The 57,840-nt window shown below is 46.5% G+C and overlaps 1 protein-coding gene across 3 annotated transcripts; it reads left to right on the forward strand.

Moving 5' to 3' along the window:
* Positions 1-28,347: 28,347 nt before the first annotated feature.
* Positions 28,348-55,168, forward strand: Slc13a5 (solute carrier family 13 member 5). 3 transcript variants are annotated; one of them, XM_090349345.1, is made up of 12 exons: positions 28,348-28,604; positions 35,534-35,662; positions 35,785-35,921; positions 36,694-36,905; positions 38,395-38,554; positions 40,055-40,177; positions 46,243-46,449; positions 47,873-47,973; positions 49,077-49,195; positions 51,585-51,746; positions 52,338-52,475; positions 53,547-55,168. In XM_090349345.1, exons 1-12 carry the CDS (start codon positions 28,503-28,505, stop codon positions 53,670-53,672), a joined length of 1,716 nt encoding a protein of 571 aa, XP_090205471.1. In that variant the 5' UTR covers positions 28,348-28,502; the 3' UTR covers positions 53,673-55,168. The 3 variants fall into 3 exon arrangements, with proteins under 3 accessions (XP_090205471.1, XP_090205473.1, XP_090205474.1); XM_090349347.1 differs by having other exon boundaries at positions 28,353-28,604; positions 36,694-36,869; XM_090349348.1 differs by lacking the exon at positions 28,348-28,604 and adding an exon at positions 29,154-29,322.
* The last annotated feature ends 2,672 nt before the right edge of the window (positions 55,169-57,840 follow it).

Consider the following 57,840-nt stretch of genomic DNA (forward strand, 5'->3'; position numbering starts at 1 on the left):
GCGCTGGCCCTGAGTTCAAGCCCCAGTATTGGTAGTGTGTGTGTGTGTGTGTGTGTGTGTGTGTGTGTGTGTGTGTGTGTGTATGTGTGTATGTGTATGTGCATGTAATTTTGGGGGGCCCTGAACCCCCTGGCAATAGAGTCACCAGCACTCACTCAGTGAACGGAGCTAAGAGTCAGTTTAATACCACAGCAGCTAATCTCCACCTTCCAGCTGAGAGAGAACAGATCGTCAGTGGGGCTGAGTTTTTATTTATATTTTTTATTAAAAGATTTTATTAACACTGATTTTTCCATCCTATTTCAAACGTCAAGTTTAACACACAAGTATTCAAGAAGGGAATCGCTATATCCAATCACTGGCACATAAATTTAAGAACAAAATTCAAATTAAGGGCTGGGAGTTTGGCCTAGTGGTAGAGTGCCTGCCTAGCATGCACGAAGACCTGGGTTCGGTTCTTTGGTACCACATACACAGAAAAAGCCAGAAGTGGTGCAGTGGCGCAGGGTAGAACACTAGCCTTGAGGAAAGTCCAAGGACAGTGCTCAAGCCCAGGACTGGTAAAAAAAAAAAAAATCAAATTTGGCTGAGAGTTTGTATGTCCTAGATACATATTGATCTATATAATAGATCATTATAGAATATATATCCCATCATAGATTTTCATGTCTCTATCGTTATATCTCTTAAGTTCATGTCAATGACCTTGAGTAACTGAGTATTGAGTCATCTCTCTTGTACTGTTTGGGGCTAATATCCACATATTAAGCACACCATGTACCTTTGGCTCCTTTGGTCTTGATTTATCTCACTCAACATGATTGGCTCTAGTTTCATCCACTTCCCAGAGAATGCCATTATTTTATCTTGTCTGTTGGCTATGTAGAATTCCATTGTATATATGTACCACATTTTTGTATCCATTCATCTGTAGTAGGGCATCTGGGTTGTCTCCATCGCTTGACTATTGTGAATAGTGCAGAGATGAACATGGCTGAGCAGGTTATGGTGTTTAGGATAGATGCCCAGGACGGGTACGGCAGGATCGTAGGGAAGGTCTGTTTTCAGTTGGTTTTTTTTTTTTTTGCCAATCCTGGGCCTGAGCACTGTCCTTGGACTTTCTCAGGGCTAGCACTCTACCACTTGAGCCTCAGCACCACTTCCGGCTTTTTTTGCTATGTATGTGGTACCGAGGAATCGAACCCGGGTCTTCGTGCATGCTAGGCAAGCACTCTACCACTATTTTCAGTTTTTTAAGAAACCTCCACACTGCCTTCCAGAGTGGCTGAACTAGTTTACATTCCCACCAGCAGTGTAGCAGGGTTCTTCTTTCTCCACAACCCCGCCAGCATCTGTCATTGTCTGAGTTCAGAATATTGGCCATTCTGATTGGGAAGTATCTTATGGTTGTTTTTATTTGCATTTCTTTTATGACCATGGATGATGAGCATTTTCTCATATGTTTCTTTACCATGTTTACCATTTCTTTTAATAAGTCTCTCTTTAGTTCCTCCAGTTGGTTGGCTGTCTTTCGATTAGTAGCTATGTCTTTGTACAGAAACTTTTTATTTTTAGGTAGTCCCATTTTCCAGTCTCTTTCCAATCTGTTGTGATCCTGGGATTCTGTTTAGGAAGTTTTTGCCTGTGCCTATGAGTTCCAGTGTCTCCTATGCTATCATGTAACAGTTTTAGAGTTTCAGGTCTGATATTGAGGTCTTTGATCCATTTTGAGTTAATGTTTTGTGCATAGCAATAGGCTGGGATCAATTTTTAGTTCTCTGCATGTGGCCACTCAGTTTTCCCAGCACCAATAATTGAATGGGCTGTGTTTATTCCACTGTATTTCTCTGGCTCCTTTGTCAAATGTAAGTTGACTGTAGGTATGTGGTTTTATTTCTGGATCTTCTACTCAGTTCCATTGATCTTCTGGTCTATTTTTGGGCCAATACCAAGCTGTTTTTGTTATTATGGCTCTATATATATAGTCGAGTTTGAAGTCTGGTATTATAATACCACCTGCATTGCTCTTTTTGCCTAGAATTGCTTTGGTCTTTTGTTGTTCCGTATGAACCTTTGGATGACACCTTGTATTTCAGTAAAGAATGTCTTTGGGATTGTGATGGGGATTGCATTGAAATTGCATCTAAATTTTGGCAGTATGGACATTTTCACTATCCTGAGTCTCCCTATCCATGAACATGGGATGTCTTTCCATTTCCTGGTATCTTCTTTGATTTCTTTCTTTAGACTTTCAGAGTTTTCATTAAATAACTCCTTTACATCCTTTGTTCAGTTAATTCCTAAATGTATTATTATTTTTTAATTCTCAGGATAATGTCTAGAGGGGTTACAGTTACATTCCTCAGGTAGTAGGGGCATTATTTCTCACACATTGATATCCTTTATAAATATTTTATTCTTTTGGGGGCTACTGCAAACGGGATCATTTTCTTCATTTCTCCTTCTGTTTGTGTATTGTTGGCATACAGAAAGGCTACTGACTTTTGCAGGTTGATTTTGTATCCTGCCACTTTGCTTAAGTGGTTTATTACATCTAGGTGTTTGGGAGTGGAGCATATTGGGTCACTCAGGTAGAGGATCATGTCATCTGTGGACAGGGATAGTTTAATTTCTTCTTTCCCTGTGTGGACCCCTTTGATGTCCTTCTCTTGCCTTATTGCTCTGGCTAAGGGTTCCAGCACTATATTGAAGAGAAGTGGAGAGAGTGGGCATCCCTGTCTAGTTCCTGATTTTATGGTAAATGGTTCTAGTCTTTCTCCATTTAGTATGATACTGGTTGTAGGTTTGTCACATATGGCTTAAATTATTTTAAAGAATGTACCTCCTATTCCTATTTTCTCTAGTTCTTTCAACATGAATGGATGCTGGATTTTGTTAAATGCCTTCTCCGAAACCAGAGAAATTATCATATGGTTCTTAACCTTAGCTCTATTAATATGATGTATTACAATAATTGATTTGCAAATGTTAAATCAGTCTTATATCAGGGCTGAGCTTTTAGAGGTAAACGCCAGGGGGAGGGAAACAGGGACAAAAACATGAGAAGGGGTATCAGTGTGTGAGAAGTAATGCACGTACTACCTCACGAATGTGACTGTAACCCCTCTAGACATTACCCCAACGATCATAAAAAGTAAACACCGTACACAGGTGGTAGCGGCCGTATGATGTCACCTTTCGATGCCCATAGTCAATGCCCACAAGGATGAAACCACACAGGTGGTCGAGCAGGTTAAGCATTCTTACAAAAACAAAAACAACTTGGCAGCTAAGCCTACGAGGTTATTACAGTGCACATGTGTGCAAGTACACGTGCACATATGGCACACACACCAGCAAAAAGAAAAAATAGGGTGAGCAAATTTCCCACAAGATTCAGATGTTTTCAATAAGACAGAGGCTTCACCTACAGGACTTTGATGTTTCTTCTATTCCCCACTGCAGGGCATCCCAGAGGCCCAGACCCACACAGCCTGATGTTTTAAGATGTTATGTAGTTGCTGGGACCAGGACTCACCCCTGCAGTCCTAGCTATCCTAGCCGAGAATTGAGGTTTGAAGGAAAGTAGAGCAGACAAACCCAAGGGTCTCTTATCTCCAATTCACCAGCCAAAAGCCAGAAGTAGAGGCGTGGTTCAAGTGGTAAAGTGGCCAGCCTTGAGCAGAAAAGGATATGAGGACCTGAGCCTAAGCTTCAGTACTACAAAACTCTCTCCCATCCCCAAATAGCACAGTGAAGTCAACTTGTTGAAGGTTGTACAGTATATTTCAGACCTGGGATTCAAATTGGGTTAATCTAAGGCAGAGAAGCACCGGGTCATGAGTCAGAGAGACTGTGGTTGGCCACCTGACCCTTCCTCATCAGCCGGACAAGGTCCTTAGTCCCTCAGACTTTACTTCTTCACTCTTTTCTCTGGGCCATCTGTGAATGTTAATACTAATGGGAAATGAGGAGCATTCACATTCGTGTCCTGAGGTGTCCAGGGATGGCAGTGGTTCTGGTAAAGATATAAAATTGAGCTGGAGGCATGGTTCAAATGGTAGAACACCAGTTGAGTGATCATGAGGCTGAGTTCAAGCCTGGCTGCGGGAGGAAGAGAGAGAGAAAGAGAGAGAGAGAGAGAGAATTAGCATGCATAAGAGGGACAGCCTAGAAAACAGAAGCCAGTGATGGGTTTACATCTTAATTTTGTTCCAAGAAGTTTCCTCTTAGAGTCTGTTTCACTGTCTCACTCCTATGGCTTCCATCTTCTCCCTTCTCTCCCCCTCCTCTCCTGTTCCATTCTGTTAGAAATCACATCTTCTCAGTTGGATAAAGTGGCTTGTATTTGTAATCCTAGCAACTTTGGAGGATGAGATCTGAGAATCTCAGCTTCTAGCCAGTCCAGGCAGGAAAGTCCGAGAGATTCTTATCTCCAGTTAACTGTCAAAAAGTTGTAAGTGGACTGGTGGCTCAAGTGGCCAGCCATGAGATAAAAGCTAAGGGACAGTGCCTCAACCCTTAGTCCAAACCCAAGTACCAGCCCAAAATAAGCAAATCAAGCCATTTTTCAAGACCAAGTGCTCTTTGTGATCCAGAACTGACCTCCTTTTTCTCAACTGGGGACAGTTTCTTGTCATCCTGGTTGATTTCACCAAGTGTGGATAATTTTCACAGAAAGCTTGTTATAGTTTAAGATTTCTTTTTTCTTTCTTTCTTTCTTTCTTTCTTTCTTTCTTTCTTTCTTTCTTTCTTTATTTTCTTTTTGTCAGTCAAGGGACTGTCCCTGAGGTCTTTAGCTCAAGGCTATCACTCTACCACTTGAGTCACGGTATTACTTCTGGTTTTCTGGTGGTTGGTTGGAGATAAAGGTCTCATGAACTTAGTGTCTGGGCTAACTGAACTGTGATCTTCAAATCTCAGCTTCCTAAGTAGCTAGGATTATAGGTGGGAGCCACCTGCACCCTGCTTAGATTTACTTTTTTTTTTTTTTTTTGCCTGTCCTGGGCTTGAGCTCAGGGCCTGAGCACTGTCCTTGGGCTTTCTTAAGGCTAGAGCTCTACCACTTGAGCCTCAGCACCACGTCTGGATTTTTTTTTTCTATCATGGAGGAATCGAACCTGGGTCTCTGTGCATGCTAGGCAAGCACTCTACCACTAGGCCAAACTCCCAGCCAGATTTGTTTTTATTTTTTATTTTTATTTTTTTTGCCAGTCCTGGGCTTGAGCTCAGGGCCTGATCACTGTCCTTGGGCTTTCTTAAGGCTAGAGCTCTACCACTTGAGCTTCAGTACCACTTCTGGCTTTTTCTATGTATGTGGTACCGAGGAATCGAACCCGGGTCTTTGTGCATGCTAGGCAGGCACTCAACCACTAGGCCAAACTTCCAGCCCCAGATTTATTTTTTAGAAAGGTAATGAAAGGTGGATTATTAGGAAAGCCTAAGTAGAATTTAAGGGTACAGGTAGATAGCACCCTAAGGGGTGAGGCAGGAGATGAATGAAGATGTCTGAATTTGGGGTTATTGAGTAACAGGAAACTGAGGCCTTCTCTCTCTTGTGGTCCTCACCAAATAGCTTGCCAACTACATAATTGTTGCTTGACTATGCCTGTGCACAGTCTTTTTATTTTTATTTATTATTATTTATTTTTTTGTGGGTCATGGGGTTTGAACTTGGCCTGGGCACTGTCCCTGAGCTCTTCAGCTCAAGGCTTCCACCCTACCCTTGAGCCAAGCCCCACTTCCCATTTTCTGGAGGTTAATTGGAGATAAGAGTGATAGCCTTGCGCTGAAGAGCTTGGGGACAACACCTAGGACCAGAGTTCAAGTCCATGACTGGCAATAAATAAATAAATAAACATCCCGGCCAAACACTGATGCTCACCAGCTTCTCATGAGGCTGAGATCTGAGGATCATGATATGAAGCCAGCCCAATCAGGAAAGTCTATGAACCTTTCCCCTTATCCCCCACCCCACCCCATCCTGGGACATGCTAGGCAGGTACTCTACCACCAGGTCAAACTCCCACCCAAAACTCTTATCCCAGACTGGGAGTTTGGCCTAGTGGTTAAAGTGCTTGCCTAGCATGCACACAGACCCGGGTTCGATTCCTCTCTGTACCACATACATAGAAAAAAGCTAGAAGTGGTGCTGAGGCTCAAGTGGTAGAGCTCTAGCCTTGAGAAAAAGTCCAAGCACAGTGCTCAGGCCCTGAGCTCAAGCCCAAGACTGGCAAAATTTTTTAAAAGTATCACAGACTTTAGTGCCCAGGCTGGCTTTGAACCGCGATCCTCAGATCTCAGCCTCCTGAGTAGCTGGGATTACATGTATGAGCCATCGTGCCTGGCTTCTGATCAGATTTTATGTGCTTTCTTAATTAAGGTTAACAAACAAAATTATCATAATTAAAATAAAGTATTAAATCTTCATTACATTACATATGCAACTGTAACCCCACTGAACATCACCTTGCAAATAAAATTTAATTAAAAATACAAAAAAAAAAAAACCCTAACCTCTTATCCCCAATTAATCACCGAAAGGCTGGAAGTAGAGCTGTGGCTCAAGTGGTAGAGCACTAGCCTTGAGAGAAAAAGTCAAAGGACTGCATCCAGGTCCTGAGTTCAAGGCCCATTACTAACACACACACACACACACACACACACACACACACACACACACACACACACAATTATAAAGAAGAGCTTAAAGATGTTGGGGCCGAGAGTTTGGCCTAGTGGTAGAGTGCTTGACTAGCATGCACAAAGACCCGGGTTCAACTCCTCAGTACCACATATATAGAAAAAAAAAAAGCTGGAAGTGGTGCTGAGGCTCAATGGTAGAGCTCTAGCCTTGAGAAAGTCCAAGGACAGTGCTCAGGCCCTGAGCTCAAGCCCAGGACTGGCAAAAATAAATAAATAAATAAATAAATAAAATAAAGATGTGCCTGCTCATCTAGCAAATGCAAGCCCTTGTGCTTAGGATTTAAGAGTTCAACCCATGTAGCTTTATAAGTTTCCAGGCTGTAGGTCAACTTGAACAGGAGACAAGTTCCACTGCAGAAGCAAACAAGTAGAAGTTGTTTCTCGCTTGGGCCTAAAACTAGAAATATCCTCATACAGTAAAATACAAGAGAAAGCAAAAACAAGACATATTCAATTAATCACATTGTCGAGGGAATCCTCTTTATAAAATGACTTCAAGGGCTGGGAGTTTGGCCTAGTGGTTGAGTGCTTGCCCATCATGCACAAAGACCCAGGTTTGATTCCTCAGTACCACATACATAGAAAAAAGCCGGAAGTGGTGCTGTGGTTCAAGAGCTAGAGCTCTAGCCTTGAGAAAAGTCAAAGGACAGTGCTCAGGTCCTGAGCTCAAGCCCAGGACTGGCAACAAATGAACAAATACAAAAATAAAATGATTTCAAGAAGCTGGCGCTGGTTTATCGTCCTAGCTACTCACAAGGTTGAGACCCGAGGATCGTGGTTCAAAGCCAGCCCAAACAGGAAAGTTTGTGAGACTCTTATCTCCAATTAACCACCAGAAAACCAGAAGTGGAGCTGTGGCTCAACTGATAGAATGCTAGCATTGTGAGTGTGCGTGTGCGTGTACATGTGCACACACAGACAGACAGACAGACACACACACACACACGCACACGACTCCAAGAGAATAAACTACTCAAAATGTCTGGAGTGGGTAGGAAGTCATGGTGCCTGTGTTTGAATGGAAGGCCGGGGCCAGCTTCTGCTCTGGGCTGGGCTTTATAGCATCAGCAACCATGGGTGAGAACTCTTTCCCCATAACGATCTACCTGCTTTAGTAACTTGTGCAAGGCTTGCCACCAATGACTCCATTTTTTAAATTGCTATATTATCTTTAAGACCTTCTGCAAAGGGGTTGCATTTCCACACGTCAGTGTGCAAGGACAGCGCATCTCAGTCAGCATTTTCCATTACCGTTCTTCCCATCTCTCTCATCTCCATCTGATCCCTGGGTGCCGTGGTCATGTTCACTGAATATCACGAGTGTTTTAAGCTTACGTTCCCTTTGTCGGCCTTCCCTCCCCATCTCTCCTTCCTACCACAGCACGGGTTCCAGCTTCCTGGTATTCATTTTGTTGAGCTGTAAGTTAGTTGTTCAAAGGAGTTACACCATTTGAATCCTCCCCTGTACATACCATACCCATACCATATAAATGCATGCACACATATATGTATAATTTAGATTTATCTTCCACCTATGATAGAAAACATGTACTTTTGTCTCCTGAGCTAGAATTACTTTGTGTAACTTTTCTTTTTTTTTGTCCCATACGAGGCTTAAACTCTGGCCTGGGCATTGTCCTTGAGCTCTTCAGTTCAAGGCCAGAGCACCATCTCTGGTTTTCTGGTGGCTAATTAGAGATAAGAATCTCCCAAACTTTACTGCTTGGGCTTACACACAAATGAGTCACCTTCTACAGGCTCAACTGAAAGCACTCCAGTAGAGAGCCCATCTGCAGATAACAAAACGTTTAAAATAGTTATAGTTTTTAAAAACAAGTTAGCAATTGGCAAGATGGCTTAGTGATTTCCATTGCATGCAGCATTTTAGGATAGTAATTATGATTTAACAGGATTAGATAGCACCACCGAATGCTTCCTGCATCTTTCTGGAGATTTAAAATTTAAAATTTCAGTGTAAAATTGCTCCTGTTTCCAGTGACCAATGTCTGCCCCTTTTTATTACCCAGCACCGCATGGACTGCCTGGCATTTGGGCATGTCTAATTATCTTTGCTTGAAGATGAGTCATGATAACCATTTCACAGGCTAGCACCACTACCAATTTTAATTTGAAGGGTAGAAGCTTTATAAAGTATTTTCCTAACAACATCCAAAGGTGCTGGAAATGGCAACTGCATTGAGGATACACAGAAGCCCATTATATGTTCATTTAACACTTACTCTGTGAATGTGTGTGTGTGTGTGTGTGTGTGTGAGTGAGTTCTGGGCCTTGAACTGAGGACCTGGGCCCTGTCCCTTAGCTCTGTTGTTCAAGACTAACACTTAACCATTCTACAACTTCACTTCTGGCTATTTGTCTGGTAAGTTGGAAATTAAAAATCTGCATGGCATGGTGGCTCACACCTATAATCCTAACTTACTCAGAAGGCTGAGATCTGAGGATCTTGGTTCAAAGACTGTGAGACTCTTATCTTCAATTAATCACTAGAAAATTGGCAGTGGTGCTGTGGCTCAAGGGGTAGGGCAGTAGCCTTGAACTGAAGAGCTCAGGGACAGCGCCCAGGTCCAGAATCCAAGCTCCAGAATGGAAAAATAAAGAAAGAAAGAAAGAAAGAAAGAAAGAAAGAAAGAAAGAAAGAAAGAAAGAAAGAAAGAAAGAAAGAAAGAAAGATTCCATGGAGGGGCTGGGAGTGTGACCTAGTGGTAGAGTGCTTGCCTAACATGCACCAAGTCCTGGGTTCTATTCCTCAATACCACATCCACAGAAAAAGCTGAGTGGTGCTGTGGCTCATTGGCAGAGCACTCGCCCTGAGAAAGCCTAAGGATAGGCAAAAAGAGGGAAAAAAGAAGAAGAAAAGAGTCCTAGGACCTTTCTGCCTGAGCTGGCTTCAGATTGTGATTCTCAGCTCTCATGATGTGGAGTAACTAAGATTTACAGGTAGGAGCTGCCAGCGCCTGGCTAGCTTTTACTTTTGAAGTGAAATTTAGAATATGTTTTTATAGATTAATAGGTAGACAAACAAAATAAAGCCTATAGCTCTCTTACAACTGGACAGTGCCAGTTGCTTCAGACATGTATCAGGTGTATTTCCAGGTATACAGTACATTACACACACACACACACACACACACACACACACACACACACACACACACACACTAATGAAACCATCATTTAGTCAATCCAAATAGATGTGCATATAATTGTGTGTAGTGTGTGTGTGTGTGCGCGCGCGTGCGCGCGTGTGTGTACTGGTACTGGGGTTTGAACTCAGGGCCTAGGAGCTATCCTTGAGCTCTGTTGCTCAAGGCTGGCACTCTACTATTTGAGCCACAGCTCCACTATTGGCTTTTTGGTAACTAATTGGAGTAAGAGTCTCCTGGATTACAGATGTGAGCTACTGATACCTTGGCTTATACAATTTTTTTGTTTTTGTTTTTTCCTCAGTCCTGGGCTTGAGCTCAGGGCCTGAGCACTGTCCTTGGACTTTCTCAAGGCTAGAGTTCTACCACTTGAGCCTCAGCACCACTTCCAGCTTTTTTTCTATGTATGTGGTACTGAGGAATCGAACCCAGGTCTGCATGCATGCTAGGCAAGCACTCTACCACTAGGGCAAACTTCTAGTCCGGCTTGTACAATATTTTTAAGGAAGCCTCACTGCTATAAACACAGACTCAGGCTAACAGTCTTAACTTAGGTTAAGACTCAGGAAGAAAGAATGCGTTCTAGATAGAAAGGAGAATAAACATTTGGCCCATCTTTCAGATACAGATGTAAGCTTTTGGTTTAAAGACTGGAAGAAGGTGAGCGAGGTGGCTCACGCCTGAAATCCTAGCTACTCAGGAGGCTGAGATCTGAGGATCAAGATTGGAAGCCAGCCCAGGAAGATCAATCTGAGAGACTCATCTCTAATTAACCAACAAAAAGCTGGAAATGAATGTGTAGTTCCACTGTAGAGTTCCAACCCTGAGCAGAAAAGCTAAGAGAGAGCATGAGGCTCTGGGTTCAAGACCCAGTATTGACATACACATACACACACACACAAAAAAAAAAAATAGGGAAGAGGATTTCTCTCCCTCATGGACAAAAGAACTAGCTTTGTCTTTTGTATTAGAAGGTGGCAGAGAGCCATGAGTTTGGCCTAGTGGTAGAGTGCTTGCCTAGCTTGCACAAAGACCCGGGTTCGATTCCTCTCTGTACCACATACATAGGAAAAAAAGCTGGAAGTGGTGCTGAGACTCAAGTGGTAGAGCTCTAGCCTTGAGAAAACCTAAGGATATGCTCAGGCCCTGAGCTCAAGCCCAGGACTGGCAAAAAAAAAAAAAAAAAAAGAAGGTTGGTAGAGAGTTAACATAAAGCTCTTTGGGGTGGGTTAGCTCCTGCAATCCTGGGGGACTCTGTGTTTGGGGCCTAGGAGACTGTGAAGGGCCGTGGTTTGTGGGGGTAGACAGTCCATGCTGACTGACTAGAGGGATGAGTCCTTGAGATAATTAAGCAGTATGTCAGGAATCTACTCCACCCTACAATACCCCAGAACCTGAGGGCTCTTAAAACAGAGGTAGTGGTCATTTTCTTTTGCTTTTTTTTAAAAAGATAACTTATAATTATATAAGCATGCATACATGTATTTTCTTTTTTAAGAAAATAGAATGGTACAGATAAAGCAAATTCTCTTTCTTCTCTCTATGGCTGTTCCTGTTTTTAGCTGGAGTCTGTACACAAACACATTCTGCTTACCACAAAGGCTTATCCTCATTCCCACGGCAAACCCAAATCAGTGCTGTGGGCTTGCCTGACTTCATTATTTTGCCACCCATCTTTGGCCACTGGTCAATGCCTCTCCAGTCCAATTCTATTAAAAAAAAAAAAAAACCCTGAAGGAGTAACACTCTGTTGTGAGCCCCAAATTCCTCTCCAGGACACTGTGGCGACCAGCTAGGCATTTGTCCTCTGTTTCTGCCAGTCTTTGTGTCAGGCTAGTGGGTCAGAGGAAGTGGGGATGGGAGGGTGAAACTTCTCACAACAGGGTTTGGCTAGGCCTCTCTGGGCTATGTCTCTCTGGACTGAGAAATTCTGGGCTTAGTTAGGGAGCAAGAACGGTAATGCATACCTCTATGCATTATTTTAAGACTAAAGAGATATTTTCTATGGGAGCATGGCCTAGTGGTAGAATGCTTGCCTAGCATGCACAAAGTCATGGGCTCGATTCTTTGGTACTACATACATAGAAAAAGCCAGAAGTGGTGCTGTGGCTCAAGTGGTAGAGCACTAGCCTTGAGAAAGCCCAAGACAGTGCCCAGGCCCTGAGTTCAAGACCCAGTATTGCGCCCCCGTAAAAAAATAGATACTTTGGCCATGTTCCCGTGGCTCATGCTTGTAACCCTAGCCATTGTAGGAGCTGAGACCGAAAAACACACAAGACTCTTATCTCTCATTAAGCAGCAAAAAGCTGGAAGTGGAGGTGTTACTCAATTGGTAGAGCATCTGCCCTGAGAGAAAAAGCTAAGGGAGAGCAGGAGGCCCTGAATTCAACCAAGCTCTTATACTGCCATTAAAAAAAAAAAAAGTTCCAATAGTTGCTTTGAGAAGGATTTTATTTAGTCTTTATTCTTTCATGAGGTTGCTAAGCTAAGGAAAATGATGTAACAGCAGAGCTATTCCATTTCACAGACAAAAAATTACATGGTGGAATTACACACACTTCTGCTGGCTGTGTGGTCACAGTAGGGCCAGAGTTCTGAGAGACGAGATCATAGCGATTGCAGCCTTACAGTATAGCGTGTGGGACTGGGAGTTTGATTTTTCAGACCGCAAGAAACTGCATGAAATGACTAGCCTTTGGATCGAGTTCAAGGTGGGGAGATGTGTGATCCTGTGTGGGGCAGATTCCAGGCCTGGCTGGGCAGTAGTGTAAAGGAATGTCCTGAGAAGTTCCTGCTTTGTTGGCAAGCAAAGGGGAGGAACCTGTCATTAAACTCATGAGCAAGAAACAGCAACTTCTTGGCCTTCTGTCTATGCAGGTGGTCACCAGTGTTTTCCCCTTTCGTTTTGTAAATTCAGTCTTGATTGGTTTTTGTTTGTTTGTTTGTTTGTTTTGTTTTTTTCTGGTCGGTGTGGGGCTTGAACTTGCCAGTGCTCTACCACTTTGAGCCATAGAGCCACTTCTAGATTCACACACAGTCTTTTCCCCAACCCCTCCCAGGTAACTCCTCTGGTCATCAACTGTCAGGGACATTTGAAGGTCAAGATAGAGGGCTTGTTTGTTTATTCATTCTTGCAGTGCTGGGATTGAACTCAGCTCTGCATTACACCAGCAGCCCAAAGAGCTGCTTCTAGATTTCACTAATCGGTACAGCCACATAGTTGTTGATTCATCTCATGGGACATAACATAAAGAAATCACTGTATATATTGACATCCTTTTTTTTTTTATTAATTTTTTTCCAGATTCTGAGACTCTTTTCATGGTCAGAAATAGGAGGCAGGAAACTTAGTTTTTATTAAATCATGTAGTAAGCAGTCACTTGGACTCTCCTCTCTCTCTCTCTCTCTCTCTCTCTCTCTCTCTCTCTCTCTCTCTCTCTCTCTCTCTCTCTCTCTCTCTCTCTGTGTGTGTGTGTGCGCGCATGTGCTCATATGTGCCAGTACTGGGTATTCTGGGGCTTGGACTTAGGGCCTGGGCTTTTGGACCTTTCCCCTTAGCTTTTTTTTTTCCATTCAAGGCTGTCACTTTACCACTTAAACCACACCTCGACTTCTGGCATTTTGCTAAATTATTGGAGATAAGCTCTCTTGGACGTTCCTGCCCAGACTGGCTTGGAATTGTGATCCTTAGATTGCAACCTGGATACAATCTGAGTTGTGAGCCATTGGTGTCTTAAAAAAAGAAAAAAAAATTTCCTCAAATTTCTGTAAAGAACAAGCAAGTCACCTGACTAGATCTTAACAACACTGGCACTAGAAAAAACAAATGGAACAATGAATGCCTTAAAAATTAAAGTGAATTGTGTAATGGTTTGGTACTTAAATGTTTCCCAATGGTTCACATGTGGAAGCCTAGATCCATATCTGCTGGTGGCGAGATCCGGAGGAGGAAGGAAGTTAGGTCAGCAGTATAACTGATGGCTCAGGTTGGAGCAGAATGAAAGGCTAAAGGAAAGAGTTACTTGCAGCTATTAGAAAGGAGAAGTAATGGCCGGGAGTTTGGCCTACTGGTTAAAGTACTTGCCTAGCATGCATGAAGACCCGGGTTCGATTCCTGGTACCACATACATGGAAAAAAGCCTGAAGTGGTGCTGAGGCTCAAGTGGTAGAGCTCTGACCTTGAGAGTCCAAGGACAGTGCTCAGGCCCTGAGCTCAAGCCCAGGACTGGCAAAAAAAAAGAAAAAAAAAAAAAAAAAAGCTGGGCACTTTTGGCTCCTGCCAGCTATTCAGGAAGCTGAGATCTGAAGGTCATAACTCAAAGCCATCCCAGGTAGATAAATCTAGAAATGCTTACCTCCAGCTAGCCAGCAAAAAGCCAAAAGTGAAGGTGTGGCTTAACTGATTAAGCACGAGTCTTGAGTAAAAAAGCCAAGTGAGAACATGAGGCCTGTAGTTCAAGCCCGTAGTACCCACACACTCACAAAAAATAAAATAAAATTTTTTAAATGCAGAAATACTAAAACAGTTAAACAGCTAAATAACTAAAAATCAAATGAAACTTAAGAATAGCATGTGGCCCAATTTCTCATTGTTCTAACGATTTAGATTTCAGTTGAACTAAAATGTTAATAAGCAATACTGAGAAGATATGGGGGAAAAAAAAGAAAGAAGAACTGTGTGGACCAACTATCTTTTTTCTTTTCTTTTTTCTTTCTTTCTTTTTCTTTCTTTTTTTGGTCATAGGGCTTGAACTCTGGGCCTGGGCACTGTCCCTGAGCTCTTCAGCTCAAGGCTAGCGCTCTACCACGTTGAGTCACAGCACCACTTCTGGTTTTCTGGTGGTACATTGGTAATAAGAGGCATAGACTTCCCTGCCCAGGCTAGCTTGGTACCACCATCTTCAGACCATGAGTAGGTAAGATTACAGGCATGAGCTACTGGTGTCCGACAACTACCTTTTATGAGGAGAGGTTAACTGATTATTTCTGAATTTGGAAAATCCCAAATCGTAGTTTGTTTTATTTAGAAATGTGGAGGTAAATAGTGGGTGCCAAATGCTGGAAAGGGATGTTGCAAGTGTTTGCCACTGAAAGAGGTCGGGGAAGTAGAATTAGTCATTTGTTGTTGAAATCGTTTAGTGCCTTTTAACATGCTCCTCTAGGTCCTTGGGTAGAGTTAGCAGAAGAGGCAGGGGACAGCCCGGATGCAGCCATTACCTGTCACACGGACATGTTCCTAAAGGAATGAGTTATTCCTCATCCATTCTGCATACACTGACACAACAGGATTCTGACAACAAATGAAACCATACGAAGCAGACTACAATGGCCTCTTCCCCTTAACACAGACTGGTTGGCAGGAACAAACATCAGAGGTAGCAAGAAATTCTACCCTGTCATCCTTCTGACTCACCAGGCTGACATCTGAGGATTACAGTTTGAAATCAGCCTGGGCAGAAATATCCCTGAGATTCTTACCTGCAGTTAACTACCAAAAAGCCAGAGGTAAATGTATGACTCAAGTGACAGAGTGAGAGCAAGTAAAACTAAACAAGAGCATGAGGCCCTGAGTTCAAGCCCCAGTATTGACACAAAAAGACTTGGGAGGGGGGGAAATTCTGGATGTGTCATTGACAACACTCAAATTTATATGCAACCCTAACCTCTACCACCCCCTCTCCTATCTTTTGCCACCTTAAGGGTCCAGAAAACAGCCCCAATAGCTATCATATGGCATAGTAATAACACCATTTTAGGTGTAAGAAAACGTTGCCTTCTGTTTGCATAACTTTCTTTCTGTCTCAACTCCTTTTTGCTTATTCTTGTCCAATCCTATATAGGTCACTGCCCTGTTCTAGTTAAAATTAAGCAATTTTATTAAGCAAACTATTTTTTATTGTATTTTATTTTCAGTGTGCTATGTAGAGGAATTATAGTTGCATTCATCAAGTAGTGGGTACATTTCTTTTTGAACATGTTTTTCTACCACTTTCCCTCCCTGCTCGCTATTTTCATATATCTTATAAATGACAGGTACAATTTTAGTAACCTATTTTCTGCTATCTTTAAGTATTTATTCCAATTTATCTAAGCAGAGACAAGAACTTTCGGATGTGGAACTTGAATTTTGGGCCTGGGCACTCTCCCTGAACTCAAGGATAGTGCCGTACCACTTGAGCAACAGTGCTACTTCTGGTTTTCTGGTGGTTAACTGGAGATAAGAGTCTCACGGACTTTCATACCTGAGCTGGATTTGAACCAAGATTCTCAGATCTCAGCCTGAGTAGCTAGGATTACAGGTGTGAGCCACCACACCAGGCAGACATGAACTTTTCTGTTTCTACATTTGATCTTAGCTAAAAGGAGAGTAGTCATTAGTTTATTTTTCTATTTTTATTTTAAAAGAAATAAGGCTAGCAATCAATTGCTGGATACTAGTAAGAATAAGATTGAAAATGAAGATCTAGAATGAAAATGTCCAAAGCTGGCCTGTGCAGACAAATCCAAGGGACTATTATCTCCAGTTAACCAGCTAGAAGCAGAAAGTGCAGGTTTTGGCTCATCTTTGAGTGGAAAAAGTCAAGGAAACATGAAAGCCCCTGAATTCAAATCCCAGTATTGGCATACCAATTAACCACACTTATAAATTTGAACTTAAATTTTGAACTAGGATCAAGAAAATGATCTCATTCGCAATATCCTCCAAATGAATAAAATCCTTAGGAATATACTTAACCAAAGATGTATAGGAATTATTCAATGAAAACTATAAAAGCCTAACGAAAGGAATTAAAGAGGACACTAGGAAATGGAAAGACATCCCATGCTCATGGCTAGGGAGAACCAACATAGTGAAAATGGCTATACTGCCAAAATTGATATACAAATTCAATGCAATCCCCATCAAAATCCCAAAGACATTCTTTATGGAAATTGAAGATATTATCCAAAGATTCATATGGAACAAGAAAAGACCTAGAATAGCCAAAACAATTCTAGGCAAAAAGAGCAATGCTGGTGGTATTACAATACCAGACTTCAAACTCTACTATAGAAGATCAGTGGGACAGAATAGAAGACCCAGAAATAGAACCACATACCTATAGGCAATTTGTATTTGACAAAGGAGCCAAAGATATACAGTGGAACAAACACAATCTATTCAATTATTGGTGCTGGCAAAACTGGGAAGCCACATGCAGAAAACTAAAAATTGACCTAGCCTTTCGCCATGCACAAGCATTAACTCAAAGTGGATCAAAGACCTCAACATCAGACCGGAAACCGTGAAACTGCTACATGATAAAGTAGGAGAGACACTGGAACGCATAGGCACAGCCAAAAGATTCCTGAACAGAATCCCAGGGTCGCGGGGCCCGGAGTTTGGCCTAGTGGTTAAAGTGCTTGCCTAGCATGCATGAAGACCCGGGTTCGATTCCTCAATACCCCACATACATAGCAAAAAGCCAGAAGTGGTGCTGAGGCTCAAGTGGTAGAGCTCTAGCCTTGAGAAAGTCCAAGGACTGTGCTCAAGCCCTGAGCTCAAGCCCAGGACTGGCAAAAAAAAAAAAAAAAGAATCCCAGGGTCACAACAGATTGGAGAGAGACTCGATAAATGGGACTACCTAAAAATAAAAAGTTTCTGTACAGATAAAAACATAGTCGCAAAAGTAGAGAGACAGCCAACCAACTGGGAAAAGATATTCACCAACAATACATCTGACAAATGCTTAATATCCAGTATCTACAGGGAACTCAAGAAACTAATCCCCCCCAAACCCAATAAAACATTCACTAAATGGGCAAGGGAACTAAAGAGAGACTTATCAGAAGAAGAGATTAAAATGGCAGAAAAGCATATGAGAAAATGTTCAACATCTATGGTCATAAAGGAAATGCAAATAAAAACAACCCTAAGATACCACCTTACCCCAACAAGAATGGCCAAGATTTTGAACTCAGACAATGACAGTTGCTGGCGGGGTTGTGGAGAAAAAGGAACCCTACTGCATTGGTGGTAGGATTGTAAACTAGTTCAGCCACTCTAGAAAGCAGTGTGGAGGTTTCTTAAACAACTGAAAATAGACCTTCCCTACTATCCCACCATACCACTTCTGGGCATCTATCCTGAACATCATAACCCAGGATATGATAAGGACACCTGCTCAGCTATGTTCATCTCTGCAGTATTCACAATAGCCAGGCAATGGAAACAATCCAAATGCCCTACTGCAGATGAATGAATACAAAAAATGTGATATATATACACAGTGGAATTCTACATAGCCAACAGACAAGATAAAATAATGGCATTCGCAGGGAAGTGGATGAATCTAGAGCGAATCATGTTGAGTGAGACAAGTCAAGACCTAAGGAAAAAAAGGTGCATGGTATCCTTAATATGTGGCTATTAAATCCAAAGAGTACAAGAGCGAGGACTCAATAACTGCATACCCAAAGCTATGGACATGGTAATGGAAATATAAACATAACTATATAGACATAAAAACCTATGACTCTATAGACATAATGTTTTATTTCATAAATTAATGTTTCTATGACATACAAACCCTTAGCCTAATTTTAAGTTCTAAATACTAAGTCCTAGTGATTGTAAATAGAGATTCCCTCCTTGAACACTTGTTTGTTAAACTTGTCATTTAAAATATGATGTGAAAATCAACGTTAATAAATTCTTTAATAAAATTTTTTAAACTAGGCCCTTTATCTAGTACATGTAAGTAAAAATATGAAAAATTTAAAATGTTAAACTAAAGAAATTAATGAATATCCATTTTCCTATTACTCAATGTGTGTGTGTGTGTGTGTGTGTGTGTGTGTGTGTGTGTGTGTGTGTTTGTGTGTGTGTTGCCAGTCCTGGGGACTGAACTCAGGGCCTGAACACTGTCCTTGGGCTTTCTCAAGGCTAGCCCTCTACCACTTGAGCCACAGTGCGACTTCCAGCTTTTCTATGTATATCCAGGAATTGAACCCAGGTCTTTGTGCATGCTAGGCAAGCACTCTACCACTAGGCCAAACTCCCAGCCCCCATTACTCAGGTTTAAAAATAAGATATTAGAAATAAGTTTCTTATGTTCTCCAATTCAGTTTCCCTGTCTCCCATATATAACTACTGTTCCAAATTTAGGGTTATTTATTTACATATTTAAAAAATTTATTATATATGTGTGTACCCATATGCATGTTGCTTAAGAATTTGAAAATGGTTCATATATGTATATTTGCATATATATATAATATAAGCAAGCTTCCAATACATACACATATTCATGTGTAGATGCTCTCTTTCTCGCTCTCGCTCTTTCTCTCTCTCTCTCTCTCTCTCTCTCTCTCTCTCTCTCTCTCTCTCTCTCTCTCTCACACACACACACACACACACACACACACACAAACACATCTGTAGTTTGCATCTTTGCTTAGCTGTGCTTTACAAAGTATTTATGGGGGCTGAGAGTGTTGCCTGTGGTAGAGTGCCTGCCTAGCATACACAAAGTCCTGGGTTCAATTCCTCATACCACATACACAGAAAAAGCCAGAACTGCACTAGCTTTGAGAAAGCCCAAGGACAATGCCCAGGCCCTAGGTTCAAGCCTCAGCACTGGCAAACAAAAAAAAAATTTAGAGCTTTAGTTTATTCAGTACTTATCCAACTGTATGAATGTATGCCAACTTGTTCATCCATTCTTTCTTTTTGTTTCCATTCATTCGCTTATAAATTAGAATTAGGAATTTTCCACTGCCTTGCCTATAATTGTAGCTACTCAGGAGGCTGAGATCTGAGGATTGTGGTTCAAATCCAACCCAGGCATTAAAATCTGTGAGACTCTTATCTCCAATTAACCACTAGAAAACCAGAAGTGGCGCTGTGGCTCCAGGGGTAGGGTGGTAGCCTTGAGCTGAAGAGCTCAGGGACAATGCCCAGGCCCATAGTCCAAGCCCCATGAAGGACAAAGAAAAAAAAGGAATACCATGGTGAGAAGTCCTCAAAATAATTGATAATACCCTCAGAAAGTTTTATTTTGTGTATGTTGGTAAGACTGGGAAGGAGCAGCACTGAGGACTGAACTCGGATTCCTACCTTCTGGGCAGGCACTCCGCTATTTGAGCCATATTTCAGCATCTTCTTCCCCTGGTTCGATTCCAGGCAGAAATCTCACTTTCTGACTGGTCCAGAATGGGCTGTAATACTCCTACTTTGGTTACCCAGTAGCTGGGGTAAAAGGCACAGGCTACCACACCTCCATTGGTTCAAGTGGAGTCTTTCCCCAGCTGGCCTGACCTTTGAGATTCCCTCATGACCTCTTCCAATTAGCCAAGGTTGTAGACTCAAGTCACTGTTCCCAACCCAGAAAAAAGGAAAAAAAAATGTTTTTCTGAAGCAAGAACAGAACTGTATACCTTATTATTATTTTATTTTTGTTGGTCATGGGGTTTGAACTCTGGGCCTGGGTGTTGTCCCTGAGCTCTTCAGCTCAAGGCTACCACCCTATCCCATGAGCCACAGTGCCACTTCCCATTTTTTGGTGGTTAATTGGAGATAAGAGTCTCATGGACTTTAGTGCCTGGGCAGGCTTTGAACTGTGATCCTCAGATCTCAGCCTCCTGAGTAGCTAGGATTACAGGTGTGAGCCACCACGCCTGGCTTGTAAGATATTATTAAAAAACATAAACTCACTCTTAGCCATTGGAAACATAATAGCTGACATAAAAAAAAACCCAGTTCAAAAGTGCTAGGCACTGGTGGCTCACATCTGTATTATTAGCTACTCAGTGGACTGAGATCTGAGAATTGCCATTCCAAGCCAGCCTGGGCAGGAAAGTCTCTGAGACTCTAATTTCTAAATAATTAGGAAAAAGCAGGAAGTGAAAACTTGAGCAAACCTGAGCAAGAGCTTGATGCCCTGAATTCAATCCCCAGTACCAAGAAGAAAGAAGAAAAAGGAGAAGATACAAAATATCAACTGAAAAGAGAAAAAATAGGGTTTGTTGTGGGTGCTGGGCCATAGTTACACTGATGCTATTACTTTATGAAAATCCACCCAATTCTGCATCTATGATTTCACATATCTTGGTAATTTATACATCAGTTAAAAGTAAAATGAGGGCTGGGAGTTTGGCCTAGTGGTAGAGTACTTGCCTAGCATGCCCGAAGACCCAGGTTCAATTCTTCTGTACCACATACATAGAAAAAGCTGCAAGTTGTGTTGTGGTTCAAGTGGTAGAGCTCTAACCTTGAGAAAGCCCAAGGACAGTGCTCAGGCTCTGAGCTCAAGCCCAAGGACTGGCAAAAAAAAAAAAGTAAAATGAAACATGTCTGTGTAAATGAAATGCTGTAAAGTATTTTTGTGAATTGAAACTAGACAGGACAAATGTAAACAGGAAAATGAGTGGAAACATTTCATTTTTTTAAAGTTTTTATTCCTTACTAGGGTTTGAATTCAAGACCTTGTGCTTGCTTGGTTTGTTTATGAGATGGTGCTCTACCACTTGGGCCACACATCCAGCTCAGTTTTTGGCTGATGATTTTGGAGATGGAGTCTTGCAGACTTTTCTACCTGGGCTGGCTTTGAACCCATTCTTCAGATATCTCAGACTCCTAAGTAACCAGGCTTACAGGCCTAAGCCACTGGTGCCTGGCATAAGGTAGACTCCAAGGCTAAAGCTTGAGGTTGAAGATGTTAAGTAAAGGACAAGGGCTTTTATGTAACAATAAAAAGCACATTTACACCCATACACTCTTACCACCTATCTATAACCTCTTATCGTGTGTGTGTGTGTGTGTGTGTGTGTGTGTGTGTGTGTGTGTCAGTCCTGGGGCTTGATTACAGGCGTGAGCCATCTTGCCCGGCTGCCTCCAGTGTTTTTATCTTTTTGTGCCTGGCTTATTTCTTAGACACAAATTCCTGAAGGGTGATGCCTGTTGTAGCTTATGGAAGAATTTCATTCCTTTTAAAAACAGAGTAAAGTCAGGCATGGTGGCTCACGCCTGTAATCCTAGCTACTCAGGAGGCTGAGATCTGAGGGTCAAGGTTCAAAGCCAGCCTGAGCACTAAAGTCCATGAGACTCTTATCTCCAATTAACCACTAGAAAATGGGAAGTGGGCTGTGGCTCAAGGGGTAAGGTGGTAGCCTTGAGCTAATGAGCTCAGGGACAATGCCCAGGCCCAGGAGTAGGGAAGTAGCCTTGAGCTGAAGAGCTAAGGGACAGCGTCCAGGCTGAGTTCAAGCCCCATGACCCACCAAAAAAAAAAAAAAAAGAAGAAGGAAAAGAAAAAAAAATCATGGGTTGGTATAATCTTTAAAAGCTGGGCACTAGTGATATTTAGGAGGTTGAGATCTCAGGATTGTTTCCAAGCTAGCCTGAGCAACCAAATATGAGAGATTTTTATATCCAATAAAGCAGAAAAAGGTTGGAGGTGTGGCTCAAATGATAAAGCACCAGCCTTGGGGGAAAAACAAAGTGAAGAGTGCAAGGTTCTGATTTTAAACCCCAGTTCTGACATGAAATGTCTTCTTTCCTTCCTTCCTTCCTTCCTTCCTTCCTTCCTTCCTTCCTTCCTTCCTTCCTTCCTTCCTTCCTTCCCTCCTCCTTTTTTGTCAGTCATGAAACTTTAAACTCAAGTCCCGGGCGCTATTCCTGAGCTCTTTTGCTCAAGCCTAATACTCTACCACTTGAGCCATACCTCTACTTCTGGTTTTCTGGTGGTTTATTGGAGGTAAGAGCCTCACAGACTTTGTTGCCTGGGCTGGCTTTGAACCATGATTCTCAAGATCTCAGCCACCCGAGTAGCTAGAAGGACAGGTATGAGTCACCAGTGCCCAGCTCAATTTTTTTTAATGATCAGTCCCTCTTCCCATGTGATATCTTTCATTTTTTAAAAAAATTATGGATCTATCTGGAAAAGAACAAAATTAAGACCAAATGAGAGAATTATCCATCACTCAACAAGAAGGAAATCTGATAAAGAACGTGTGGCCAATTCAGGCCATAATCACTACCTGCAGACACAAAATTTTTAGACCCAGTATTCATCTGGGGCATAGGTCAAAGCCTACACACTGCAGTGTAGATGCCATGTATAGACACGGTGATACAAAGAAAGTCGCTTCCCTTAGAAGCACACAGTATTGAGCTGGTAGGCAGCAGAAGCAATGGCTGGCACAGGGGAACTGGCAGGAGGAGGGGCAACAGTGGAGATGGCCTCAGTGCTGGAGATGGAGGAGACTGCAGATGGGGGGTGTCAGTGGAAAGGCGAGCTTGTGCACTTGCGTGTCGTGCATCGAGCCCCCAGGCAGCCACACTCCCCCTCACAGGGGCCTTGGGGGTTGCACAGCTGCTCCCAGGGCAGTGGAAGCAGGGGCCTCTTGGCGTCTACCATGTTGGTTTAGAAATGCTTCCTGTCAGTCTGTGACATTGGTGATGCCACTGGCGTTGCTGGCCGCATGCTGTCGTGTGTAACCATCTATGGCCTTACTTCATCATTCAAGATTAAGTAGGAGGAACTAAGGTCTCTTTCTCTCTTTCTCACTCTCTCCCTCCCTTCTTCCCCCACTCCCCTTTCATTGCACTGGGGCGCAGGCACTCTCCTTTAGCTTTTTAGCCCCAAACTAACACTCTACCACTTGAGCTACAGCTCTACTTCTGAATTATTCTCGGTCAAAAGGTCTCATTCCATGAGACTGTCGTGGGACTTGAACTCTGGGCCTGTGCGCTGTCCCGAGGCCCTTCAGCGCAAGGCTGCCACTCTACCACTGGAGCCACAGCGCCACTTCTGGTTTTCTGGTGGTTAACTGGAGATGAGTCTCATGGACTTTAGTGCCCAGGATGGCTTTGAACTGAGATCCTCAGACCTCAGCCTCCTGAGTAGCTAGGATGGCAGGTGTGAGGTACTGGCCCCTGGCTCATGGATTTTTCTGAGTGGGTTGGCTTTGAACTACAATCTTCATTCTTCAGCCTCCTGAGTCACCAGGATTACAGGTATGAGTCACCAGTACCTGGCAACGTGTCTCTCTTCCACAGCTTCTACTTCAGAGTGCCTTTGTGGGACACAGGGCTGTGTGTGTGTGTGTGTGTGTGTGTGTGTGTGTGTGTGTAGCAGATCTCTGTGGAAGCTGGTGAAGTAGGCAGCACGGAGAATGCCAGTAGGCCTCACTTCTTCCCACGATGCACCAGGGTGGATTTAGATCTAGTGGACACATGAGAATGCACCCTAGTGCATTGTGGGAAGAAGCCCAGGCCTTCCTATGGTGGCAAAGTAGACAGACCTGCAGATGGCCTGCAGTCCCTGGCAGAGGCCTCACCTCACAAATGGACAATTCCTGAACTGGCTTCCTCCCTTGATAGCCTGGCAGTCTCATCGTTGGCTGGTGTAAGACATCCTTACATCCAGGCTGGGAGCAGTCAGGAGGAAGACCAGTGGGGTGCCCGCCCCACCCGCACGGGGCCCCAGGACTGTGACTCCAGAAAGTGTAGAGGCCATTCAAGATGTCTCCAGTGTGCCCGGGCTGGAGAGAGATGTGGTGGAGGAATAGCTTCTTTAAAAGAATTCTTTTTTTTCTTGTGCCACTTCTAGGGCTTGAACTCAGGGTTTTGTGCTCTTGCTTGGCTTTTTTTTCTTTTTTTGCCAGTCCTGGGGCTTGAACTCAGGGCCTGAGCACTCACTGTCTTGGGTTTTCTCAGGCTAGAGCTCTACCACTTGAGCCACAGCACCACTTCCAGGTTTTTTTTTTTTTTTTTTTTTTTTTTTTTTTTTTTTTTGCCAGTCCTGGGCTTGAGCTCAGGGCCTGAGCGCTGTCCTTGGACTTTCTCAAGGCTAGAGCTCTACCACTTGAGCCTCAGCACCACTTCTGGCTTTTATCTATGTACCGAGGAATCGAACCCGGGTCTTCATGCATGCTAGGCAAGCACTTTAACCACTAGGCCAAACTCCCGGCCCCTACCACTTCCAGGTTTTTCTATCTATGTGGTACTGAGGAATTGAACCTGGGTTTTCATCCATGTTAGGCAAATACTCTACCATTAGGCCAAACTCCCGGCTGTTGCTTGCCTTTTTTTGTTGTTGTTGCTCAAGGAAAGCACTCTACCACTTTGAGCCACAGCTCTACTTTCGGCTTTAAGGTGTTTAATTGGAGATAAAGAATCAGGGACTGGGAGTTTGGCTTAGTGGTAGAGTGCTTGCTTAGCATGGACGAAGACCTGAGTTTGATTCCTCAGTACCACATACATAGGAAAAGCCAGAGGTGATGCTGTGGCTTAAGTGGAGCACTAGCCTTGAGAAAGTCCAAGGACAGTACCCAGGCCCTGAGTTCAAGCCCCATGACTGGCAAAAAAGAAAAATCACACAAACTTCTCTGCCCTGACTGGTTTTAAACCATGATCCTCAAATCTCAGCCTCTTGAGTAGCTAAGATTATAGGTATGAGCCACTGGCACCTGGCATAAAAACCTATTCTTGAAAAAATTTTACTTTTTGTTATAATGGTCATGTACTAGGTGTTACACTTACGTAAGTCAGGTAATGAGTATATTTCTCTGTGGACAATGTCAACTCTTCCCCCACTCTCTCCCAGTTAGAAAAGTGGGCTTGAACTTAGGACCTGGGCACTGTCCTTGAGCTTTCTCAAGGCTAGTGCTCTACCAATTGAGCTACAACACTACTTCCAGCTTTTTTCTGTAGATGTGATACCAAGGATTGGACCCAGGGCTTTGTGCATGCTAGGCAAGCACTCTACTACGAGGGTTTGAACTCCTGGCCTGGGCATTGTCCCTGAGCTTGTTAGCTCAAGGCTAGTGCTCTACCACTTTACACCATAGTACCATTTCCAGCTTTCTGTTGGTTAACTAGAGATAAGAGTCTCATAGGACAAGCGCAGTGGCTCATGCCTGTAATCCTAGCTACTCAGGAGGCTGAGATTTGAGGTTCAAGGTTCAAAGCCAGCCGGGGCAAAAAAGGATCTGAGACTCTTATCTCCAATTGACCTCTAGAAAATGGGAAATGGCCTTGACTCAAGGGTAGGGTGGTGGCCTTGAGCTGAAGAGCTCAGGGACAGTGCCCAGGTGGAGTTCAAGCCCCATAACTCCCCACTTCCCCCCCCCCCCAAAAAAAAGAGTCTCACAGACTTTTGCGCTGGGGTTGGCTTTCAATCATAAGCAAGGATTACAGAGGTAAGACACCAGTGCTCAGCAGAAAACTTTTTTGGGGGGGGCAGTTGTGGGGCTTAAACTCAGGATCTGGGCACTGACCTTGAGCTTTCTCAAGGCTAGTGCTCTTCCACTTGAGCCACAGTACCACTTCCAGCTTTTTCTGTGTATGTGGTACCCAAGAATTGAACCCAGGGCTTCATACTTGCTAGGCAAGTACTCTACCACTAGGCCAAACTCCCAATCGAGAAAACTGTTCCTGGGAATATGTTTTTAAATCTTTTATTTTTTTTTAAACTATGCCTCCTCCTGTGTTCTCTTTCCTTTCCCTTTCTCCTTTTTCCTCTCCTTCCCTCTTCAGAACTCCAGCCTGATGCACACAGTGTGTTAAGACCTAAGAACTCAGACTGGTGCCACAGATAATTACCAAGGGTATGAATTGCATTCCCTCCTCTGTCTGGGACACAGGTGAATGTTGTGTCTGTCTCCTCCAGTGCAAGGCTGGTTAAAGCAAGTGGATCTTCTCAGTGCTTGAATTCAGAGCCTGAGCACTGTCCTATCACTTGAACCACAGCTCCATTTACATCTTTATGGTGGTTAATTGGAGTCTCCTGGACTTCCCTGTAGGAGCTGGCCTGGCTTTCAACTCTAATCCTCAGATCTCTGCCTTCTACTAGGATTACTGGTGTGAGCTGCCCTCACCTGGTTATGTTAGACCGCCTTGAAAGCAGTTGCCTCGTGTCCTGGTGTGCATCTATGGATTCCGAGGAAATGTTTGAAGTTCACACTCTGGATCAGGTACCATAAAACTTCTGGCTTGGCATAGGATGATGAGACTAACATTACATAAGAAATAACATTTGTAGGTACAAATTGTGCCAAGGCGGTTCTGGTAAAGGGGAAGAGGGTAACACAGGGTTACAGGAATGCATAAGAAAAGACACTGCAGGCGTGAGGTGGGAGAATGTCTTTGGGGACACCTTACAGTCCACGCATGATTGATTCATTCCATACTAGGTATTGGAGGGGGGTGGGGGGAGGCTGAGAATGTCTCTTAGACACTCGAGTTTTTTAGAGTGCGTTATATTGGCATACAATCTGTACGCACTATGTACTTTAATTCATTTGTAGATTACCTATATCTAATATGAACAGTATGTAGTTATCTGGATTGTTCCAGGCATAAATAAGTCTGAACCTATGAAATGCAGCAACAAAATTTTTTTTTTTTCTCCAGAGCAGCTGGGATTGCATGAGCACCGCGGGTCGGGGCGCAGGTGAGGTTCTCAGGACCCCAGAGGAAGACAGCGCTACCCCAAAGAAGCTGGGGGATGGAGGGCAGGCGGGGGTGGGGTGGGGTGGGGGGTGGGGGGAGGAGAGGGCGAGGAGAGGGGAGGGCAGGCGGGGGTGGGGTGGGGGGGAAGTGGCGCTGCGAGAGCCTGGACAGCTGCCGGGTTGAGAGCCCTCCCCCACCCCATGCGCCCCAGCCTGCAGAGGCCTGGGACTGCGCGGACCTGGGCTGGCGGGTGGCCCCATCTGTTGGGAGCCAGAATGTGGAGCCAGGCTGTCCCTGGAATCTGCACATCTGAGTAAGATAACCACACTAAGCAGCGAGCCGGTGCCATGCCTGGGAACTTCTGGAGCTACATTGTCTCTATTGTGAACTTTCTCATCTCTTCGATGTATTGATTTATTGCTTTATGTTTTTGGCCTCGTCCTGCTTCTCTGATGTGAGGTCTACCACGTTTGCAAGAATGTAACCCCCAACAGTTCCCTGATTTGCCATGTGAAGGTAACCCCTGGCAGTTCCCTGGTTTCAAGACAGTATGTAAGCCTTGACTTGGAAACAAACGAGGCTGCAGTCTTCAGCTCAGGGCCTGTGGGGCTGCTGACGTGGGCTGTCGTCCTCCCGAACCCCATCTGTTTGTCTCTCTTCTAGCTTTTCCTAGGCCCCGGCCCCTATTTCGCTGCCGGCCGGTCCTGCACCGGTCCTCCCGCCCCTCCCCCAGCCGATCGCGGGCGCCCGCGCGCGGGGAGGGACGGTTCCTGCCCGGCTCGGGGAGTGGAAGGTGGCGGTATGGGCGGACGCGGTGCGGGGGGCGCAGAGGCCTCCGTCGCTCCTGCTGACCCGGGGTCCCGGTAGAAAGGGGGTGGGAGAGGAGCGATTGGGAGGACAAGTCAGAGACCCGGCGACGACGGTGGACGTGTCACCCGAGACCCCGTCGAGGCCCGGCAGAAGCAGGTGCGCAGGCCGGCGGGCCGGGGGCGGGCGGGGGGTGAGGCTCGGGGCCGGGCGGTCGGCTCCCCGGCTCGCCGCACCCCCAGGCTGCCCCGCCCCGGGCCCCGGAGGACGCCCCGGGGGGGGCGGAGCCGTCGCCGCCCCCGACCCCGCCGCTCCGTCTTAAGCCCAGAGTCGCAGCGCTCGGCCGAGGGTCGCCCGCGCCTGGCTCTCGTCTCCGGCCGGCGGCGCCATGGCCTCGGCGTTGAACTACTTGCTCCGGCTGAAGTCCGCGCTGATCTTGTTCGGCACCCCGCTGCTGCTGCTGCCGCTCGTCATCGCGGTACCGGGACAGGTGAGCGGCGCCTGCGGGCAGCCGGGTGGAGCCCCGGCGCCCACGTCCGGTAACGGGTACTCCGTGTCCAGTAACGGGCGCGGAGCGGGAACGCACGGCGCGGCGGCGGGGCTGCGCACCCCGGGGGCCCTGCGCTCCCCGCGGCCGCCGCCGGCGCGGCACGGGGCGGGGGCGCCCTCCGAGGACACCGCCCGGCCGGGGAGACGCGGAGACCCCAGCCGCGGCTCGAGCCTGGGACCCGGCTCCCTCCACCCCGGCGTCTGCTACCCCTTCCCCACCCCGCGCTGGCCTGGCACCCCGGGCAGGGACAGCCTGCGGCGGCGCCCGAGTGTGTGTCTCCGTCTCCCCATCTAGGATCCACATTTCTTTCCCACGCAGATCCCAGCCAAAGCACTCGGGGGTTCAAACTCGGGGTTCGGATGCGGGGTCAGGCTGAAAGGCAGCTGGGGCGGGGTCCGCGGCGGGAGAGCGCGCCCCTTGGGTGGCAAGGCCTCTGGGGCATGCCCTGGCTTCGGAGGACCGCGGGGAGGGAGGGGAGCGCGAGTGGGCCTGGCTGCTGCCCTGTGCGCCATTGGGATCTGCTGTGCACCGCCAGCCTGGCAAGGCCCGAGCCCTTTGAAGTCTTTTGTGGCTGCTGGCTCTGTCCTCGGTCCTGCATTCAGCGTTCCTTCACCCTCAGCCCAGACAGGAAACCTCAGGTCCTACCTCCTCTCCACAGGCAGGTTTGGGAAACAGAGAAACTTTTGAGGGGAGGCTCGGAGAGCAGTCCTGGAAGGGAGGGCTACCCCGGCAGGCCAGGAAGCCAACCTGAGAGAGAGCCCGCCACTCCACCAGGACCCAGGCCCTCTGAGCAGTGGGAGGGGGTGATTCTGAAACGTAGGGACTTTGGGGGTCAGAGGGGATGATGATGCTGGGTCCTGGGGGACAGGAGGGGCCCTCCGGATGAGCTTTGGGAGGTCCTAGCAGTCCAGCAGAGTCTGTCCAGTCACTGGGAGGGGGCCGGGCCAGGGAGCTGTGATTTCAGCTCCCCCCCCCACACCGATTTGTCATTGTCACCAAAGATGGCAGTTAAAGGGAAGCTGCTCTCCACAGTGTCCTGACCCCTCTCCTCCAGGCTTTCTCAACCTCCCTCCAGTCCTGGGGCTTGAACTCAGGGCCGGGGGCACTGTTCTTGAGCTTTCTCAAGGTTAGTACTCTGCCACTTGAGGCTTTTTCTGTGTATGTGGTACTGAGGAATGGAACCTGGATCTCCGGGGGTGCTAGGCAAGCACTCTACCACTAGGCCACAATCCCAGCCCCTAGGCTTTTTCTTGATCTCTGTCCACATTACTTGTGACCTGGCCTTATCTCTCTTAACCTTTACTATACTTTCAATAATTCTCTCTTTTAAAATCATTAAAATAGGATAAGTGATAAATTAATGTGTTATTTTATTAAAACTGTCAACATTTTTGTGTGCGTGTGTTGTGCACACAAATATGTACTAGTACTGGAGCATGAACTCGGGCCCTCATGCTCATGCTTAGCTTCTCCCATCCTTAAGGCTGGTACTCTATCACTCGAGCCACAGATCCACTTATATATTTTTGCTGGTTAGTTGAAGAATCTCATGCCAGCTTTGAAGAGTGAGCCTCAGGTCTCAGCCTTCTGAGTGGCTAGGACAGGCTTGAGCCACCAGCAGCAGGCTGCCTAACTTTTGTGTAAAAGTTGCTGAGGACTTTCTGAGGACATTAAGGAGAGTTCCTCAGAATCCTCCAATTAGCCTAGAATAGAGTTAAGGATGACAGCAGGAAAGGTGACTTATCAATGACATGATTGATTTTCAGTGGTACTATTGAAAAATTCTCTACAATGTGCTCTTATGCCTCAGAGAGCATTCCCCTATCCCACCTGCTAATCCTCAGGGCACACTGCAGAGACTTTCTATCAGCATCCTTCCTAGGGGTAGAAGGGACAGTTTCTTTTTTCTTTTTTTTGGCTGTGTGTGTGTGTGTGTGTGTGTGTGTGTGTGTGTGTCGGTTATGGGGCTTGAACTCTGGGCCTGGGCGCTGTCTGTGAGCTCTTCAGGTCAAGTCTACTGCCCTACCCCTTGAGCCACAGCCCCATTTCCCATTTTCTAGTTGTTAATTGGAGGTAAGAGGTCTCACAGTCTTTAATGCCTGGGCTGGCTTTGAACCTCGATCCTCAGATCTCAGCCTCCTGAGTAGCTAGGATTACAGGCATGAGCCACCGTGCCCAATTATAGAACTGACCATAGATTATGAAGAGGGAAGATGAACAGGGTTATTATGGGATGGGAACCACCAAATTATACTTACCCAAGAACATAATACAAAGCTTAAGCTTTCTTAGGGGAAGCCAATGAGGAATGGGGGAATAACAAAGCCTCATTTTTATCCGTATGTGTGCCTGACTGGGGCTTGAACTTGGGGCCTGGGTATTTACCCTCAGTCTTTTCATTCAAAGCTGGTGCTCTACACTTGAACCACAGCTTCACTGCTGGCTTTTTTGCTGATTATGTGGAATCTTTTCTGTTGGGCTCCCTTCAAACCACAACCCTTGTATCTTAGCCCCCTGAGAGTACATAGGGTTTCAGACATGAGCCATTAGTGCTTGGCTGGATTTTTTTTTTTTTTTTTTGTTCCTAGGGCTTGAACTCAGTCCAAGGGCACTGTCCTTGAACACTTTTTGCGCAAGGCTAGTGGTCTACTGCTTGAGCCATAGCATTGCTTCTGGCTTTTTCTGTGTATGTGGTACCACGGAATCAAGTACATGGCTTCATGAAGCTAGACCCTGGTTTTTTACTTATTTTGGGGGGCCTGGCACAGGTATCTGGTCTAAAATCATGGACTCCTGAGGCAGGGTAGTAAAGATAAAGTGACAGGGAAGTTAGAAAATATATTAAAAATTAAGCTGTATTGAGAACCTGAGAACTATAAAATAAGGCTGAAAAAAAAATCACTAGAGGAGCAGGGGGCGTGGTCTAGTAGTAGAGTGTTGCCTAGCATGCAGGAAGACCCAGGTTCGATTCCTCGGTACCACGTACATAGAAAAAGCCAGACGTGGTGCTGTGGCTCAAGGCCCTGGTCCAAGCGTTAAGACTGGAGAAAAAAAAATAATAATCACTAGAACTGCCATACTTCGCATCAACTGTTCAAGAATGCACAGACCTACATTGTTTCCAAGGTCCTCTGCTTTCTTTTAGATGTTAAAATGAGAAGCCCTGCCTTAGGGGAGTAGGATAGAAAATTGCCTAGTTTTTGTAAACCTGTGCATTGGAAGACTGTCTAAAAAAGGATCTGAGCTAGGCTCCCGTGGTTAAAGCCATACCAACTTGAAGCCAGCCTTGGCACATAAATCCATGAGACCCTGTTGTCCAGTTAACCAGCAAAAAGCCAGGAGTGCGGGTATGACTGAAATGGCAGAGCATTAGTCTTGAGTAGAAAGGAAGAGCACCAGGGCTTGGATTCAAGCCCCATTACTAGCATAAAAACAGAACAAAATAGAACAATTAAAAAAAAGATCAAACGCCCATGGCTCAATATTTTTTTGGATTGATTATAAGGCTGATCCAGACCAGATTTGAGTGAAAAATACCTAAACTGGATAATTGGTAAGTTGGTAGGGACCATCCATGCATACCACCCGTTCTGAATTGGAATTCTACCCCTTGGCCTGGTTAGAAGACATAATACCCCAGCTGAAGACCGCTGTGGAGCTCTCTGTCCAACTGTCTGATGGCCTTGGAAGAAGGTGCTGCTAGCCTTTCTCCTGCTCTTCTACCTCGCTTGGTCTTTTTACACTACAGAGACTCTGCTAGCTGCTCCTTATGTGCTTCCTTCGAAACTCATTTATCATGGGGCACTGGTGGCTTATGCCTGTAAGCCCAGGAGGCTGAGATCTGAGGATTGTGGTTCAGAGACAGCCCAGGCAGGAATGTCAGTGAGACTCTTATCTCCAATGAGCCACCTGAAAATGAGAAGTGGAGCTGTGCCACAAAGTATTAAAGTGCTAGCCTTGAGCAAAAAAAAAAAAAAAAAAGGGACCCCCCCACCCCCTGCATAGGCCCAAGCCCCATGACCAAAGAAAAAACAAACAAAAAACTCTCATTTGTCCTTATCCTAAGTTCTTCGGAGTCTTGATGGGCTTGAGGAATTCCTCTTTTGTATCAGGAAAATCTCTTTTTCCAAATACTCTCTCAGTGACACTCCTCTAATTTTTATTTCAGTAGGGTATAAGGAACACAGGAGGGTCGAGAGTGTGGCCCAGTGGTAGAGTGCTCACCCAGCATGCATGAAGCCCTGGGTTCAATTCCTCGGTACCACATACACAGAAAAAGGCAGAAGTGGAACTGTGGCTCAAGTGGAAGACAGCTAACCTTGAGCAAAATGGGTCCAGGGACAGTGCCTAGGCCCTGAGTTCAAGCCCCAGGACAGGCAAAAAAAAAAAATTATGCTAGTACTGGAGCTTGAACTTTTTTTTTTTTGCCAGTCCTGGGGCTTGAACTCAGGGCCTAAGCACTGCCCATGGGCTTTCTCAAGACTAGAGCTCTGCCACTTGAGCTATAGCACCACTTCTGGCTATTTTTTTCTATGCATGTGGTACCAAGGAATCGAACCCTGGTCGTCACGCATGCTAGGCAAGCACTCTACCACTAGGCCAAACTCCCGGCCCCTAAATAATTTTTTTTTGTTACAAAGAGAATGTACAAAGAGATTATAATTTTATAAGTCAGGTAATGAGCACATTTCTTTTTGGATAATGTTACCCCCCAGTTTTCCTCTCCCATTGTAGAGTTCATTTTCAACATGGTGTCTAGTGAGTATCATTGTGGTATTTGTTCACCCTTCGTCCCTCCATTTCTGTGCCCCCTGACACTCCCAAAGACAGACAAAGGAACAAATAAGCCAAAAACAAAAACAAATTGAAACCACCCTCTTGTTTCCGCTTGCTGGAGTTTGTTTGGGTAAATATTATTCTGTATGATCAAATGCACATAAGCATGGCACCTTTGTGTTCCTCCCCTAAAAGTGTCCTCCTTTGCTCTCTCTGTGTGGGAACGCCTGTATAATTTATTATGTCCCTGTGTATTTCAGATCTGAAATACATATGAGATATTCATATAATTTATTATGTCCCTGTGTATTTCAGATCTGAAATACATATGAGATATTCATATGGCATATGAGAGGAAATGAGCAGTATGTCTTCATGAGTATTTTCCACACCTTAATAGGTGACAAGATTTAGGGTCAAGTTGGCTTGCTAACCTACTCCCAAGTGTCACAGTGGTTGAAGAGCCAGGGGCTTGCCTAGAATGGATGGAATGAGAGCCCTCAGTCCACACAAGATCAAACACAAGTAAAAGCTGGAGCTGGGCGATGGTGGCTCAGGCCTGTAGTCCTAGCTACTCAGGAGGCTGAGATCTGAGGATTGTGGCAATGACACTTGGTGGTGGTGATTTTCTGTCTTAGCTGGTTATGGATATGTTTCCAAAGCTGCTTGAGAATGGAGAGACTTTGAGCAGCCTGTGAGGAAAAAATTAGACCTAGGTATGAAGAGTTTGAGCACCTGCTTTGGAGAGGAAAGTACACTCACTCCCATAGCTCCAGACAGGCAAAGGAGGGGTAGGTTCTGTCTGTCTTACAGAAGACTTGCAGCTTTCAAGACAGCCAGTGTGATACTCTGGTAACTGCAGGGAGAAGTGACTCTGGCAGAGTTAAGAAAAGGAGGTAGCGTTGAAAGAGATCATAGAAAGGATGAGTAATGCTTTCTCCCCCCCCCCCCCACCCCCTGCATGTCTCTACTAAGGCTGGAACTTGAACTTAGGTTCCAGGTGCTGTCCCTTAGCCTTTTCATTCAAGACTGATATTCTGTCACTGGAACTGCGCCTCCATCTCCAGCTGTTTGGTGGATATGGGAGGTAGGAGTCTCATGGCTTTTCCTGCTTGAGCTGGCTTAGAACTTAGATCCTTAGATCTCAGACTGCCAAGCATTCGACACCAATGCCTGGCTTTTCTTCCTGGGACAGGGTCTCACTATATATTTTAAGCTGGCCTAGAACTTGCTGTCTAGCTCAGATTGGCAGTGAACTTGCTATCCTTTTGTCTCATCCTCCTGAAGGCTGGGGTTGCAGAGATGTAGCATATCCTATTCCTGGCTGAAAACTGCATTTCTCCCCACCCACCCCCTTTTCTTTCTGCTCAAGGTTGGCACTCTATCATTTGAGCATATCTCCACTTCTGGCATTTTGCTAGTTAACTGGAGATGAAACTATCAGCTTTGTCTTCCTAGACTGTCTCGGGACCTCAGTACTCATATCTCAGCCTTCTGAATAGCTAAGACTGCAGGTGGGAACCACCAGTGCCTGGCTAGAATTGTACTTCTTTGCAAAGCATTCTAGTATAATTTTTAGAGTAGCTCCTTCAAAATGGCATTTTCTTCTCTTCCTCCCCCTCTTCCTTATCCTTCTCTTTCTCCTCCTCCCCCTCCTCCTCCTTTTCCTCCTCCTTCCTCCTCCTCCTTCCCTCTCTTCTTACTCCACCCTCTCCCCCTCCTCCTCCTCCTCCTCTTCCTCCTCTTCCTTTTCCTATTCCTCTTCTTCCTTTTCCTCCTTCTCCTCTTCTTCCTCCTCTTCTTCCTCCTCCACCTCCTCTTCCTCCTCCTTTCCATTCTCCCTCTCCTCCTCTCCCTCTTCTTCCTCCCTTCTTTTCACAGGTGACTTAAGCCAAAGTTTGGAAGGTGGAAGGAGTTACCTGGGACCCCAGATCTGGGAGAGGCAGGGAGAGGGACGTGGGGACAGGAGCCTTGGGACAGATCCCATGTCCCCCAGCTGACTTGAACCTGGACCTCCCTGCTGTCCGGGGTGGGGGCAGGCGACAGGGTATGTGGGCCGGCTGCCCGCCCGTGACGGGGGCTTGTCTCTGCAGGTTGTCAAATGTTCCTACATCATCCTCCTCATGGCCATCTACTGGTGCACGGATGTCATCCCCATGGCTGTCACATCGCTCATGCCTGCCTTGCTCTTTCCACTCATGAAGATAATGGACTCCAAGCAGGTGAGCAGGCCCGAGGCCTGGGGGAGGCCGGGGGTGACTTCCGGGGTGCTGGGGGCATCCCAGCTGTCTGTAGATGGTTCTAGGCGTGTCCATGCTGACGGGGCCGTGCTGCCACCACGCAGGTGTGTATCCAGTACATGACAGACACCAACATGTTGTTCGTGGGCAGCATGGTTGTGGCCGTGGCCGTGGAGCGCTGGAATTTGCACAAGAGGATTGCACTGAAAACACTACTGGTGGTGGGAGCCAAGCCCGCACGGTAAGTATAGTATGCCTTCCCTTTGGCCCTGTGGGCTCTGCTTGGGCTCAGCGCTGGGAGCTTGTGACACCCATGAGGCCACCCACAGGGAGCAGGGCTGGCCCTAGGGTGAGCACATTTCAGGCTAAGCTGGCAGGCGGGTGGGTGAGGGTTCTCTGGCTGGTGGAGGAGACCACCAGGCACTGGTGGCTCATGCCTGTAATCCTAGCTACTTAGAAGTCATATCTGAGGATTGCTGTTCAAATCCAGATCAGGCAGGCACGTCTGTGAGACTCTTATTTCCAATTATACACACACACACAAAAAGCTTTCAAGTGGTGCTACTGTGAAACTGATAAGAGTGCCAGCCTTGACCTGGCACCGAACAAACATGAACTACAAGTAAATGGTACTGTCCATTGGAAACCCTCAGCTTGAACTCGCACGGGGTGGGGGAGGGCACTGGCTCCCAGCCGTTCTTTTTTTTTTTTTGTCTGTCATGGAGCTTGGACTCAGCCTGGGCGTTGTCCCTGAGCTCTTCAGCTCAAGACTATTGCCCTACCCCTGGAGCCACATCACTACTTCTGATTTTCTGGTGGTTAATTGGAGATAGAAGTCTCACAGTCTTTAGTGTCCAGGCTGGCCTTGAACCATGCTCCTCAGATCTCAGCCTCCGGAGTAGCTAGGATGACAGGCGTGAGCCATTGTGTCCGTCCCTCCCCCTCCTAAGCGCTGTTCTGAGGTACAGAGGGTGGTAAGGACAGGGATCTCTAACTCCCCCCCTCCTCGGCAGGCTAATGGTGGGCTTCATGGGAGTCACAGCCTTCCTCTCTATGTGGATCAGCAACACGGCCACCACAGCCATGATGGTGCCCATTTTAGAGGCTATGATGCAGCAGATGGAAGCGACCATGAAACTGAAAGATGCCCCCATGTCAAACATGGAGCTGGAGGAAAAGGGCAGAGCCAGTGAGTTGCTCAGCCCTGGGCACAGCTCTTCTCGCTGTAAGCTGTAATGCATTTGATCTGGTTTCTTTTCTCTCCCTGACTCTCATCGTTGTCACGAAGCCCTGTAGTGGCCAGTTTTGAATATGTTCCCTGATCCAGGAACCTGTGGCTCACGCCTGTAATCCGAACTACTCAGGAGGCTGAGATCTGAGGAGAGGCTCAAGGCCAACATGGGAAGAACAGTCCATGAGACTTTCATCTCCCGTTAATGAGCAAAAAGCCAGAAGTGGAGATAATGGGTCAAGTGGTAGAAGTACCAGTCCTGGACAACAACAAAAAACTCAGCAAGAGTGTCCTGGCCCTGTATTTAAGCCTTACTAACTGCATAACACACACACACACACACACACACACACACACACACACACACACACGTGCATGCATTTTCCTTGTATAAAAGTCAGATTCTTTAGTAGAACTTATTCTGTTGCATTTCCATTCATAAGAGCTTATAACTGGCATGGCCTTTGCACGTGTGTGTGTGTGTGTGTGTGTGTGTGTGTGTTTGTACTTAGGCTTGAATTCACAGCCTGGGCATGGTCTCTTACCTTTTTTGCTTGAATCTAGCCCCCTGCTACTTGAGCCACAGCCCCACTTCTGGCTTTGTGGTGGTTAATTGGACCTATGAGTCTCACAGATGCTTTGAACTGTGATCCTCAGATCTCATCTTGAAGTAGTTAGGATTACAGGTGTGAGCCATTGGAGTTTGGCTTGCACTGACATCTTTTGAACACCTGTTGGGAGTGACCCAGCATGCTTCTTGTCTTGTGCCACTCCTGACATCTTCAGAGATACCCTCTCTGACTTTCTTCTGCTAGCCAGATCTCCTCTGCTTCCATATGAGATCTTGGACCTGGTATCCTGGGTCTATTTCCCATTAAAAATAGAGCTCAGGGGTCAAGAGCACCACCTGCATTTCCTTTTCCTATTTCCTCCCCGGGGACCCTGTGCAGGACAACTAAGAGCCCATGGTTTCTAAGCACTGGTGGCTTTTGTTTGTAATCTTAGCCACTCAGGAGGTTGACATGTGGGGACTGAAATTCAAAGCCAGCCTGAGCAGAAAGTGTATGGGACTCTAATCTCCAGTTAACCGGCAAAAGGGTAGATGTGGATTTGTAGCTCAAGTGGCAGTGTACCAGTTTTGAGGGGGAAAAAAAAGCAAGAAACTTCTGGTTCTTTAAGTTCAAGTCCAAGTACCAAGACACACACACACACACATGCACACACACACACACACACACACACACACACACACACACACACACACACGATCCACTACCTGATAAGCAGCTCTGGGGCCTCATGCATGAAGGGAAGGGAATTGTAGGATAATGGTGCTTGTTTTGCACTTGGGGCTTGAAGCTGAAGAATGCACTCTTCCTGCCGGGAGAGTGGGGGGGGGGTGTCTTGTCTTCAGGATCCAGAGCTGGAAGGCACCCCTTTACCCACTGACCTGGATCAACTAATAACCCTCTACCCGCCACAGGGAAACAGGACAGCCGTACTTCAGAGAGGGCAATGTCCCAGGAACAAAAGTATATGTACAAGGCCATGAACCTGTGTGTGTGCTACTCAGCGAGTATTGGGGGAACGGCCACATTGACTGGGACTGGACCCAACGTGGTGCTCCTGGGCCAGATGCAGGAGTGAGTAGTGGCTTACCTTCAAGGGGGGGGGGGCAACAAAGCTGGGCTTGGGACTGGAGGTTTCCACTTAAAAGAGCCTCCATCCAAGCACATTAACATCTCTTGTGACTCACCATCCCTTTACCTGTGAGCCTGATGCAGGTGGCTTATGCCCATCATCTTAGCTATCCTGGAGGCTGAGATCAAAGGAGCACGGTTCAAAGCCAATCCTGGCAACCTAAATGAACTATCAAAAAGCCAGAAGTGGAGCTGTGGCTCAGTTGGTAGAGCACCAGCTTTCAGCAGAAAAAAACTACGGGACCAGCACCTACACCATGAGTTCAACCCCCCAGTACCAAGACACAAAAAAGTATCCTATGATATGAAAGAGGGGAGTTAAGCCACTCATTGTTGTCACACTCCTTCCCTTGAGGTGCTAGATCCTCGTGAGGCTGAGGGTGGACCAGAAGGACAGTTTGGAACTCTCCAGCTTTGACTACAGAGGGACACAGGCCACAGGCTAAGCTGGATGGGGCCAGAGCTGTGACAGAGAAACCCTGAGGCTCTATGGTCTTCTGAAGGTGCCAAATGCCAGGGAATTCCAGACAGATTTAGTAAATAATTGTGTGTAAATGAGGTCTGTACAAATTGCAGTGGTTAGGAACAAAAATAAAGCGGTGCCTGTGCTGAGGAGACAAGGATTGTGGACAGGGCTGGTACCAGAGCTGGGGGTAGAAAGGACAGACCTGCAGCCCAGCAAAACAGAAACTCCCAAGTTTGACAACCAGAATATGCTTTGGTCTTTTCTGTAATGATGTCCTTGGGGTTTTCACTTAAATCCCTCTGTAGGAAAAAAAAGCACAACTAACTGGGATGAGCAGTTGATGCTTGTAATTCTGTTATTTAGGAGGCTGAGATGTGAGGATTCAGGTTCAAAGGCCAACATGAACAGGAAAGTCAGTGAGATTCTTATCTCCCACTGATCACCAAAAAGCTAGAATTAGAGTACCAGCCTTGAGGGAAAAAGCTAAGAGACAGTGACAGTCCCCAGGTCTTGAGTTCAAGCCCTCGTATTGGCCCCAGAAAAAGCAGGTGGGCTCCTGTGGGTTTGCATTGACAGCCTTGAGCTAAGGAGGCAGCCCTGGTGGCTAGCAGAGACCCAAGGGGACGCCCGGACACATTTTGCAATCCCATCCTGGGGAATTTTTGAGCTTTGCTTTCAGGATAAGGATTTCCAGAACTGTTCATGGCTCCCCCCCCACTCCTAAGCTGTCAGCCAAATTGCACATGCGTGTATGAAGGGCATTTTCCTAAGAGGACGAACAGTGTGTTTTCATGAATTTCTCTGAGAGATCTGTATTCCACAGCAGGGTCATTTAATCCTTCCTTATCCTTCTCGGGTCACAGCCATGTTCTGGGGTCACAGCTGGGAAGCAGGGGTACCTGGCTCGGGGGGAGAACCGCCTCTCAGAGTGGCTGGCATCAAGGTTCAGAGGTTCAGGCCAGTGTCTCTCCTTTCAGGTTGTTTCCTCATAGCAAAGATGTCTTGAACTTCGCCTCCTGGTTCGCATTTGCCTTTCCCAACATGGTGCTCATGCTTTCCTTAGCCTGGCTGTGGCTCTACCTATTTTACATGAGATCTGGGTAAGTTTGAACTGCCCTGTCCCTGCAAAAACCTTCAGCCTTGGGCCAGTCTACCACGTTCTGTCCAGCTCTGCCTTTCCCCGGCCCCAGTTTGCTATCCTTCCCTCCCGTTTCTAATACCCAAACACCTTCACATACCTAGTTCCCTCTGCTTAGAAGGCCATATCCTACCTCCTCCTCCTCTTCCTCCTCCTCCTCCTCCTCCTCCTCTTCCTCTCCTCCTCCTCCCCCCTCCTCCCTTTTCTGGTCATGGGGCTTGAACTCTGGGCCTGGGCACTGTTCCTGAGCTCTTCAGCTCAAGGCTAGTGCTCTATCATTTTGAACCACAGAGCTACTTCTGGTTGATTCTCTATAAGAGTCTTACGGACTTTGTGCCTGTGCTGGCTTTGAACCGTGATCCTCAGATCTTAGCCTCCTGGGTAGTTAGGATTACAGGTGTGAGCTACTGGCATCTAGCTTTCCTACTTTCTGACCTGTACAACTTCTTATCCTTCAAAGCCATGTCAAGACCTACTTCCCAAACTGTCGCATTCCTAGTCTTCTCTCCCCATGGTGCCATCTCAGTAGAATGGCATCCTCGGGCCGGGAGTTTGGCCTAGTGGTTAAAGTGCTTGCCTAGCATGCATGAAGACCCGGGTTCAATTCCTCGGTACCACATATAGAAAAAAGCTGGAAGTGGTGCTGAGGCTCAAGTGGTAGAGCTCTAGCCTTGAGAAAGTCCAAGGACAGTGCTCAGGCCCTGAGCTCAAGCCCAGGACTGGTAAAAAAAAAAAAAAAAAAAAAAAAAAAAAAGAATGGCATCCTCTTCTGAGCTTCTCCTGGCCTTATTGTAACCCAATACCTTGACCCCTGCCTTGTGGTCCACTGTAACCCTTTCCCTTGACCAGCTCTTCTAAGACATCTCTAACGCAGCCTCTGGCATGTCTACTAAGCCAGAGAGAAAGAGCAAGTGTGCCATCAACGTGGGTTGAAGCAATTAAAAGAACCGTTGCAGCTGGGCATGGTGGTGCATGTAATCCTAGCTACTCAGGAGGGTGAAATCTGAGGATCAAGGTTTAAAGCCAGCCAGGGCAGTAAGATGGTGAGACTCTTGTCTCCATTTAACCACTAGAAAACCAGAAGTGGGGCTGTGGCTCAAGGGGTAGGGTGGTAACCTTGAGCTGAAGAGCTCAGGGACAGTGCCCAGGCCCAGAGTTCAAGTCTCATGACCAGAAAAACAAAACAAAAAACTGTTGCAAGTTAACCATGATGGACAAACATCCTGTTGGTCACATGTGTTCATTAGGTCAGGTCACAGCAATCCTGATGTTGCTGACTCAATCCAAAGCCCAGCCATGACCGAGGGTCTGCAGGTTCCATAGGGAATATCCTACACCATTTGCCTTCTTTCCTATTCCCAGCACACTGTCAGATTCACCCAGAACCACCTGACAGCAGTCAGACTTTAGACAAATATCTTAAAAAAAAAAAGAGGCCAGGAGTTTGGCCTAGTGGTAGAGTGCTTGCCTAGCATGCATGAAGACCCGGATTCGATTTCTTGGTATTACATACAAAGAAAAAAGCCGGAAGTGGTGCTGAGGCTCAAGTAGTAGAGTACTAGCTTTGAGAAAAGTCCAAGGACAGTGCTCAGGCCCTGAGTTCTAGGCCCAGGACTGGCAAAGAAAAAAGGGGGTGGCTGGCTGGGAGGGTAGCCTAGTGGTAGAATGATTGCTTCTCATGCACAAAGCCCTGGGTTCGATTAAAACAAACTAAAGTGGTGTTGTAGCTCAAGTGGCAGAGCTCTAGCCTTGAGCAAAAAGTGTTCCAAGACAGTGCCCAGGCCCTGAGTACAATCTCCACGACTGACAAAAAGAAAAAAAAATAATAAGTTGTAGTCAAGCACGGGTAGCTCACCCTATATATAATCCTAGCTACTCAGGAGGCTGAGATCTGAGGATCACCATTCAAAGTCAGCCCAGGTAAAAGTTTGTGAGACTTTCATCTCCATTTAACCCCTGATAAAGCTGGAAGTGGAGCTGCAGCTCAAGGGGTAGACCTTACCAGCCTTGAGTGGCAAAAGCTAAGGGCCATTGCCCTGGCCCTGTGTTCAAGCCTCAGTACTGGCGTGCACACAAACAAATGTTATTTTTAAACACACAGATTTGTCTGTCACAAAGGTGATTGTGCTGCAGCAGGCTGGAAAGAATTCAACCATGAGGGTGTATGGCTCACACCTCATTTCTCAGGGAGCTTGAGTGGAGAAAAACCACAGGAGTGGCAGTAGGACCTCTGAGCACCTGCAATTTCAGAGGAAATGGCATTAATCCATTTTGTTCTGAAAGAGGACTTGGTTTGAACCACTGCCATTTAAAAAATGGCTATATAGCTGGGTGCTGATGTGAATCCCTATCATCACAGGTACTTTGGGAGTCTGAGATTGGGAGAAATACAGTGTGAGGCCAGCTCCTTTTTCCACAGTGAATATGGCCAGGTGACAACAGCTGTGATCCTGGAGCTGTGATGGGAACATAAGAGGTAGATCTTGTGCCCAGGTGTGTGCAGGAGGAGAAAGCCCATCTAAAAACTAACCAGTAAAAAGCAGAGCTAGAGGCATGGCTCAGGGGTGAGAACACCCGCTTGATTAGTGTCCTTAGTTCAAACTCCAGACCTTAGCCTTAGCACTGCCCTTAGCCTGCTGCAGGTGAGCCTCTAGGTCTTTTGTTTGCTTGTTTGTTTTAATTGGTTGTGGGGCTTGAACTCAGGGCTTGGGTGCTATTCCTGAGCTTATTAAGACTAGAAGTCTACCACTTGGATCTGCAGGGTTGATTCTGGTTTGCTAGTGGTTAATTGGAGATAAGAGTCTCACAGACAGGGCCGGGAGTTTGGCCTAGTGGTTAAAGTGCTTGCCTAGCATGCATAAAGACCCGGGTTCGATTCCTCGGTACCACATATAGAAAAAAGCCGGAAGTGGTGCTGAGGCTCAAGTGGTAGAGCTCTAACCTTGAGAAAGTCTAAGGACAGTGCTCAGGACCTGAGCTCAAGCCCAGGACTGGCAAAAAAAAAAAAAGAGTCTCACAGACTTTTCTGCCTGGGCTGGCTTTAAGACCCTCAGATCTCAGCCTCCTGAATAGCAAGGATTACAAGCATGACCTGCCAGCACCTGGATTTCTGTGTCCTTTTTTTTTTTCCCAGTCCTGGGCTTGAGCTCAGGGCCTGAGCACTGTCCTTGGACTTTCTCAAGGCTAGAGCTCTACCACTTGAGCCTCAGCACCACTTCCGGCTTTCTTCTATGTATGTGGTACCGAGGAATCGAACCCGAGTCTTCGTGGATGCTAGGCAAGCACTCTACCACTAGACCAAACTCCCGGCCCCCTGTGACTTTTTATGTACCAATGACTGGCAATTTATTAAGCTTATTATGTATTAGACACTGTTTTAAGCCCTCTATACCGAGATATTTATTTATTTTTTGTGCCAGAACTGGGACTTGAACTCGCTTGGCTTTTGCACTCAAGACTGAAATTCTACCACTTGAGCCACAGCTCTATTTCTGTCTTTTTAGTGGTTCATGGGAGATAGAAGTCTCATGAACTTGGGGCCGGGAGTTTGGCCTAGTGGTAGAGTACTTGCCTAGCATGCACCAAGGTCCGGGTTCGATTCCTCAGTACCACATACATAGGGAAAAAAAAGCTGGAAGTGGTGCTGTGGCTCAAGTGGTAGAGTGCTAGCCTTGAGGAAAAAGCCCAAGGACAATGCTCAGGCCCTGAGTTCAAGTACCAGGACTGACTGGCAAAAAAAAAAAGTCTCATGAACTTTCCTACCTAGGCTGGTTTTGAACCATGGAACCATGAATAGCTAAGATTGCAGGATTGAACCATCAGCATTTTATACTTAGGAACTTGAACTTGAAAGCAGCCTGTGATATATGTATTACTGCTGTTACTCTTGTTCTTGTTCTTTATAGACAAGGCAACTGGGGCCTGGAGAGGTTCCATGGCCTACTTTAAGATCTTAAAGTTCATGAGTCATAGACATGAGGTTAGAACCAAGACATCTCAGCTCTGAACCTGTGTCCCTAATCCTCAACCCACTCTCTTTTTCTAGGGAGGCTAAGGGTTGCTATCTGTCAGACATGCCAGGTGCCAGTAACACTAGTTGTGGCTTCATGGTTACCTAAACATCTGAAGGCCAAAGTAAGAAGAGGGAACTAGCTGGGCAAGGAAGACAAAAAGTAGAGCTCAAGTGCTAGAGCACTAGCTTAAAAAAAAAGAAAAAGGAAAAAGCAAGCAAGCAAGCAAGCTAAGGGGCTAGGAGTGTGGCCTAGAGGTAGAGTGCTTGCCTAGCATGCATGAAGCCCTGGGTTCTATTCCTTGGTACTACATACACAGAAAAGGCCAGAAGTGGTGCTGTGGCTCAAGTGGTAGAGCACTAGCCCTGAGAAAGCTCAAGGACAGTGACCAGGCCCTGAGTTCAAACCCCAGGACTGGCAAGAAAAAAAAAGCTCAGAGACAGCACCCAGACCTTAGAGTTCAAGTCCTGGTACTGGCTGGCACGTGTGCCTGTGCATGTGTGTTTGTGCACATGTGTGTGCACATACACACAAAAAGATCGCAAATACATCATCAGTTTTCCATCATGCAGCGAGTGTAGACACCAAACTCTCAGGAAATTAGCCAAGAACCTGCATCTGTAGTTCCTGCGCCCAGCACAGCCCACATCAGCTCTCCTAGATAATCCGGGAGCCTGGCATGGAGGAGCGGGGCAGCCATCTGGCCCACATCTTCTGGATAGGCCTTTCTAGCTCAGGTGCAGAATAGAGCATGGTTCACACATGGCCCACTTTTAGTTCCAGACCTGGAAGGGAGGGAGGCAGCATTTAACATTCCAGTGAAGTGTGAGCTGTTCCTTATCCTGCCGTATATGAGGACCTGATGATCCCCTCCCACCCCAGTGCCTGCTGAGTCCAGGGAGCACAAGTCTTGTCCCCAGAGAACACTTTAGTCACTCTCCTATACCTTATTCTGATGGTGTAGAGAGCCATGTTGAGGCCTTGACTTCTGTCCCAATCTGCAAACATTATGTTTTGGCTTCTAACTCAGTCCAGAAGAATTGTCTTTATGAATAGCTTCGTAGACTACATTTGGCCAAGAGGGCCAGAGATTTGTGCTTCAGATGACCAAGAATAACATGGGAGAGAACCCAACCAACCACACCCAGAAGGAGAGAAGTATTCTTCCTGCTGACTCTTGCTGACTCCTTCCATGGGGGAGACAGATGGGGCCTCTGGGCCCCTTCTGTTCTGCCTGACTCTACAGTAAGTCCTGAGCACATCCTCTGATTCATTCAGTGCCGCCCCTTAGCTTTTTGCTCAAGGCTGGTGTTCTTATCAATTAAGCCACACTTCTGGGGTGTGTGTGTAATTGGAGATTAAGACTCTCTACTTAGAGCTGATTTAAACAGGGATCTTCAGATCTCAGTCTCCTGAGCAGCTAGGATTACAGGCCACCAACACATGGCCATCTTAGAAGCTTCAAGGGCTGTGCCAGGGGTGTGGGGCTCAGGTTTCTACTTTAATGGGGACCTTGATATCGCATACTGGGAGAGCCTTACCCACATCCAGGAGGCTGTATGCTGATGCCCTCCTCTCCTGTATACAGCCATGCCACCATCCTGTGTGTCTCACAGAACATGGCTCTGGAACTCAGCTAGTTTCCTATTCCACTCTCCCTGCCCATCCTTTTTACCCTGGAAAGGCTAAAATTTCACAGGATGTGCTCTACAATGTCTTGTGGCTTTCCCCTCATCAACTCTGGAGTAGCCAGTCTCCAGGTTGACCAGTTAGCTGAGGGTCTCCTTCACTTGTGATGATACCTTGATTCTCTTTGTTTCTATATCTACATCTACCTGCCCATTCTCCTGTTTGACCCAGCCTCTTATCCTCCCACCAAGCCTCCCCTTGCCTACCTCCTGTCCCTGACACCTGGCTGATCTATCCTGTGAACACCCTTAGTTCTAGAAGTATTGGAAGTACTGTTGGCACCCTCCATACTGCTGTCAACCCCCCTTTACCATCTCTCTTGTTTCAGACAAACTATCATCAGAGGGAGGAGGAAGGAGAGCGAAGCAGCTGCCTACATTGTGCTGGAGGAGGAGTACCGTAAACTGGGGGCCCTGTCCTTTCCGGAGATCAGTGTGATGGTGTGCTTTGGCCTGCTTATCCTCTTGTGGTTCACCCGAGACCCTGGCTACATGGAGGGCTGGCTGTCCATTGCTTGGAAAGATGAGGGGAAGAAGTGAGTTATTTGTGTGGCACAAGTCCTAGGCTCAGGGCCCTGACGCCTAATTGTTGATAGTCCCCAGGACAGGTGAAAAGGAGAGGGGGAGAATCTGGGTTTTAGAGAATGTTCTCTTGGCTTTCTGACTATTTTTTTCAGCATTGAGGATCAAACCCAGGGCCTTGCAACATGCTAGACAGGTCCTCTAGCCCTGAGCTAGTTACCCTCGACTTCATGACCCTTTTTTTTGTTTGTTTGCTGGTTGATTGGTTGATTTCCTAACCAATATTCATGATGAGACTGCAGGCAGATGTAGTTGCTTGTGTGGTACCCTTGTCTCTCCAAAACAGCTGAGCAGAAAAAGCTTGTCAAGCAGTGTGGCCAGAGGCCCTATTATTGCAGGGTTCATAGGTTAAGAGTGGGTCTACTAGATGTCTGTTTCCAAAATCTGTCATCATCTTCCTATCAGTGTGTGTGTGTGTGTGTGTGTGTGTGTTGGTACTGGGGCTTGAACTTAGGGGCAAGAATGTTCCCCCTTAGTTTTCTTTGCTCAAGCTGGCGCTCTACCATTTGAGCCATACCTCCACTTCTAACTTCTTGCTGTTTCATTGGAAACATGAGTTTCATGGACTTTCTTGCCTGATCTTGCTTCAAACCTCAATCCTCAGATCTCAACCTTCTGAGTAGCTCTAATTATAGGCCTGAACTACCAGCCCTGGTGTATATTTCTTCTTATTCTTTTTTTTTTTTTTTGGTGGGTCATGGGGCTTGATCTCGGCCTGGTTGCTGTCCCTGAGCTCTTCAGCTCAAGGCTCTTGCCCTACCCCTGGGCCTGGGTGTTATCCCTGAACTCTTCAGCTCAAGGCTACCACCTTACCCTTGAGCCAAGCCTCACTTCCCATTTTCAAAATAAGAGTTTTGGGTCTTTTAGTGCCCCCAGGCTGGCTTTGAACCTTTATCCTCAGATCTCAGCCTCCTGAGTAACTAGGAAGCCAGCACCGTTGCTTATGCCACTAGAAAATGGGAGGTGGGGCTGTGGCTTCAGGGGTAGGGCGGTAGCCTAGAGCTGAAGAGCTCAGAGACAGCATCTAGGCCCAGAGTTCAAGTCCCATGACTAACAAAGAATATTTATTTACTTATTTATTTATTTTGCCAATCACGAGGTTGGAACTCAGGGCCTGAGCACTACCCTTGGACTTTCTCAAAGGCTCGACCTCTAGCAGTTGAGCCACAATACCACTTCCAGCTTTTTCTATGTATTTGTACTGAGGAGTCAAACCTGGGTCTTTGTGCATGCTAGGCAAGCACTCTACTGCTAGGCCACACTCCCAGCTCCATATTTCTTCTTGTAGGAACATGGAGACACAGGGGTGCTAGAGTTAGGCCAGGTGTGTGGAATGTTTTTTTGAAATTTCTTTTGAAATTGCTTTTTCCTGCCTAGGTATTGCACAGATGCCACAGCGGCTGTCTTTGTGGCCCTCTTGCTGTTCATTTTGCCTTCAAAGAAGCCCCGTTTCAACATCTTTAGCAAGGCAGAAGCACGTAAGATTCCTGGCCTCCCCTGGGAAGAATCCTTGTAAAAAGGACTGGCATATTGAAAAAGATGAGAATTTTTAGCCTAGTGGGATGTTATTTAGAGCAAAATCTCTTCCTTTTTAGGCATTTGGAATACAGCAGGCATTTGTAGTACAGCAGGGACAGAGAATATTTCTTTTTTTTTTTTTTTCCAGTCCTGGGCTTGAGCTCAGGGCCTGAGCACTGTCCTTGGACTTTCTCAAGGCTAGAGCTCTACCACTTGAGCCTCAGCACCATTTCTGGCTTTTTTCTTTGCATGTGGTGCCGAGGAATTGAACCCGGGTCTTCATGCATGCTAGGCAAGCACTTTAACCACTAGGCCAAACTCCCGGCCCCGACAGAGAATATTTCAAATTTTCCCTTCATGGCATCAATATTTTTCTCCCTTTTCTGTTTGTGTTCATATATATGTGTATTATATATTTATAATCAAAACAATTGGAACACCCTTATGTTTTTTCTCAGTTCTGAGGTTTGAACTCAGTATCTTACACTCTCACTTGGCTCGATTGGTAGAGGCTTGTTCTTTACCACTTGAGCCACACCTCCAGCTGGGCTTTTTACTAATTGTTTTGGAGATGGAACCTCATAGACTTTTCTGCCTGGGCTTGCCTCAAAACCATGATTCTTCAGCTCTCAGCCTCCTGAGTTGCAAGCATTTATAGGTATTAGCCACTGGTGCCTGGCTTATTGTTTTGTCTCCCCCCCCCCTCTAATATAGCAGCATTGTATTATGTGGAGAGGCTCTCAATATTCTGCTATAAAATATTTTGGTTCCTTTGACTTTTTCCTTATTACAAATTAATCCAATAACTTATTCTTGGAGGATGTTTCTTTTTTAGAATGAGGTATGTCTTCTTGCCTTTTAAAATGTATAACCCCATTTCTGAAGCAATCATTCCAAGTTGTTCTTTCAACAGATCATTTAACAGTTCTATCAAAGTTTACAACTGTTTAAGTATGAGCTGGAACTTCATGATCTTGATTTATTGACTTGATTCCCCCTTGATGATGTCTCTTTTGTTTTCTAATCCTGCTCTGAAGGATGTGGTTGTGCTTTCTCTTCTCAGACAAGAAAACTCCGTTTTACCCCCCAGCACTGCTAGATTGGAAAGGGACCCAGCAGAAAATTCCCTGGGGAATCGTGCTGCTACTAGGGGGTGGATTTGCTCTCGCAAAAGGATGCGAGGTAACTTCTCCAGCCAGGACCCTCTCTTGCCACCCACAGGGCCAAAATTGCTATACCCTCCTCTCCCACTCCCTACCTCTGGGCTGTCTCCACAGAACTGCACGTTGTTTGAGGACTGAATGCTGTTTCGCAGTTGAAGATCCCCTAACTACAAACACTGCCTGAGAGGAAGCACTGGAAAGCCATTGGAGAAATGAATGGCCAGGGGGAGAGGCGGGAGAGATGGAGGGCACTGTGAAGCTTCCTTTGTGGTCTGTGATAATGACCTCTGCTTTGATGAGTCCTAGGGAAATCTTTCAAGTCCTCATAAGGATTTTTACCATTTTCTTTTCTTTGGTTCTTCTAATGGCTTCCAATTTTCAGGGTATTTCTTTAGCATCAGTATAGAGAAAGAGCCTTGGGGCTAATATCTATAACTTTCTATATCTCCCTTCTTTCTTAATGGGGAAGAAAGGAGATTTCCTGGTACTGCTGTCATCCAGCTGTCCATCATCCATCCACCATTTATCTCTTCCACCTAGCTATCCATCTGTCCTATTCTTCCTTTCATCCATTTACCCATCTACCCATCCACCCATCCACCCATCCACCCATCCATCCATCCATCCATTTGTTTGTTCACCCATTCGTCCATTCCTTCCATCCATCCATCCACTCACCTGTCCATCCATTTCATGCATCTATCTACCCCATTCATACATCCCATCCATCTAATGTATCTATCTATTCATCCATTCATTTATTTATCCACCCATTTCATCTATACATCCATCTACCCCATCATTCATCCATCCACTATCCATCCATCCATCCATCATTTCATCCATCTACCCACCCATCCATCTGTCCTCCCTCCCCCCTTCCCTACCTCCCTCCCTCCCTTCCTTCCTTCCTTCCTTCCTTCCTTCCTTCCTTCCTTCCCTCCCAGAAAAGAATGTCATAGCTTTGATCTATCTTGTGTTTATTATTTCATCAAGTCTAGGGCAGAGCCTGGTGCATAGTGGATGCACAGATAATTTCTTATATGGTGCTATGCTTCAAACCCAAGGTCTCATATACACTAGGCAAGCCCCCTTTCTGCTGCTTGACATCTTCACCCTAATCCCGTTGTTTGGATAAACAAATCCATCCCTGTAGTCATTTATCCACCAACTTACTCATTTCTCCATCTATCATATTTTTTTCATGCATCAAACATTTCTCTAATGTCCCTAGTATTAGGCTAGACACAGAGATTTTAGAGATTGAGACATGGCCCCTGTTTTTTGAGGACACTTTGGCCTGGTTGTTTCTGGAAGGAAATTTCCAGGAAGAAGTGACACTAGAGCAAAGGGAAAGTATTAAGGTATGTAGCTGAGGCACAGCGAGGCTCTGAGACCACCACAAACATTTCTCTAAAGGCCTTGTTTCTGGACAGCAGACATAGACCTGATTCTGAACATCACAGGGAGCCATTAAAGGGCAGAGGCCCAGAAGTGACTAGGTGAGATTTGTACCTGAGAATAATCATACTAGTGCTTGGAATAGAGGCCTGGGGCTGGCAGGAATGGGAGGGGGAGAAGAAAGAAAGAATTCTTGCTTGTTGTCTTCATCTTGGTCAGTCTCAGAATGATGGATTCCACAGGCTGTCCTCTCCTTGACATCTACCTCATCCCCATCTTTGCCTCCTGCCTTCTTTTTTACTCTGATCGGCCTCTTTGACTTTCCACAAATTTGTCCCAACACTTGGTCTTGAAGTCAGGGCCTGGGAACTGAACATTTTTTTTTTTCTCAAAGCTAGCACTTTGTCCCTTCTCTAATTCCTGGCTTTTTGCTAGTGAATTGGAGATAAGAGTCTCGTGGACTATCTTGCCTGGGCTGGCTTCTAACTTTGATCCTCAGATCTTAGCCTCCTGAGTAGGTAGGATTCCAGGCATGAGTCACCGCACCCAACTTTGCCTCTCCTTTAAATATCACCAGTTCTCTAGAACTCTTCCTGTGGTCAATTGCCTGCTTAACTTATCCTCTCTCCGAGACAATCTCTTCTCAGCATAAAATCTCAGAGGTAAATCTTCCATTGGGGGTCCAGATCTTTCCTCCTCAATGCCAGGAACTGTAGGAGGAGATGAGGGATATTTGGAGTGACTTGGCAAATGGCTTTCCAGAAAGCATCCATATAGCTATCCTGTGCTCCAGTTGGATTAGAGGTGAAAATAGAGTGAGGATGAAGAGAGTTGTGGGGAAGAGCAGATCCTCCAGGGAATAGGAGCAGGGGAGGGCGGCGGAGAAAGAGAACTGGAGGCAGAGAGCAGGCTGGACTTTCAGCCTTCATCTTTCCCCCTTCCCCTTTCTCCTTCCCCCCACCCCCACCAACAAGCCCTGAAACGACAGCCCTCCCATGTGTATCCAGGTCTCAGGCCTCTCTGAGTGGATGGGGAAGCAGATGGAGCCTTTGAAGAAACTGTCTCCCACTCTCATCACCTTGGTCCTGTCCATACTCGTGTCCTCATGTACCGAATGTACGAGCAACGTGGCCACCACCACCCTGTTCCTGCCCATCTTCGCCTCCATGGTAAGTCTCCTTATGCTGAGAAGAGGAAGATGTTGACCTGGGGCCATGCCCTGCGTGGACCCTAGAGAGGCAGTAGAACTGGGGTCTGGGCCGGGACTTTGGCCTAGTGGTAGAGTGCTTGCCTAGCATGCATGAAGACCCGGGTTCAATTCCTTGGTACCACATACATAGAATAAAAGCTGGAAGTGTTGCTGTGGCTCAAGTGGTAGAGCTCTAGCCTTGAGAAAGTGCGCAGGCCCTGAGTTCAAGGCCCAGGACTGGCCAAAAAAAAATCACAGTTTGGAAATATGTTAGTAAAAGGAGAACATGTTTGTCCTACGATCCTTTCGAGTTGAAAAGGTAATAACATATTTGCACCACCTTAAAAGCAACAAGAGATAGCACTTAAATCTACTGAAGGGAACAGAAAAGCTACTCAGGGAAGACAGCCTGTTGTCTCAACCTCTTGTATGCCGTGGTGAGCCCATAGAGAAGCAGCCAAATGTAGGCGAGTTAGCAGGACAAAGGCTGGGCTTGGAGCTGGAATGTGGCCTGGGCCCTCGGGAGCTTTGAGCGCTGTGTGGCTGGCTCAGTGCTGCGTTTCCCCTGCAGGCTCGCTCCATCGGCATCAATCCACTGCTGGTCATGATCCCCTGTACGCTGAGCGCATCCTTTGCCTTCATGCTGCCTGTGGCCACCCCGCCCAACGCCATCATGTTCTCCTACGGACATATCCAGGTTTCGGACATGGTAATATTGCTGGCACTCACTCCTACCAGAGCGCGTGGTGCCCTGTGTACCTGTGATCTATGGCTTGGGGAAGGATGGCATGTGAGTCTGGAGCATCCAGACCTATGCTTGTGTGTGTGTGTGTGTGTGTGTGTGTGTGCTGGGGCTGGGGCTTGAACTCAGGGCCTTATACATCTCTGATGTGTCTGCCTCTGAATCACGATCCTCAGATCTCAGCCTCCAGCCTAGCTAGGACGACAGGAGGGATGCCACTTGCTCACAGGTATTACGCAAGCTTCTCAGGGTGTTCTGGCACAGAGGTGGGTAAGCAATTCTTCCACCTGAAGAACCCTGATGAGCACTCGAGTTGGAAGTGGAGGCCTTTACATGGCCATGGTAGATTTCTCCAGCTAGCCTGCACTCTGAGGATGGTAGAGGGAGGGGGCCATGGTTTAGGCTGAGGGAGAGGCTGTGACCATAGTCAGACAGGCTTGCAGATGTATGCACAGTGCACCAAGCCCTAGTGGCTCACGCCTGTAATCCCAACTACTCGGCAGACTGAGACCTGATGATCATGGTTCGAAGCCAGCTCAGGCACTAACGAATATGAGACTCTTAACTCCAGTTAACCACCAAAAAGCCAGAAGTGGAGCTGTGGCTCCAGTGGTAGAGCACCAGCCTTGAATGAGAAAGCTAAGCAGGAGTGTGAGGTTCTGAGTTCAAGCCCCAGTACTAGCGTGGGTGGACACAAACACACACACACACACAAAGCTAGAAGGTCACAAAGAAGCAGACATGCAGTGAGATGGCTGAGTCAGTGGTAAGATCACGGGAGAGTCGTGTCTCAGACTCTGCTGAGTGGCTACTGAGGGATTCTCCCGGCCTCCCTGAGACCACTGTCCAGTGCTAGAATGTACGTAGAGAGCTGTTTCTGCAGCCTTCTTCACAGGGTGCTTTGCACACTGATGACATAGTGCCGTCATTTTCTGGGGATAGGAGTCTGGCACAGAGCTATCAAGGTGCTCTGTCCCCCATTTCTCCATGTGCCATGCCCTTGAGGTGGCCATCTCTGACCTTGTGTTTATTTTCCAGGTGAAATCGGGAATCATAATGAATTTAATTGGCCTCACGTCTGTGCTTGTGTCTGTCAACACCTGGGGACGGCACATATTTGGCTTGAGTGAGTTTCCTGACTGGGCTAATGCGACATCCACTTAGAAAGAGCTGCAAGGCCCCGAATGTGGCTCCCAGCCTCCCGAGAACGATAAACATTCAGCACAGCTTGCACAGAACACTGGGTCTCCCACCCCAGTAGGATCCAGTGACACCTACATCCCACTAAGAACCAGCCGATCTGGGGTGCTTTTACCTCTGGGCCTGGTTTCAAGAAATGATAACGGGCAACTGGAGAGAAGGCTTAGAAGCAAAAGCAGCCCCCGCCCTCATCCTCTCCCCATCAAGAGACTGTAGAGCCCAACTTTTCTGGGCTCTGCTATCATCTCTGGGACAAGCAAGCAGTAGAAGAACCAAGATGCAGGCTTCTATACCGTTGGCCCATGGTATGCTGGGCTCTGGCTCTTACCTGCTTAGTCTCAGCTGGTCCATGGAGATGAGAGCCTGGGAATGCAACCTAAGAAAACATTCTTCCAGCACCTGGGCCCTTCTCCAGCTGTCTCAGACTTCCTCTGTCACTCTGAGACAATGCAGCCAGGGGAATGTCTGGTCTTGGAGCAGGCACCTCATATCACAGTGGTAACAGGAGCCTATCAGGGCCTCCTGTCGACTTGAGTAATACCACCAGCACGGCAAAGGATGAGCAACCTGAGGATGCTAACTGCTTCTCTTCTGCCTCTCACCCCTCGGCTGACCTCTCTCTCCCTTCCCTAATTCTGTGCTCATTAACAGTTTGGGTGCTTTTCCCAAGTCTCCAGTGACCCACTCACTTCCTGGGTGTCTTAGTTGTCCAGAGGCCAGCAGCTATTCAAGTCCCCTAGCCTGAGGCTCTTTCCTCCCAAGGAAGTCAGTTTGGCACTTCTAGGAGATGTTTTTTCGTGCCTTCCCTGAATTAGAATCACACTCCCATGTGTGGACAGTGGTGGCTCACTGTCTCTTGTGGCCATAGCCTGATGGCCACGGAGTGTGGCTGAGAATGAGTGGAGCTTTTGGGTCCCTCCACTGGCAGAACCTTCTGGGAATTCCTTGGGCATTTGTGTCCAGAATGTCGGTGGGAATCCTCAGGACCACTGGAGAGAGCGAGATAGACAAGGAGAGCACCTGGGAACTCCATTGAAGACTGTGTCTGTTTCTTTGAGAGAGATGACTCCTGACCACACTGCCCAAGGCTTGTGCCCTGTCTGCCGTGGAAAGATCCACTGTGCTGAGTTGTCTCTGCTTTTATGCTGTGTGTGTGTGTGTGTGTGTGTGTGTGTGTGTGTGTGAGAGAGAGAGAGAGAGAGAGAGAGAGAGAGAGAGAGAGAGAGAGAGAGAGAGAGGCTCAGAGGTGGGGGGAGGTAGCTAGATAACCTGGTCTGCCTCCTGTACCTGTGAATTCTCTGGTTATTCCATCTTCGTAACAACTTGGAAATGAGCAGTTGATATGATCCTTAGTTGTCCTTGAAGCAAAACAAGACTCCGAGTGGCCAAGTGCTGGGGTCCTAAGTCGCACATCAAGTTTTAATGAGTCTGTGGTTTTAATAAAGCTTTTCTAGCTCCAAGTCTAGTGCTCCATCTGTTAGCCATTTGGGACCATCACTATGCATGAGTTGGTAGGGAAAGATGGTGGCTCACAGCAAGCTCACCCTGGAGAGAATCATGAATCCCTTCCCTTGAGGGTTCTTCCTCTGAGATGAGTTCAGGACCAGATGAATTCAAGTTGGCCCTTTTCCCTAAGACAAAGCATTTGGTTGGAAGAGAGTCACCTCCTCTTGCCAAGGTCAAAGATGGCTGACTTCCCACAACCTACCTCACTGCTCTCTATGAACCCCATCCCCCTGGACTAAGGGCTTGGGTCGTGTGCTGTGGCTGACACAGAGCGGGCTACCCTGAATGTGACTTATAAACGATTGGTCCATTGGGTCATTGATACTGGTTAGTGGTACTGGACATGGTCAGTGAAGATTTGACTCCCGGGAGATAGAAACAGCCCATGTGTGGAGGAAGGATTTGATGGGGTGTGTTTAGGACTGCACGCGGTAGTACCTGGATTGCGGTTAGACAGGAAGCACCAGTGGTAGGATACACCTGACCAATGACCGACTCTAACAGCAATCTCTTGCAGTTGGCTGGGGTCACACACGTGTGGCTGGTTCTTAGAAGGAAAACTTTTGGCTACAAATAAAGAGAAAGCTCGGAGTATTACAGTGGCTTAAACCATAAGACCATTTTATGTTTTCTTAACAGAAATCAATGTAGATGGCTTCTAAGGGTTTGGACTCCATTATTCAACTGTGGTGTCCAGGGGATCAGACTTTTACCCCCTTTTGCCTGGGGCCTTGGACTTCGTACACATCTGGTTTCCTTCCAGGCTATGCAGGGTGCAGGGTGTGGGGTTGATGGTGTATTATTCCCCATTCATTAGGAAAGTAAAACTTTACACATAGGCCCTGTGGAGAATCCCTTTATTGGCTTAGAACAAGACTGCCCACCTACCACCCTTTAACCAATCACTGACAAAGAGACTTAGGATATTGTTGGAATATCATGAGGCTGGTTGGGACACGTCTTCTGGGGTTGGTGAGTTGGCCTGTTGGAGTCAGAGGACTGTGTCCCACAATGAGGGCTCTGAGATGGGAAGCATGGTGGGAAAGTTGGTAGGTGATGAACGGAGTCTGGTGTCCCCATTCCAGGCTACTTGAGTGACTCCATTTTCACCAAATCCAGCAGAAATGTGTGGCTAGCAAGCAAATGAAGTTCTCAGTTAAGAACTTCAACAGTGCCTCTGCTTCCTAAAAGCCAGCCTCCTCTGATGGGCCTCCTGGACTGGGAAGCATGGGCCCGAGCCTGAGCCGAGGTCCTTGCATCAACACTAAGAAAGTCGTCAGACTCTTGGGTCTTAGTTCTCTCAGGAAGGACCCAAAGTAGAACACTATAAGACTTCTCCTTCCATGGGTCCCATCCCTCCTCCCTCCCCATCATTCTCACCCCATTTCCAATCCCATGTATTCCCAGCTCAAAACAGGTCTCCACACGTATTGGATGACATAGCAAGTTGGCAGCAAGCCATCTTGGGTTTTTCTTTACCCATATACTTTTTTTTTAATACACTAGTACTGGGACTTGAACTCAGAGCTTCAAGCTCTTGCTTAGCTTTTTCACTCAAGGCTAGCACTCTACTACCTGAGCCATACCTCCAGTTCCTGCCTCAACTTTTTGTAAAGAGGTATCTGGATCAGACATTTGAGTCCCAGGTTAGCTGAACACATTATTTTGGACCAGGTTGCTGTTAATATTTTTGCTACAAGGATTCTATACATTCAAGGGCCAAGCTCCCGGGCTCCTTGCCCCTTGCTTCTCAAATTCAAAGTTCCCAGAGGCAGGGAAGGTCCCTTGTGGCATCTGACTGGGACAAGTGATGCCTCCTCTCCTTCCCAGACCTTCTGCTCAGGAAGACTTCTGCTTGAGGGACGGGAGTTTTGGCCTAGTGGTAGAGTGCTTGCCTAGCATGCAAGAAGACCCGGGTTCGATTCCTCGGTACCACATACATAGCAAAAAGCCAGAAGTGGTGCTGAGGCTCAAGTGGTAGAGTGCTAGCCTTGAGAAAGTCCAAGGACAGTGCTCAAGCCCAGGACTGGTGGGAAAAAAAAAGAAAAGGAAGGCTTCCTGGCTTGAGACTCCATGCAAAACATCAGCTTGCTAGATTACAGTTCATGAAATGGAGAAAGTATTTCTGTCTGTGGAAATAAAGATTAACTACTAGATTGCTTAGGCCTGTCCCAACCTTCAAATAAAAGTCTCTTCCAGAAAGTCTTTCTTTAGTCCCACAGACTCTCAAGGCCTCGGCCTCCAATCCACCAGGCAAAGCAGGAGTGGGGCTGTGACTCTAGTGGTAGAGTGCTAGCTTTGAGCAAAAGAAGCTCAGGGACAGCACCCAGGCCCTGAGTTCAAGTCCCAGAACTGGCAAAAATAAAGATAAAATAAAAATTTACTGAATGTTGGTGGCTCATACCTTTAATCCTTGCTACTCAGAAGACCGAGTTCTGAAAATCATAGTTTGAAGCCAGCCAGGGCATCAAAAAGCCAGAATTAGAGCTGTGGCTTGAGTGGCAGAACACCAACCTTAAGCAGAAAAGGCCAAGCTCAATCCCCATACAGGAAGAATAAAAATTTCACCCAGAGGAATTATGCACATGATAGGAGGAGCTTTTTTTATACTGTAACCAGAACATTT

This window comes from Megascapheus bottae, chromosome 17 (genome assembly GCF_031878675.1).
Source record: "Megascapheus bottae isolate mThoBot1 chromosome 17, mThoBot2.hap1, whole genome shotgun sequence".
Classification (NCBI taxonomy): domain Eukaryota; kingdom Metazoa; phylum Chordata; class Mammalia; order Rodentia; family Geomyidae; genus Megascapheus; species Megascapheus bottae.

What these genes read in the sequence shown, in the direction of transcription:
- Slc13a5 (XM_090349345.1), top strand. Translation starts at nt 28,503, where the DNA reads ATGGCCTCGGCGTTGAACTACTTGCTCCGGCTGAAGTCCGCGCTGATC. An exon ending in AGATAATGGACTCCAAGCAG is followed by an intron (nt 35,663 to 35,784) that starts GTGAGCAGGCCC and finishes GCCACCACGCAG; the next exon opens with GTGTGTATCCAGTACATGAC. An exon ending in TGGGCACAGCTCTTCTCGCT is followed by an intron (nt 36,906 to 38,394) that starts GTAAGCTGTAAT and finishes TACCCGCCACAG; the next exon opens with GGAAACAGGACAGCCGTACT.